The following is a 65,938-nucleotide window of genomic DNA, read 5'->3' as shown; positions in this document are numbered from 1 at the left end:
TAACGTATTGTGAAATGTATTGTAATGCTTTTAGAATTGTGTAACTGCCTTAATTTTTCTGGGCCCCAGGAAGAGTAGCTGATGCCTTGGCAACAGCTAATGGGGTCTATAATTAATACAAACTAGACATTTTGCACAATTTTTCTCCTTTTCCCATTCTTTTGGATAAAAGTCCACTCATCCTTTTTCCCACCGCCATCCGATTCAAGTTCCACATCCGCTTCCACCATCTCGCCTATCCACCCCCACTTCCAATTACACTGAAGAGAAAGTATCTTATTGTTTGGTGTCACAGTTCAAAGGTTAAATGAAAAAGGTATGCACACTATTCTTTGAAATGCAGTACTACTTATTACATCAAGTTTTCTATGATCAGTATCTTTCAAGCTGAGAGCAGAAAATAATATAATTACTTTATTCCATCTACATCACCTCAGTAAGGTAAATATTCAATTGTCCTTGTTCTAGCCTTGATTTACCGTCTCTAAAAACAGTTATTTACATAAGCCTTTTTTTAAATGAGAAGTTAACAAAGGGTATGTGGTCAATTACCCTCTTACCCCAAGACCAGGGCTTAACTTTTTGGTCTACCAGGCATTGTGGCAGGTAGATGGAAAAATCTACCAGCCACCCAGATTTTTATCAGCCAAAATATTTTTTTCACCATAATGACATAAACAAACACAAAATAACAGATGACCATGCTTAATGATTCTAAAACAACAACAAAAATATTAGTGGGTACATATTGCTCAATTTAATTTAATTTTTTGTGACCCGAGTCTTATTAACCAAAATATCAGATGAGACAAAATGTTCAGCTGGCACTTTAATGGCGGGAGGTTACCGTGGTTACAGGCCCATTCGAGTGGTGTCTGATTTTGGATCTGACTAGTAGTTGACGGCATCTCTTCGCTATCAGTCAAAGCAGCAGACTCAAACTAACATTGAAGAACAACCCACATTGTGAGCAAAACACGAGGACAAAGTCTCACTTTGCAGACTTTTGTTTAAATTAGAGCAACTTTTATACCTGCGCGCAGCGCTTCCAAAAATGAATGAATCATTACAGTGCACAAAGCTCCCCAGCCAGGCAGTGTTGCATCGCGAGGTGGGATATAGATTCTTATTTGTGCGATTAGCAGCTATAAAACAAAACGGCAGAAGTACTTTGAAAAAAGCTACAGCAGCATTTTTCTGTTATAAATCACAACTTTCACATGTGGTCATACTTGACTTGTTACTCTTATTTTTATTTATTTGCAAATGCGAATGTAATGCTCAAACTGTAGAGCCCTGCAAATTGACCACCCACCCACGTGGCTAGTGAAATAGACATTCTTACCAGCCAATACCTAAATCTACCCACATTTGGCAGGTATTAATTTTATGCCCTGCTCAAGACACTTCACATGATAACTTTAATATGCCAGATAAAGAATGTTGCCCAGATATCCCGTGTACATCTCAAGCCACACTGCTATGATTTCTCCCCATTGTGGACACTCCTATGTCTGATAAGATTAGTCAGGAAGTAAAAGCTCTTGTAACAAAGTTTGCACTGGAAGGGCCTCTCCTTGGTGTGAACGGTCTGGTGCATCTTCACATAGTTCGCCTCAGCGAAGCGCTTCCCATAAGTGGGGCAGGCGTACAGCTTGTCGGCTTCTGTCTGAACACTCAGCCACCCACATTGTGACCCAATGACACCAGAAGAGGTAGAAGCAGGAGCCACCACCCTCAGGTGGTTAGTCTTTGAGATTCTGTATGAAATGCTGTAAATAAAATAAATATTATTATTACTTATCACTCACTATACACTATATATGGGCCATGTGCATTTTCTGCTGGTGTATACTGAGGTAGCTCCTCTCTGAGAACCTCTTCCTGCAGTGCGTACAGGCGAACGGCCTCTCTCCCATGTGGACCTTCAGGTGCCTCTTCAGCTGGTGCGTACAGCTGAAGAGTTTCTCCCCTGTGTGGACCCTCTGGTGGATCTCCATTTTCTGGGGGCAGCTGAAGCCTTTGTTACAGAACATGCAGAGGAACCGTTTCTCTTTACTATTGCCTGATGTTGCTCCCCCTCCCGGAGCCTGGGCTTTAGCTCTATCGGTTGAGTTCAATACCTGTTCGAAAAGGACGTGGCCATGTGAATCGAGAGGCCCCATCGACGTAGATCCTGGGTCGCGATCCCTGGGCTCGTGTAAAGGGGAGTGGGTGACGAAATGTTGATTTGTCTCTGAGCTTGCCCTGTTATATAAGAAATCTCTGCCCTGTAAGTGTCCGTCTCCTTGGTGATTATCTGCATTCCATGTGGGAGGAGCGTGGCCCTCAACTTTCACCTCATCTACCACTATAACCTCCCCTTGCTTATCTAGGCACCCTTCTGAGTATACACTACTACTGTACCGGTTCCAGTCCCCTCTGGACAGATCAGTCTGTGTCTCTAAACCCAAGATATGTTGCCAGGGTCCATCTCTGTAGTGTAAGAACAAGACAGATCATCAACCCCAGTGACTAGCACGTCACCATCACCATGGGAATGAACCGTCCTCTGGCTCGGATGAAATACCGGTAACTACTCTGAGCCGGGAGCAGGACAGCAAAGTAGCCCCAGTCTCTCTGGGTCTGTGGTCAGTTTCTTTGTGTAAGAGCCTGTGTGTTACCGTTAAAGTCTCTGTGTCTGTCTCTGACTTCGGGGCGGCTTTTGACATTCCACTGACTTCTGATGCTGCATCGGGTCCTGGGAGGCGTTGGGATGATGGTGGGGTCCTCCGTGGCTACAGGGGGTGCTCCAGCCACACCAGGCAGGTTGTCTCTCCTTCAGTCTTCTCCTGCTTGACTCCAGGACCTGCAGCCTCTGCATCTACAGACTGACACAAGAATAGAGGAGGGTATTATCGGTACATGAGTAGAATTGGATAACAATGTCGTAGGGAAGTCTCACAACATAAGCTCCCCTATGGCAGATAAATTAGGATGCAAGCAAGCGAATAGCTGAGTGGAGCCTTTCTGAAATAAACAGGCCACATTTGATTACAAAAGTAACACTTTTAATGCAACATTATTCAACTAACCTCTATCCCGATAATGTGTTGGGTTGAGGTTTCACTCCCCTAAACAACAGTGATTGATTGGTCATCTCTCCATGTATTGTGTCCTGCTGGCTTCACAAAGCTCCTGTGGCCTCCAGTGAGATTTCCTTCACCTGAGAGAGTGATTAGCGGAAAATAGGTCGTTAGCTACTGTCAATGCTCAACTGTATACTGTACACTATTTACAGTTTTGACACTCTAGAATTGGCCAGGATGTGAGGTAATACTTCTCATTACTTCTTGATATACTATTTATAGATCATTAGATTATGTTACATGCATCACATTATTTTCATTGAGTAAATAATAGGAAATGCAGTAAAAAAAATAAAAAATAAAAGTGGTTTGAATATTATATTGTGTCTTTGCGCAAGATAACTAAGTAATCACGGGAATTATTGCATACTATTCAAAAACTGACCAAGACCCAATTCTGGGTAACATCTGAACAAATGTGCAGAGGAGAACAGGGCGACTGGCACTGAGCTACAGTATACATGACTGGCGAAAGGCCCAGCAGTTTCATGCAAAATGTACCTCTTGCCATTCCTCTGTAGCCGTCGAGGATCTTGACACTGGGACGACTGGTGAGGACGCGCTCCCGTGCCACCTTCAGTTCCAATATCTGTAGTTTCCTCCGCAATGCCCTGTTTTCTTTCTGGCTTTGAGAAATTTTCAAACAAAACACTGCATAGTCGTCGTCTACTAGTTTACAGATCTCTGCCACGGCTGCATTCGCTAGCACCTCCATGATGGAGGCTATTTTTTGAGTGTGAAAAACCATACAGTTATCCAGCACCTAGCTAGGGTTACCTAGATAACATCTGTCAACCAAGTCATGTCTCCAACGCGAATTAAACTGTACCCGGGGTAAGTACAGTATCTCACAAAAGTGAGTACACCCCTCACATTTTTGTAAATATGAGTATATCTTTTCATGTGACAACACTGAAGAAATGACACTTTGCTACAATGTAAAGTTGTGAGTATACAGCTTGTATAACAGTGTAAATTTGATGTCCCCTCAAAATAACACAACACACAGCCATTAATGTCTAAACCGCTGGCAACAAAAGTGAGTACACCCCTAAGTGAAAATATCCTAAGTGAAACGGCCCAAAGTGTCAATATTATGTGTGGCCACCATCATTTTCCAGCACTGCCTTAACCCTCTTAGGCATGGAGTTCACCAGAGCTTCACAGGTTGCCACTGGAGTCCTCTTCCACTCCTCCATGACGACATCACGGAGCTGGTGGATGTTAGAGACCTTGCACTCCTCCACCTTCTGTTTGAGGATGCCCCACAGATGCTCAATAGGGTTTAGGTCTGGAGACATGCTTGGTCAGTTCATCACCTTTACCCTCAGCTTCTTTAGCAAGGCAGTGGTCGTCTTGGAGGTGTGTTTGGGGTCGTTATCATGTTGGAATACTGCCCTGTGGCCCAGTCTCCGAAGGGAGGGGATCATACTCTGCTTCAGTATGTCACAGTACATGTTGGCATTCATGGTTCCCTCAATGAACTGTAGCTCCCCAGTGCCGGCAGCACTCATGCAGCCCCAGACCATGACACTCCCACCACCATGCTTGACTGTAGGCAACACACACTTGTCTTTGTACTCACCTGGTTGCCGCCACACACACTTGACACCATCTGAACCAAATAAGTTTATCTTGGTCTCATCAGACCACAGGACATGGTTCCAGTAATCCATGTCCTTAGTCTGCTTGTCTTCAGCAAACTGTTTGTGGGCTTTCTTGTGCATCATCTTTAGAAGAGGCTTCCTTCTGGGACGACAGCCATGCAGACCAATTTGATGCAGTGTGCGGCGTATGGTCTGAGCACTGACAGGCTGACCCCCCACCCCTTCAACCTCTGCAGCAATGCTGGCAGCACTCATACGTCTATTTTCCAAAGACAACCTCTAGATATGACGCTAAGCACGTGCACTCAACTTCTTTGGTCGACCATGGCGAGGCCTGTTCTGAGTGGAACCTGCCCTGTTAAACCGCTGTATGGTCTTGGCCACTGTGCTGCAGCTCAGTTTCAGGGTCTTGGCAATCTTCTTATAGCCCAGGCCATCTTTATGTAGAGCAACAATTCTTTTTTTCAGATCCTCAGAGAGTTCTTTGCCATGAGGTGCCATGTTGAACTTCCAGTGACCAGTCAGTATGAGGGAGTGTGAGAGCGATGACACCAAATTTAACACACCTGCTCCCCATTCACACCTGAGACCTTGTAACACTAATGAGTCACATGACACCGGGGAGGGAAAATGGCTAATTGGGCCCAATTTGGACATTTTCACTTAGGGGTGTACTCACTTTTGTTGCCAGCGGTTTAGACATTAATGGCTGTGTGTTGTGTTATTTTGAGGGGACAGCAAATTTACACTGTTATACAAGCTGTACACTCACTAGTTTACATTGTAGCAAAGTGTCATTTCTTCAGTGTTGTCACATGAAAAGATATACTCAAATATTTACAAAAATGTGAGGGGTGTACTCACTTTTGTGATATACTGTATGCGAGGCTGTGCAGTTAAAATAGTCGTATTTTGAGTCCCATGGTGTAAATATAGGTCAAAATAATAACAGTAAAAACGCTAACGTGGAAATTGTTGTTGGCCACTGTTCATTTCTGTTTACACTGAAGAGAAAGTGTTATTGGTTGGCATCAGAGCTTAAAGGGTGTGGCTAAATGAAAAGGCTATGCACGCTGCTCTTTGAAATACGGTACTGCTTATGTAAACTACCAGTGTTTCCCAACCCTGGTCCTCGAGTACCCCAACAGTACACTTATTTTTACTGTAGCCCTGGACAAACACACCTCATTCAACTTATTGAGGGCTTGATGATTAGTTGACAAGTTGAATCAGGTGTGCTTGTCCAGGGGTACTCGAGGACCAGGGTTGGGAAACACTGCAATCATGGGAGAGATACATAACAATAATAGCACAAATATCTGATTAAGGGTAACTCCTACTTACTACGCAGTGACTTGGGAGGTGTCACGACACCTACGGAAGGTGGCGCCCCTCCTCGAACGGGCGGCGCTCGGCGACGCCGGCCTATTAGCTGCCACCGATTTATGTTTCACGTTCTGTTAGTTAGGCCTAGGTTAGTTACGCACATGTTTTGTGTTTATTGTTAGTGTGGAAGGGTATTTAGACTAGCTAGTTAGGTTTGTGGTTTGTGCGGGATTGTTCGTTGTCAGGGTTGTTTGTTTGTTATGAAGTTCTGTAGTTCTGTGTTTTTCCCTCTTGGAGTTACGTTGTATTGTTTCCCTGGTGAACGTTCTTTAAAGGGTGGTGCCTTTATTTTTGCACACCCTGCACTCCGTTCTTTGCATATTTTTCCGTGTGAATATTTTATTAAACTTTATTCCCGGAATCATCCGACTCCTGCGCCTGACTCCACCTCTCCTGATTACTCAAGCCACCCGTTGTGACAGGAGGGCTTTAGGGCCACAGTAGGGGTTGTTGACAGTTACCGCAGGTCCAACAGAGGAAAGTGGAAGATGCAGTCTTTTTTTTAATAAGTTGATGTTCCTAAACAGGCTTCCCACAGTCACCTGTCATTCAATGGGCATCGCATTTAATAAAACATTGATATGCCACTGACTAGGCTACTGTGAGCTTCCGCTGGCTAAATCGATGCCATAGCCAGCCGAAATTGGCAGTTTAGCACACGTTTTTTAGGACACCTCAAATATTTCAGTGATAGCAAGTTGATGTTAGACTGGTAGGGTACTATGGCGAGACGCCTTCCCCTGTTTGTAAATTGCCTCCAGTGTGTCAGAGTGCTCTCTGGGTCATTCATAAATTCAGATCTTTGTCAGATTGTCTGTTTTTAAATTCAGATCATTTCACTCTTGGTCATGTGGAAACCAGTCATGTGAAATCCATAGATTAGGGCTTAAATGAATCTAAAATCAGCAAAAAAAGAAACATCCCTTTGTTAGGACCCTGTCTTTCAAAGATAATTCGTAAATATCCAAATAACTTCACAGATCTTCATTGTAAAGGGTTTAAACACTGTTTCCCATGCTTGTTCAATGAACCAGAAACAATTAATGAACATGCACCTGTGGAACGGTCATTAAGACACTAACAGCTTACAGACGGTAGGAAATTAAGGTTACAGTTATGAAAACTTAGGACACTAAAGAGGCCTTTCTACTGACTCTGAAAAACACCAAAAGAAAGATGCCTAGGGTCCCTGCTCATCTGCGTGAACGTGCCTTGGGCATGCTGCAAGGAGGCATGAGGACTGCAGATGTGGCCAGGGCAATAAATTGCAATGTCTGTACTGTGAGATGCCTAAGACAGCGCTTTAGGGAGACAGGACGGCCAGCTGATCGTCCTCGCAGTGGCAGACCATGTGTAACACCTGCACAGGATCGGTACATCCGAACATCACACCTGCAGGACAGGTACAGGAAGGCAACAACAACTGCCCGAGTTACACCAGGAACGCACAATCCCTCCATCAGTGCTCAGACTGTCCGCAATAGGCTGAGAGAGGCTGGACTGAGGGCTTGTAGGCCTGTTGTAAGGCAGGACCTCTCCAGACATCACCGGCAACAACGTCGCCTATGGGCACAAACCCACCGTCGCTGGACCAGACAGGACTGGTACTCTTCACTGACGTGTCACGGTTTTGTCTCACCAGGGGTAATGGTCGGATTCGCGTTTATCGTCGAAGCAATGAGCGTTACACCGGGGCCTGTACTCTGGAGCGGGATCGATTTGGAGGTGGAGGGTCCGTCATGGTCTGGGACAGTGTGTCACAGCATCATCGGACTGAGGTTGTTGTCATTGCAGGCAATCTCAACGCTGTGCGTTACAGGGAAGACATCGTCCTCCCTCATGTGGTACCCTTCCTGCAGGCTCATCCTGACATGACCCTCCAGCATAACAATGCCACCAGCCATACTGCCCGTTCTGTGCGTGATTTCCTGCAAGACAGGAATGTCAGTGTTTTGCCATGGCCAGCGAAGAGCCCGGATCTCAATCCCATGGAGCACGTCTGGGACCTGTTGGATCGGAGGGTGAGGGCTAGGGCCATTTCCCCCAGAAATGTCCGGGAACTTGCAGGTGCCTTGGTGGAAGAGTGGGGTAACATCTCACAGCAAGAACTGGCAAATCTGGTGCATTCCATGAGGAGATGCACTGCAGTACTTAATGCAGCTAGTTGCCACACCAGATACTGACTGTTACTTTTGATTTTGACACCCCTTTGTTCAGGGACACATTATTCCATTTCTGTTAGTTACATTTCTATGGAACTTCTTCAGTTTATGTCTCAATCGTGAATCTTGTTATGTTCATACAAATATTTACACATGTTAAGTTTGCTGAAAATAAACTCAGTTGACAGTGAGAGGACGTTTCTTTTTATGCTGAGTTTATTTCAATTGACTGATTTCCTTCTACGAACTGTCACTCAGTAAAATCTTAGAAATGCTTGTATGTTGCGTTTATATTTTTGTTCTGTATATACACTGAACAAAAATATAAATGCAAATTGCAACAATTTCAAATATTTCACCGAGTTACAGTTCATATAAGGAAATTGAAGTAGGTTCATTAGGCCCCAATGTATGGATTTCACATAACTGGGAATGCAGACATGCATCTGATGGTTACAGATACCTTAAAAATAAAAAAGTCATGCATTCTCATTCTTTGAAAAAGCCTTCTAAACCTCTTAATAGCACTACACCACTTATCCAAGTCCGATGTGTGACAAGCTGGGGAAATAAAATGGGATGAGACAAACGTGGGAGGGCCATGGCGTCGTTTCGGCAACTCCAAATTAGGCATTTTTAAGGTGTAATGAGATTATATAAACAGCCATTTCTGCACCGGAACCAGGATCAGTATCAGGTCTTTGCGCTTATTGTGACATATCGGTGAATGTTGGATCCTTGGCCCATCTGAAGATCTATAAAGACAAAACACACTTAATTTAACACTTCACCAGGCCTTGTGTTATGCCTTAAGAAAAGCCTACAGTATTTAATCATTTACCTAGGTATTTTTGGCAATAGGATAAGCTTTCAAGTTATGCCCACCTGACCCAGATTGCGATCTGTAATGGACTGTTTTTGGATTGAATGAACAACAGTGATATGATGGTGGGGATTTAGAGCTGTGTTCCAAGCTTAAATTACTCAATGGCAAAGCAAGGAGAGCAACAAAAAAATAATCATTTAATAATTGAAAGCTCTTTCCATGAGTCATAAGATTTCATTAGACAGATGCTGCAAAAAGTACAGTAAATGTAAAATGCACATAAAATCTAGTGTAATATTTGGATTCAGTCTTGTGTCCTCACCTTTGGTCTGCATTTCCTCATAATCTCCAGTGTTCCCTTTCAATTACTACCATGGTTATGCATATACTACTCATATTTCTTCTGCTCAAAATAGTTACATTTATCGCTACCCATGTACACGCAATATCCCATTATTATTGAAGATACTAAAGTATTCTGTTTTGAGTTAACGCATATAAACATCACGTCCCGTTTACAATAACCCGGATAAACTTGCATCATGGTTATGAGAAATCCGGCTATGGGTTATGTTGATCTTAGACGGGATATGGTAGCATGTTTAGCTCCACCTGTTTTGAGCCCCACATTTTTAGCTAAAAATAAAAAAATGTTTTGCCTGTTTTGCATTTTATTTTGGCATTAATACATGTCACATCAGTTTGCAAACAATGTAAAATATTATACAAAATCATTGAGTTAATAAAGCATCCATACAAACATGGTCTCTTTTTTTTCTTTCTTGAGTAAGTCACCTCCAAAATGAAGGCGTTTCAGTCTAGCTAAGTGCTTTCTGTGGTGGTGGGGAAGCCAGCTTAAAATACAGAGTGTAGGGGTTGGAAATATTCTCTAGTTGCTTCATGATTGGCTCAGTGTTATGTCACTCATGGGGACACTATGTCACCGCCAAATCTAAGGGTAGAGCTCGAAAATTCAAGCCCCTTGGGTGCTGCCATAGAGTTACATTAGAAGTGCCCATCCAAGAAGTCTCAAGGTCATTGGCCGCAAATAAAATGACATCAAATCACGTTATATCTACAGTAGCTTTGATTGGACTGATCATGTCAACATCATACTATCAAAATCTTAGCTGGCAGTCATCATGAATCAATTCGACAATCTACTGGCAAATCCTTTTTACTCCTTGTCATATGAAGAGAAATAATGAAGAGAAATTATAGATAAAATGTATCGGTACTCATCAACCTTTGGACATAAACATTACACAAGTTGGAAATCGCAAAGGAGTGGTTTGGAAGGAATCAGTGGCTATCTGCAAGCATTGCAAAGCAATCACTAGCCTGCTATTCAGTTGAGTGGGTGTGTGGTCCCAATTGTTGGTTTAAGGGTCTCTTTTCCAAGCTTAAAATTCTAACATTCAACATTGGCCATGCTGTCAATCCAGCATCATTTCTGCTGCACTCAAAACAATTTAACTCAGAACTGGGAATCTGAATTCAGTGAGTTCAAGACAACTGTGAACTCAGGAATAAATTGGCTCGGACTGGGAAAATACGTTTTGAACGGTCATCCAACTCGGAATTGTAAGTTGGGAACACAGGTCTCTTTTTAGAGCTATGACCTGAAGATCACTGACGTCATCATGATTCAACCTTGTTTTTTTTCCAGAGTTCCCAGTTGTCTTGAAAGCACCATAAATCCATAGAATCACAGACTTTGACAAAATTTGCCCATGATAGACCGCCACCTTCCTGTTCAAGTGAGATGCTGCTGCATAAATTATGTAATATGCCAGGGAAATATGTATACTGTAGCTAAGAAAGTAATACTAAGTGTATGTTGTGTAGTAAGCTGTTAGTAGCCCATATGCCTCACCCAAATAACTTTTTCTATTTTCACCTCTTAATTTCGCCTACTGTTTTGACTTGGTGGTGCACATGTATAACCTGTTTTAGAGAAATGTAATCATTGAATATTGTAAGTGCTTTCATTGTCTGCTTATATGCCCCCTTTATTTATCCTACAGTTCTGACTTGGTGTACACTGTAAGAACGGCCCATGTTCAGAATTATGTCACTGTACATTTCGAAAGTGCTGAACAAATAGTTGTATTGACTACATCCATCCTAGCTCGCTCATTAATGTCTTAATTGAAATTACGGATTGCCTCTTAGCCGCTTTTGTCCCCTTATGTCAGTGTTTGTACATCTCAGTAGTCAGTAGAAACCACACTTGTTTAAGCAAGTCATCCATATCAGCTATATATTTTTTTAAAGCAGTAAATGAGGTTGAATGAACTGTTTTCGTTGCCAGACAAGGCTCAGCTGATAGCCAGGTGTAGCAGTGGTAAGGTGTTGGGACTGCTGTTGGGACTCTGCTGTTGGTACAGCTTTATGTAGGCCCTAACATTTTGTGGGCACTGTTTGTCACCGTTATAGTGCAATGAATGTATTGTTTAGTGTTGTGTAGTGGCTTTGCTGGCATGCAACCCACCAATTTTTCCCCCACCAAGATTTACATGCTAAAATCACCACTGAATCAGTATGGCCAGTTAAGGAAATGAAAAGCTGAGATAACGATTAAACTTCATATTCATCGGGTGTTGCGTGTTAGTAAATTCATCAGTATTCTAGGCTCTAGCACACTGTCAGACGAGAGTGCTCAGGAAATCGGAGTAGATAGCCAGACTGAATTTATGAACGCACTCTAGAATACTGTAGGGGGCGCTGTTTATTAATTTATATTTAACCTTTAACTAGGCAAGTCAATTAAGAACAAATTCTTATTTACAATGACGGCCTAACTGCCTTGTTCAGGGGCAGAACGACAGATTTTTTTACCTTGTCAGCTCGGAGATTCGATCTTGCAACCTTTCGGTTACTGGCCCAACGCTATAACCACTAGGCTACCTGCCGTGTTGAAGGCACCGTGCCTCCATCATTGTAAGAAATATTTTGGAAGCTATAGATATATGTATTATTGTCTACATTTTTTTTGTTTACGTTTTTGCCACGTTTTTTTTTAATATTAGACACCTTAATTCACGTTTAAATTAATATGTGAGTTAAAACATAAAAATATAGCATTTTCCTGAAGTATAATTTTTTGGGGTGACTTATGTTACTGCCCCCACACAAAAAAATATAATAATACATATAATTGAAATACTGTAGGATTCCATTCATTCCTACTACTAGGGAGTGCCAATATGGCTGACTGGAACACTTTCTTTCACTACAAGTGTGGTGGAAAAATTACAGTAAATGACCTAACAAGAATGGCTGGTTAGATCCCATCAGTGTCAAGGACAGAAACCTATAGGTTCGAAGGAAGCCAAGCAAACGGAGGCCATTTGTTATTCTAAATGATACACGGGCAAATAAAAAGGGCATGACAACATGATTTCTAATTTATTAACAGATTTGATCACCTATTTTTTTGTACATAAAGGAACAGGTACCACCTGATTATGCCGAATAATGTTGGGGGGGGAGACATTGTATTTGTTATGAATAGAACATAGGCAAAACCAAATTCAGAGGGGACATGTAGTGTTACACTTCAATGACAGTATTTTGTCTATGCTAGCACACCAAACAAGTCTGTATCATGTAAGAATATGAGTGTACCCAGATGCTCAAACGAGGGACCTAGTAATCCAAAAAACCCTCTTACCCCAATACACTACACATAACTATAATACACTACATGACCAAAAGTATGTGGACACCTGCTCGTTGAACATCTCAATCCAAAATCATGGGCATTAATATGGAGTTGGTCCCCCCCTTTGCTGCTATAACAGCCTCCACTCTCCTGGGAAGGCTTTTCCACTAGATGTTGGGACATTGCTGCAGGGACTTGCTTCCATTCAGCCACAAAAGCATTAGTGAGGTCCTGCACCTATGATGGGCGATTAGGCCTGGCTCGCAATCGGTGGTCCAATTCATCCCAAAGGTGTTCTAAGGGGTTGAGGTCAGGTATCTGTGCAGGCCAGTCAAGTTCTTCCACACCGATCTTGACAAACCATTTCTGTATGGACCTCGCTTTGTGCACAGGGGAATTTTCATGCTGAAACAGGAAAGGGCCTTCAACAAACTGTTGCCACAAAGCACATAATTGTCTAGAATGTCATTGCATGCTGTAGCATTAAGATTTCCCTTCACTGGAACTAAGGAGCCCAAACCATAAACAGCCTCAGACCATTATTCCTCCTCCACCAAACTTTACAGTGGGCACTATGCATTCGGGCAGGTAGCGTTCTCCCTGCATCTGCAAAACCCAGATTCATCCATTGGACTGCCAGATTCATCACTCCAGAGAACGCGTTTCCACTGCTCCAGAGTCCAATGGCGGCGAGCTTTACACCACTCCAGCTGACGCTTGGCATTGCGCATGGTGATCTTAGGCTTGTGTGCGGCTGCTCAGCCATGGAAACCCATTTCATGAAGCTCCCGACGAACAGTTTTTGTGCCGATGTTCCTTCCAGAGGCAGTTTGGAACTCAGTAGTGAGTGTTGCAACCGAGGACAGACGATTTTTATGAGCTACGATTTTCAGCACTCGACAGTCCCGTTCTGTGAGCTTGTGTGGCCTACTACTTCGTGGCTGAGCTGTGGTTGCTCCTAGACATTTCCACTTCACAATAACAGCTCTTAGAGTTGACCGGGGCAGCTCTAGCAGGGCAGAAACGTGATGAACTGACTGTTGGAATGAAGGCATCCTATGATGGTGCCATGTTGAAGGTCATTGAGCTCTTCAGTATGGGCCATTCTACTGCCAATGTTTGTCTTTGGAGATTGCATGTCTGTGTGCTCGATTGTAAACACCTGTCACCAATTTGAAGGGGTGTCCATTTAGTGTATGTCAGATAAATAATGGTTCCCAGATATGCCCTGTGTAAAACTCATACGCTTCTATGATTTCTTCCCATTGTGGACACTCCTGTGTCTGATAAGGTTATTCTGGAAGGAGAAGCTCTTGTAACACAGCTTACACTTAAAGGGCCTCTCCTTTGTGTGAACAGTCTGGTGCTTCTTCACATAGTTCGCCTCAGCGAAACGCTTCCCACACGTGAGGCAGGCGTACGGCTTGTCGGCGTCTGTCCTATTGCTCGGCCTCCCACGTTGTGACCCAATGACACCCGAGGAGGTAGAAGCAGGAGCCACCACCCTCAGGGGGTTAGTCTTTGAGTTCCCTCCTTGACCTCTAGCCATTGTTTGGGTGTTGTTGGGTTTGTGTGCTGTGTTATAAGCTAAGTACTTCTCGTGAACGTCCATCCTGACCCTGTCTGTATTTGTGGGGTAACCATGAGGTAGCTGAGGAAGGCTAGACCCAGGTCCAGGCCTTCTATGAACCCAGTCACCAGGCATTAGACGAGACCCTGAAGACAGACTTCCTGAAAGACTACCGCCAGGGGGGTCTCCCACCACTCTCTGTGAAGGCTGAAGCCCAGGGTGATCTGCTCTGTTCATCATGGATAATGTGGTGTTTGCATCATAGGAACAGGAGGGTCTATCTCTATCAGCCCCAGGCCCTGCTTCATCCCTGCACTGAGACTGTGGAGAGAAGGGTCTGGGCTGCAGACTGGATCCCTGACTGGAGCCTCGGTCTCTCTGATGACCACCAGGACTGAGGTTGTTCAGTCCTCCTGTCCACTGGTTGTGTTCTGTGTGGTGGTGGAGTCTCTGTCCCTCTTGGTTTGGTCCTAGTTGCGACTCGGGAAGGAAGAGCGATGACTCCTGATCCAGGGTCCTGATCCGGGGCCAGGATTTGTGACCAGCCACTTCAGAGGTCCAGTCTCTCCCGTCAGCAACACCAGAAATCAGCAGGTCCTCATGGACTGCAGACTATAAACACAAATTGAGCAGAATAGCATATAAAGGTTTATATAAGAAACTCTTTGCTGTAGACACAGAAACATTATATTATAAAATGTTAACCACAGTCAAGCCTATCTTTAACACTGTGATTTAAGTACCTAACAATATTGACCCATTGAAGTTTACTATAAAAAAAAAAAATGTACACGTGTTGATTCAAGAATTAAGTATAATGTTTTGGTTCGACTGAGAGAAGGGAAACAGTCCTGGCAATAATCAAAAATAACCAAGTGAGTCAGCACAGAGTCAATTTTGTATTTAATTTCAACAAAATGGTCATATACTAAGATAATGTTGTACTTTTATTATACAAAACGATACATGTGAAGTAGAATAACTTTTCTAACTATGGTAACACTTCTTGTAAATCTGGTAACTTCCCTTTGATCAAATTAAGTTTAGAATACTTTGGAAAAGGTTCAACATGACATTACACACAGCTTCACTACTTTATGTCCAGTGAACATTCATTAAAGGTCCAATGCAGCCGTTTTTATCTCAGTATCTAATCATTTCTGGTTAACAACTAAGTACCTTACTGTGATTGTTTTCAAAAGGTCAAAAAGAAACAAAAATAGCTTCTTAGCAAAGAGCAATTTCTCAAGCAAGAATTGAACTAGGACTGTCTGGGAGTGGTGTGAGTGGGGAGGGGAAAACTGAAAACTAGCTGTTATTGGCAGAGAGGTTTGGAACTCTCTTATTGGTCTATTAACTAATTTAACACCTGGTGCTGTCACCAGGCAGGGCCGAAACTCTATCCCACCAAAACAGCTCTTACACTAAAAGGGTATTATAATTTTCCCAATTTCACAGTATAATTCTAACCTCAGTGAGAAAATATATCTAAATATCTACAGTTTTTGACTGCACTGAGCCTTTAAGGCACAATCCTTTCCCCATTATAAAATACAAGTATCAACCTATTGGGACACAGTGTCACTTTTCATTAGTGAAGCATTTTTACAGACACCATCACACCAACCATCACCATATCATCTACTCTGCCTTGTCATACTCATTCTTTCCTAATTTCTTCTCATCCAGTTCCCTACTACATCCTAAACCAACAGAATTAACTACAAACTAACTAGTACTACATTACATGTCACTATACTCTATACATGGGCCGTGTGCATTTTCTGCTGGTGTATCCTGAGGTAGCTCCTCTCTGAGAACCTCTTCCTGCAGTGAGTACAGGCAAATGGTCTCTCTCCACTGTGGACCTTCAGGTGCATCTTCAGCTGGTGTTGGTGGGAGAACCTATTCTCAGATTGGGGGCAGTTGTAGGGTTCTCCCCCGTGTGGACCCTCTGGTGCCTCTCCAGGTTGAACGAGTCGGAAAAACTGTCCCCGCACAGGTGGCAGCTGAACGGTTCTCCCCCATGTGCATTCTGGTGGATCTCCACCTGTTTGGGGAAACTGAAGGCTTTCTCACAGAATGAACACGGGAAGCGCTTGTCTTTGGCGCTGCCACCTTTACTGATTACGTCTCTACTACTGTCATTTGTCAATGGACTTGTGTAGCCATTTAGTGTTGAGGCACTGGCATTGTCTGAGGTCTGGTTTAACATTAGGAGAGTGTGAGGAGGACGAAGGCCAGGGAGTGTCTGTGTTGTCACAGGGTCCATGTTCCAGTTGATAGATCCTATAGAAGGCAGGCTGAAGGCAGCACCTGTTAGGGGGTTAACCTGAGGCCCCATCAGTCTCTCTGAATCACAACTATAGGAGCAGGACGGAGCATCGCTAGCCGAGTCTGTGTCTGTTCTCTCCCGTCGCATATGTACACCTCCCCGTCCCCGTGGACCAAATCTACGCCTCACCCTGGTCCCCCACATGAAAAAGTACTATAGTATTCACTGTAGTGTTCTTGCAGACTTTACTGTAGTATTTCATGTAGTATATACACAGTTAACTATAATATAAAATACTGTAGTACTATAGTGTTTTTGTTTTATTATCTTTGACATAGACGTGTAGGTACAGTTGAAGTTGGAAGTGTACATACACCTTAGCCAAATACATTTAAACTCAGTTTTTCACAATTCCTGACATTTAATCCGAGTAGAAATTCCCTGTCTTAGGTCAGTTAGGAGCACCACTTTATTTTAAGAATGTCAAATGTCAGAATAATAGTAGAGAATTATTTATTTCAGCTTTTATGTCTTTCATCACATTCCCAGTGGGTCAGAAGTTTACATACACTCAATGAGTATTTGGTAGCATTGCCTTTAAATTGTTTAACTTGGGTCAAACGTTTCGGGTAGCCTTCCACAAGCTTCCCACAATAAGTTTTGGCCCATTCCTCCTGACAGAGCTGGTGTAACTGAATCAGGTTTGTAGGCCTCCTTGCTCGCACACACTTTTTCAGTTCTGCCCAAAAGTTTTCTATAGGATTGAGGTCAGGGCTTTGTGATGGCCACTCCAATACCTTGACTTTGTTGTCCTTAAGCCATTTTGTCACAACTTTGGAAGTATACTTAGGGTCATTGTCCATTTGGAAGACCCATTTGCGACCAAGCTTTCACTTCCTGACTGATGTCTTGAGATGTTGCTTCAATATATCCACATAATTTTCTTACCTCATGATGCCATCTATTTTGTGAAGTGCACCAGTCCCTCCTGCAGAAAAGCACCCCCGCAAGATGATGCTGCCACCCCTGTTCTTCACGGTTGGGATGGTGTTCTTCGGCTTGCAAGCCTCCCCCTTTTTCCTCCAAACATAATGGTCATTATGGCCAAACAGTTCTATTTTTGTTTCATCAGACCAGAGGACATTTCTCCAAAAAGTACGATCTTTGTCCCCATGTGCAGTTGCAAACCGTAGTCTGGCTTTTTTATGGAGGTTTTGGAGCAGTGGCTTCTTCCTTGCTGAGCGGCCTTTTAGGTTATGTTGATAAAGGACTCGTTTGACTGTGGATATAGATACTTTTGTGCCTGTTTCCTCCAGCATCTTCACAGGGTCCTTTGCTGTTGTTCTGGGATTGATTTGCACTTTTCGCACCAAAGTACGTTCATCTCTAGTAGACAGAACGCGTCTCCTTCCTGAGTGGTGTGATGGCTGCGTGGTCCCGTGGTGTTTATACTTGCGTACTATTGTTTGTACAGATGAACGTGGTACCTTCAGGCGTTTGGAAATTGCTCCCAAGAATGAACCAGACTTGTGGAGGTCTACAATTTGTTTTCTGAGGTCTTGGCTAATTTCTTTTGATTTTCCCATGATGTCAAGCAAAGAGGCACGGAGTTTGAAGGTAGGCCTTGATATACATCCACAGGTACACCTCCAGTTGACTCAAATTATGTCAATTAGCCTATCAGAAGCTTCTAAAGCCATGACATCATTTTCTGGAATTTTCCAAGCTGTTTAAAAGGCACAGTCAACTTAGTGTATGTAAACTTCTGACCCACTGGAATTGTGATAGTGAATTATAAGTGAAATAATCTGTCTGTAAACAATTGTTGGAAAAATGACTTGTGTCATGCACAAAGTAGATGTCTTAACTGACTTACCAAAACTATAGTTTGTTAAAATAAATTTGTGGAGTGGTTGAAAAACAAGTTTTAATGACTCCAACCTAAGTGTATGTACATTTCCGACTTCAACTGTAGGTAAGACTGGGGTCTGAACAGATATAACCTGTAGATATAAAGTTCTATAACCTGTAGGGAACACAGTGGCTTCGGAAAGTATTCAGATCCCTTGACTTTTTCCACATTGTTAGGTTACAGCCTTATTCTAACATTTATTAAATGTTTTTTCCCTCATCAATCTACACACAAGACCACATAATGACAAAGCAAAAACAAGTTTTTAGACATTTTTGTTAATTTATAAAAAAAACTGATATCACATTTACATAAGTATCCAGACCCTTTACTCAGTACTTTGTTGAAGCACCGTTGGCAGCGGTTACAGCCTCGAGTCTTTTTTGGTATGATGCTACAAGCTTGGCACACCTGTATTTGGGGAGGTTCTCCCATTCTTCTCTGCAGATCCTCTCAAGCTCGGTCAGGTTGGATGGGGAGCGTCGCTGCACAGCTATTTTAGATCGCGTTCAAGTCCGGGCTCTAGCTGGGCCACTCAAGGACATTCAGAGACTTGTCCCGAAGCCACTCCTGCGTTGCTTTGGCTGTGTGCATATGGTCGTTGTCCTGTTGGAAGGTGAACCGTCGACCCAGTCTGAGGTCCTGAGCGCTCTGGAGCAGGTTTTCATCAAGGATCTCTCTGTAATTTGCTCCGTTCATCTTTCCCTCGATCCTGACTAGTCTCCCAGTCACTGCCGCTGAAAAACATCCCCACAGCATGATGCTGCCACCACCATGCTTTACCGTAGGGATGGTGCCAGGTTTCCTCCAGACGTGACTCTTGGCATTCAGGCCAAAGAGTTCAAACTTGGTTTCATCAGAACAGAGAATCTTGTTTCTCAAGGTCTGAGAGTCTTTAGGTGCCTTTTTGGCAAACTCCAAGCGGGCTGTCATGTGCCTTTTACTGAGGAGTGGCTTACGTCTGGCCACTCTACCATAAAGGCCTGATTGGTGGAGTGCTGCAGAGATGGTTGTCCCTCTGGAAGGTTCTCTCATCTCCACAGAGGAACTCTGGAACTCTGTCAGCGTGACCATAGGGCTCTTGGTCACCTACCAGACCAAGGCCCTTCTCCCCCGATTGCTCAGTTTGGCCGGGCAGCCAGCTCTAGGAAGAGTCTGGTGGTTCCAAACTTCTTCCATTTAAGAATGATGGAGGCCACTGTGTTCTTGGCGACCTTCAATGCTGCAGAAATGTTTTGGTACCCTTCCCCAGATCTGTGCCTCGACACATTCCTGTCTTGGAGCTCTACGGACAATTCCTTCTACCTCATGGCTTGGTTTTTGCTCTGACATGCACTGTCAACTGTGGGACCATATATAGACAGGTGTGTTTCTTTACAAATCATGTCCAATCAATTGAATTTACCACAGGTGGACTCCAATGAAGTAGAAACATCAAGGATGATTAATGGAAACAGAATGCACCTGAGCTCAATTTCGAGTCTAATAGCAAAGGGTTTGAATACTTATATAAATAAGGTATCTGTTTTTTATTTGTATTACATTTACAAAGATTTCTAAAAACCTGTTTTCGCTCTGGCATTATGGGGTATTATGTGTAGACTACTAGGAATATTTTTTGGGGTTGTGGCTAATAGTGTTGTTCCCCAGTCCAGAGTTGAGGACGCTGTCCCATCCACTGACCTCCACTATCTCGCCCTGCTCAGTGATGTGGTCCCCTGGGTCCTTGGCTGCGGCCGTCTGGGATTCCAAGATGGCTGCCCAGTCTCCCTTGTTAGGCTCCGGCCAACCACCTGCAGGAAGAGGTTACAAAATAGACATTTACAAACATGGCAGAGAAAACTCTAAATATGGAGTCAATGTCCTGGTCAAGTACATAAATCATGTGTGTAAACATAAGTTGTATTGATTTTAATTTATAACTGAAGAAAATAATAGCCAGGTGCATCACTATTCCCATTGAAGATCTATTACTGTCTGTAGGCTATATGTATTTCTCCCTTACCTTGCTCCCCCATCTTTAGTCCACTCAGCAGATCAATGCTCTCTGGTTCGTCTTCTATTGTCTCCACTTTGACTATCAGCAGATCAGGCTTCCCATCCTCCATGTCTACTGACTGTAAGAGATACAGAGTGGGAGGATGTTGGATCCAGAAATCTGATATGAGCACCCTGCTATGGTTCATCTTCTGATTGGGCAATGAGGGATTGCAATGAGTACTATGCAAACCTGTTAGTTGATTTGATTACGTGACAGTCTTTAAAGAGATGAATCAGATGAACTCGTGGATACCATTATTGTCTCTGTGTCCAGTATGCAGGCAGTTAAGAGGTAATTCAGCGAACCAATGCTAACTAGCTTGCTAGCTGTACCGGAAGACTTCCAGTGTTTGCCGCTAAGCTAGTTAGCACTGGTTCACAAAACTACCTCTATCTTCCCTTTTAATGGTTCGATAATTTAAAGGCATGGTACCACACTTAATACAAAATAAATCAAGACCTGGGTCCTTATTCACAAAGAGCCTTGGAGTAGGAGTGCTGATCTAGGATCTTTCCAACTAATCTTATTCATTATTATCTTAAAGTAAAAACTTATCCTAGAACACTCCGACTCTGATGCCACATTCAAAACAATTGGGAACTCGAAAAAATATGAGGTCAAATCATGACGTCAGTGATCTTCAGGTCGGAAAGTCGGAGCACTAGAAAGAGACTCGAGTTGGAATTCCGGGTTGGGTGACCGTTGAAATCGATTTTTCCCAGTCGGAGCTTGTCCCCCCCCCACCCCCCAGAGTTCCCAATTGTTTTGGACGCACTTAAGTCGGAAGTCGGAGATTTCCGAGTTCCCAGTTCCGAGTTGTTTTTAACGCGTGCCCACTCTATGGTTCATCCTATGGTACTACAGCCATGAATGTTTTAGACGTGTAAATAAATATATATATATATACACTGCTCAAAAAAATAAAGGGAACACTTAAACAACACAATGTAACTCCAAGTCAATCACACTTCTGTGAAATCAAACTGTCCACTTAGGAAGCAACACTGATTGACAATAAATTTCACATGCTGTTGTGCAAATGGAATAGACAACAGGTGGAAATTATAGGCAATTAGCAAGACACCCCCAATAAAGGAGTGGTTCTGCAGGTGGGGACCACAGACCACTTCTCAGTTCCTATGCTTCCTGGCTGATGTTTTGGTCACTTTTGAATGCTGGCGGTGCTTTCACTCTAGTGGTAGCATGAGACGGAGTCTACAACCCACACAAGTGGCTCAGGTAGTGCAGCTCATCCAGGATGGCACATCAATGCGAGCTGTGGCAAGAAGGTTTGCTGTGTCTGTCAGCGTAGTGTCCAGAGCATGGAGGCGCTACCAGGAGACAGGCCAGTACATCAGGAGACGTGGAGGAGGCCGTAGGAGGGCAACAACCCAGCAGCAGGACCGCTACCTCCGCCTTTGTGCAAGGAGGAGCAGGAGAAGCACTGCCAGAGCCCTGCAAAATGACCTCCAGCAGGCCACAAATGTGCATGTGTCTGCTCAAATGGTCAGAAACAGACTCCATGAGGGTGGTATGAGGGCCCGACGTCCACAGGTGGGGGTTGTGCTTACAGCCCAACACCGTGCAGGACGTTTGGCATTTGCCAGAGAACACCAAGATTGGCAAATTCGCCACTGGCGCCCTGTGCTCTTCACAGATGAAAGCAGGTTCACACTGAGCACGTGACAGACGTGACAGAGTCTGGAGACGCCGTGGAGAACGTTCTGCTGCCTGCAACATCCTCCAGCATGACCGGTTTGGCGGTGGGTCAGTCATGGTGTGGGGTGGCATTTCTTTGGGGGGCCGCACAGCCCTCCATGTGCTCGCCAGAGGTAGCCTGACTGCCATTAGGTACCGAGATGAGATCCTCAGACCCCTTGTGAGACCATATGCTGGTGCGGTTGGCCCTGGGTTCCTCCTAATGCAAGACAATGCTAGACCTCATGTGGCTGGAGTGTGTCAGCAGTTCCTGCAAGAGGAAGGCATTGATGCTATGGACTGGCCCGCCCGTTCCCCAGACCTGAATCCAATTGAGCACATCTGGGACATCATGTCTCGCTCCATCCACCAACGCCACGTTGCACCACAGACTGTCCAGGAGTTGGCGGATGCTTTAGTCCAGGTCTGGGAGGAGATCCCTCAGGAGACCATCCGCCACCTCATCAGGAGCATGCCCAGGCGTTGTAGGGAGGTCATACAGGCACGTGGAGGCCACACACACTACTGAGCCTCATTTTGACTTGTTTTAAGGACATTACATCAAAGTTGGATCAGCCTGTAGTGTGGTTTTCCACTTTAATTTTGAGTGTGACTCCAAATCCAGACCTCCATGGGTTGATAAATTGGATTTCCATTGATTATTTTTGTGTGATTTTGTTGTCAGCACATTCAACTATGTAAAGAAAAAAGTATTTAATAAGATTATTTCTTTCATTCAGATCTAGGATGTGTTGTTTAAGTGTTCCCTTTATTTTTTTTGAGCAGTATATTTTTTTATGGCCAGTACACAGATTTCATTTTCTGAATTGAACATAATTTCATGGAATGTGAAGTCTATGGCACACCGCATTAAAAGGAAACAAATATTTAATTACCTAAATAAATGAAAATGTGTCATAGCTAATGTTCCCTCAGCTGCACGTCCAGCAGCTCCCCGAGACTGCCAGGGCAGCTCCCCGAGACTAACCCGGACGACACTGGGCCAATTGTGCGCCGCCCTATGGGACTCCAATCACGGCCGGTTGTGATACAGCCTGGAATCGAGCCAGGGTCTGTAGTGACACCTCTTGCACTGAGATCCAGTGCCTTTGACCGCTGCGCCACTCGGGAGCCCTAATAAGCTAAGTAGACAATAGGCAGAGGGTAGCATCGTTTGTGTGATTCTCTGTAATAATGGTATAGGAATAATAATGCTTTTTATTTTGTAAAGTGGTTTCTTGCATCAAACACAACATTTTAAGTCACCTCCTTGTCTGAAGGACAAGTGGATAAACAGGTTGATGTCAAGCCCTGCATGTTTTTTTTTAAGTCTCATGGAATGTAGGCATTGAACACCACACATTGGCTGCTACTGTAGGCTGAAAGATAGAATAGATATTAACATGTTAAAATGTTATGGGATGCATTTTCTCCATTGTTTTTGATGGTAGGCCACTCTGGTAGGCAGGCCTACATTATGATCAACTAGCCACAGTAGCCTACATGGCCACTGTTAAACTGTACCATAAAGCAGGTACAGCCTCAGTGTTCAGAGTACCAGCGTGCTGGAAATTGCACAGAATATTTCATGCTCAAGCTTGCGCTCAGCAGACCTGAAATTTGCTCAGTGCCCCAAAAATTTTGAGGGAACATTGGTCATAGCCCTGTTGCAAGAAACTAATTTAATGGGACAAGACATGGAAGAAATTTTAAAAGATTGGGATGGAGAAATACATTTAACATCTTACTCACCCAAAGCAAGGGGAGTGAGTGGCTTATAAGGTTAATTTAGAACCTATCAATGCCAATTGCACGCTCCCTCAAAACATCTGTGGCATTGTGTTGTGTGACAAAACTGCACGTTTTAGAATGGCCTTTTATTGTCCCCAGCACAATGTGAACCTGTGTAGTGGTCATGCTGTTTAATCAGCTTCTTGATATGCCACACCTGTCAGGTGGACGGATTATATTGGAAAAGGAGAAATGCTCACTAACAGGGATGTAAACACATTTTGTGCGTATGGAACATTTCTGGAATCTTTTATTTCAGCTAATGAAACATGGGACCAACACATTAGATGTTGCATTTTATATTTTTGTTCAGTATATATAATTTTGGCTAATTTATTTCCATTTTCTTTTCTTATTGGACCCACCACTATGCCATTTCTCTCCTGTTCCATTGGTTTTCATATCAACTTTCTTTTATTGTCCCGACGCCACAATCCTAGCCATATTAGCAATGGTGTTTAGAATGGTGTTTTCTCACGAATTGCATTTTGGCAAATGTTTGAAAATGTTGTTTTCTTGGCTGCTTCATTACATGAGTTGCATGTTCTGTTAAGATGCATTACCATAATCTAAATGTGATTTATGTCATTCTGAGCAACGTGGGTGGATATTAATGGGTTATGCACCCACGGCATATGGGTCCGGTAATTTTCTCAAATGGACGGTAAATAAAAAATCTTCCAGGTTACATTGTCCGGTGCCACATTTTCCTAACGGAAATCCTGACGTTTGAAATAAATAATTGTTAATAAAAAAAAATTAAAAAGGCTTTGTGGATACGGACCCTGACCTAATATCATTCAGACAGTAGTTCACAGTGGGCTCACCTCAGTGAGACTGTGTGTGGTCCTGTGCTGCTCAGCTGGTTCCTCTGTGGGTTCAGGAGGAGGTGTAGTCTGGTTGTCATCCATGACCATGGTCCCCTCAGTGTTCCCCAGACCCTCCTCCTTCACCAGCAGCACCTCCTCATCCTCCTTGAAGAGAGAGGTGACACAGATTACACAGACATACACTCCTCAGGTAGGTACACACAGATAATAAACAGTGTATATCCATCCCCACTACGTTTGAGTCCTGTACTGTAGTTATAGAATGACTTCATTGTTGTTAAACCCATCATGGTGGACATAAATATGTTGTTGTGGGGAAATAGTCAAAAGTCACCATCAGACAAATCTTACTAAACTATTTTGACGTGTACAGTAGTGTTTGTTAGTGTGTAGGTATATTTAGTAATTGTATATTGGTTATAAAGAGCTGTCATGTTTATGCAAAATAGTATGAGATCGGATGTGATGTGTACTAAAGAGTCTTTAACTTGTCTCCTCCACTTCATCTATACTGATTGAAGTGTATTTAACATGTGACGTCAAAGAGATCATAGCGTTCACCTGGTCAAGTCTGATCCCTTATTGATGCCACTTGTTTCAATCAGTGTTAAAGAAGGCATTTTTATGCTTTGAGACAACTGAGACATGGATTGTGTATGTGTGCCATTCCGAGGGTGAATGTGCCTATGAACGGGGTAGGTAGGTGCCAGGCGCACCAGTTTGTGTCAAGAACTGCCAACGCTGCTCGGTTCGTCACTCTCCAGTTTCCCGTTTGAATAAAAATTTCAGGTGCGTACACACAGATAAACACACTTCCAACATTGAGTGTTTATCCATCCCCACTACGTTTGAGTCCTATACTGTAGTTACAGAATGACTTCATTGTTGTTAAACCCATCATGGTGGACATAAATATGTTGTGGGTAAAGATGTCAGCTATGATAAGTCAAGTCATCAGACAAACTTGACTAAACAATTTTGACATGTACAGTAGGTGTTAGTGTAGGTATATTTAGTAAGTGTATATTGGCCGTCAACAGTTAAGTCACAATTGCCCATAAAAATGAATGAAAATGAAACATTTGCTTTTTGGTCTTAATTTAAGTTTAGGCATGAGGTTAGTATTATGGTTAGGTTTAAAATCTAATTTTGAGAAATTGTAGAAATAGGTGGGGTTTAGCCATAATTATGACTTTGACTGTTAACCAATAACACGGTTCATCACTAGTTATGAAGCAGAATAGGGTGAGATCAGATCTGATGTATATTAAAAGGAGTCTCAATGAATGTCTTAGAATGAAAAGTCCCATTTTGTGTTTATTAAACAAGTTTTAAATACATCATATGAAAACATACACGTCTCAACTAAAAATCAGCATGAACTTGATGAACTGCATTAATTTTCTCATTAAAAAAAGTGTCTTGGGAAAAAAATAAAGCAGTTGAATTTAAGTAATGTAATATGCTTTCATGAACATCATATAGCCTATACAGTACAAACACAATTTGAAAGACTTTAGGCTTACAGTGCATTCAGAAAGTATTCAGACCTTCACTTTTTCCACATTTTATTACACTACAGCCTTGTTCTAAAATGGATTCAATTGTTTTTTTCCCCCCTCAATCTACACAATAATGACAAAGCAACCCCCCCCCCTTTTTTTTTTTTTTACATTTCTGCAAACTTATATATAAAAAAAAAAAATCAGAAATATCACATTTACATAAGAATCCAGACCCTTTACTCAGTACTTTGTTGAAGCACCTTTGGCAGTGATTACAGCCTCGAGTCTTCTTGGGTATGATGCTACAAGCTTGGCACACCTGTATTTGGGGAGTTTCTCCCATTTTTCTCTGCAGATTCTCTCAAGCTCTGTCAGGTTGGATGGGGAGCGTCGCTGCACAGATATTTCCTGGTCTCTCAAGAGATGTTTGATCAGATTCAAGTCCGGGATCTGGCTGGGCCACTCAAGGACATTGTGACTTGTCCCGTTGCCACGCCTACGTTGTCTTGGCTGTGTGCTTAGGGTCATTGTTCTGTTGGAAGGTGAACCGTCACCCCAGTTCGAGGTCCTGGGTGCTCTGGAGCAGTTTTTCATCAAGGATCTCTCTGTAATTTGCTCCGTTCATCTTTCCCTTGATCCTGAAAAACATTCCCACAGCATGATGCTGCCACCACCATGCTTCACCGTAGGGATGGTGACAGGTTTCCCCCAGATGTGACACTTGGCATTCAGGCCAAAGAGTTCAATCTTGGTTTCATCAGACCAGAGAATCTTGTTTCTCATGGTCTGAGAGTCTTTAGGTGCCTTTTTGGCAAACTCCAAGCGGGCTGTCATGTGCCTTTTATTGAGGAGTGGCTTCCGCCTGGCCACTCTACCATAAAGGCCTGACAATACATTTGCAAAAAATTCTAAACCTGTTTTCGCTTTGTCATTATGCATTATTGTGTGTAGATTCGTTTTTATTTAATCCATTTTGGAATAAGTAACAAATATGAAAAAAGTCAAGGGGTCAGAATACTTTACGAATGCATTGTATGCCTTATATATTGCAATATATACTGAAATCTGTTACTCGTTATTCCAAATGCATCTGTGGGTCTTTTTAGCTGATAACAATAAATTCATCTTCGTCTTTGATGCATGGTTTGATATAAATGTCAGAAGCTATTGAATGGAATGGTTACTTTCTATGTTATTGAGTGGAATGGTTTTTCTGCTGGTGTATCCTGAGGTAGCTCCTCTCTGAGAACCTCTTCCTGCAGTGTGTACAGGCGAACGACCTCTCTCCCGTGTGAACCTTCAGGTGCATCCTCAGCTGGTGCTGACGGGAGAACCTCTTCTCACACTGGGGGCAGCTGAAGGGTTTCTCCCCTGTGTGGACCCTCTCGTGCCTCTTCAGGTCACCAGCCTGAGCAAAGTGCATTTGACAATGGGTACAGCTGAAGGGTTTCACCCCTGTATGGACCCTCTGGTGCCTCTTCAGGTTTCCAGCCACGGAAAAGTGCATATGACACTGGGTACAGCTGAAGGGTTTTACCCCTGTGTGGACCCTCTGGTGGATCTCTAGCTTCTGGGGGCAGCTGAATCCTTTGTTACAGAACATGCAGAGGAACCGTTTCTCTTTACTATTGCCTGATGTGGCACCCCCTCCCTGAGCCTGGGCTCTAGCCCTGTCGTTTGAGTTCAATACCTGATCGGAAAGGACGTGGCTGTGTGAATCGGAAGGTGCCATCAATGTGGACGCAGGATTGCGATCCCTGAATGCGTGTAAAGGGGAGTGGGTGGCAACATTTAGATTTGTCTCTAAGCTTCCCCTGTAATCTAAGAAATCTCTGCCCTGTGAGTGTCCGTCTCCTAGGTGACTATCTGCATTCCATATGGGAGGAGCGTCACCCTCCACTTTCACAGTCACTTCATCTACCACTATAACCTCCCCTTTCTTATCTAGGCACCCTTCAGAGTATACACTACTACTGTATCGGTTCCAGTCCCCTCTAGACAGATCAGTCTGTGTCTCTAAACCCAAGGATATGTTGCCAGGGTCCATCTCTGTAGTGTAAGAACAAGACGGATCATCACCACCAGTGTCTAACGCGTCACCATCTCCACGGGAATGAACCGTCTTCTGGCTCTGGTGAAATACCGGTAAATACTCTGAGCTGGGAGCAGGACGACAGCCCAGTCTCCCCAGTCTCTCTGGGTCTGATCTGCGGTCAGATCCTGTGTGTAAGAGCCTTTGTGTTACAATTAATATCTCGGTGTCCATCTCTGACTTGAGGACGGCCTTCGGCATTCCACTGACCTCTGTGATGCTAGGTTGGGTCCAGGCCTGGGGCACGGTGGTGGTGGCAAGGTCCTCGGTGGCTACAAGGTGCTTTCCAGCCACTCCAGTCTGGATGTCTCTGCTGTGTCTTGGGTCCTCCTCTCCTACAGACCTCTCCTGCTTGACCCCAGGACTTGCAGCCTCTGTATCTGCAGACTGACATGAGGGGAGGTTATTACCGGTACATGAGTAGAATTGGATAACAAGGTCATAGGGAAGTCTCACAAGCTCCCCTATGGCAGATAAATAAGGATGTACATGTAAGCAAGTGAAAAGCTGAGGGGAGTCTTTCTGAAATAAACTGGCCACATTTGATTTTCTGACGTAATACTATGACACTAACCTCTATCACGATAACTTGCTGGGTTGAGGTTCCACTCCCCTCATCAACAGTGATTGGTTGGTCATCTCTCCATGTATTGTGTCCCGTTGGCTTCACAAAGCTCCTGTGGCCTCCAGTGAGATGTCCTTCACCTGAGAGAGTGATTGGGGGAAAAGAGGTGGTTAGGTACTGTCAATGCTCAATGGTATATTGTACACTATTTACAGTCTTGACACTGTCTAGAATTCGCAAGGATGTGAGATAACACTTCGCATAACTTCTTTAAATACTATTTATAGATTGATTATGTTCCATGCATTATATTGTTTTCAATTATTAAATAATGGGAAACGCTGTAAATCAAGAATGGTTAGAATATGATAGTGTCTTTCTGCAAGTTAGCTAAGTAATCAGAATTATTGCCTAATATACAAATAATGATCAAGACTGAATTCTGGTTAACCAGCCATATGTGGTTAACACATCTAAAGTAACACATGCGCAGCCTCCACCTTCTGCAAAATGTACCTGTTGCCATTCCTCTGTATCTGTCGAGGATCTTGACACTACTGGGACGACTGATAAGGACGCGCTCTCGTGCCACCTTCAGTTCCAGTAGCTGTAGTTTCCTCCGTAATGTCCTGTTTTCTTTCTGGCTTTGAGTTATTTCCAAACGAAACACTGCATAGTCGTCGTCTACGAGTTTACAGACTTCTGCCACGGCTGCATTCGCTAACACCTCCATAATGGAGGCTATTTGAGTGTGAAAAGCAATACAGTTAGCCATTGTTAGCAGCTAACGTTAGCTAGTTAACGTCCGCGTTACCTAGATAACATCTATCAACCAAGTCCTGTCTCAAACGCGAATTAAACACTATATGGGGCAAGTAGGCGATGCTGTGGAGTTCCAGGGTGTTAATAAACGTCTAAATAACAACAAAACCCGCTAACGTAGAAATTGTTCCTGTTCCCTTCCGTTTACGATTCTTCTTCAGTGGTTTTAAATAGCGGTTGGCAACCAACTTTAAAGATGCATTTCCGCCACCGACTGGAGTGTGGATCAGAGACAGGGAAGGTTTAAAGTTTAACCCTACACAATTAAACGAAATATATAATTCAATACAATATCACCTTAAGGTTTTCTTAACAGTTCAATAAAACTTGGCTCCTCAATACCATTATTCCTTAAGAAACTGTCCCTTTCCCTTCCATATCACTGGCACTGAAATAGAATGTGTTCCACTGTCTCCATCTCCCTCTGCCTGTGATTTAACTTCCCAGTTGGATGTTTCCCTAGTAATTTCAAAGTGCTGTTGAGCCTGATGAGTCTCAGCCTTGTGATTACGTCTTCGTCCCTTCTCTCTGGACCTGAGGACCTCCCTGCCCCCACCTTTTCCTGGATCTTATACAGTTGTCTTTCCCTTCCGCAACTCATACAATTTTTTTTTACCAATGTTCTTATTAATCCATTGGTCTCTGCTTTACTTAAGAGAAAGGATCTTATTGGTTGGTGTCACAGAACAACGGGAGTGGTTAAATGAAAAAGGTATGCACAATGTTTTAAAAAAATATGGTACTGCTTATTACATTACACATAAAATCTCTTATGATCAGTATCTTTCAAGCTCAGAGAAAACTTGTTTCGAAAGAAGACTGTGTTAACAAGAATAGAGTAGAAAATGAACCAGGTTACCGGTTTCTACCCCTGCGGTAGGTTTGCGGCATATAGGGACTCCTGTATAAAAGTGAGCGAATTCAGTAGCTCTGCCACTGGTAAACAATACACTATGAAACAGTTCCTCACATGCAGCTCTTCTAATGTCATATACCTTATCTCTTGTCCATGCAATAAGCAATACATGGGCCAACCCAGTAAACAGATAAGAACACGTATTATAGAACACAGGAGTGGTGTAAGGAGAAATGACCCTAAATCCCCAATAGCACGTCACTTCTCGAAGGCCGGTCACCCAGTCTCCTCCATGTCCTTCTGTACAGAAGATAAATCGTTCACATAGGGGTGGTAATCTTGAACTGAGTGTTCTCCAGACAGAATACAGGTGGATGTTCTAAAAACTCTCCACCTATCAGGCATGAATGAAGAATCGTTATTGAAGTGTTTTCTGTAAGTTTTACTGGAGCTTGATACCCCCATCTATTGATTTATTTCTATTTCTACTTTGCACTTTCTTCCACTACAAATCTACCATTCCAGTGTTTTACTTGCTATATTGTATGTACTTCGCCACCATGGCCTTTTTTTGCCTTTATACCTCCCTTATCTCACCTCATTTGCTCACATTGTATATAGACTTATTTTTCTACTGTATTATTGAGTGTATGTTTGTTTTACTCCATGTGTAACTCTGTGTTGTTGTATGTGTCGAACTGCTTTGCTTTATCTTGGCCAGGTCACAATTGTAAATGAGAACTTGTTCTCAAGTTGCCTACCTGGTTAAATAAAGGTGAAATAAAAATAAACAAATCAAATTTCTTTCAAGCTCTTTCAAGCTCCCTACTCTATATTCCGTTTTTTTCTACAACCCTGTGTTATTTATTCTGAGGAAATGTTCACATGGTATTTCTAAAAGCAATAATTGATTATATTTCTCTGTCCGCTTATATACACAATGTAGTAGTTCATGCATTCTATTGTATAAGGTACTGATTTAATGTATTTTCTTTCTTGATCATGTGACACATGCAATTATACTTGAAATCGAAGTCAGAGGTGTGTGTGTGCCGATCATTTAAGCCGTGAGTCAAACTCATTCAACGGAGGGCTGAGTGATTGCGGGTTTTCGCTCCTCCCTTGTACTTGATTGATGAATTAAGGTCACTAATTAGTAAAGAACTCCCCACACCTAATTGAAAGGAAAAAACAAAAAAAAGCATACACTAGGCCAGAGGTACTCATCTCTTACCCTACGAGGTCTGGAGCCTGCTGGTTTTCTGTTCTAGCTGATAATTAATTGCACACACCTGATGTCCCAGGTCTAAATCAGTCTCTGATTAGAGGGGATCAATTAAAAAGTGCAGTGGAACTGTCTTCGAGGTCTAGAGTTGAATTTGAGGGCACTAGGCCCTCCATGGAATGAGTTTGACGCCTCTGATTTACACTGATGATGGCTTGACGCGGAAGCGTTTTGTTTTCATCTTTTCACCATGATATTTTTAGTTTTTTTTGCATTTATTCCTCTTTTTTGACAGTGTCCGAGTCTACATCTCTTGCAATAATTACCCTCCTAAACCGAAGTTAAAAGGACATACACTCCTCAGTTTGTAGCGATTAGTCAGTCTGGAATATCAAGTACAGGGTTACATTCGTTCATGTTTAATATTTCACCCCAGTCATCACAAGACCTGAAGCCTTCATGCCATTTACTGCAAACAGCTTGAAGTCATGGACTGTTTGTAAAGATCACATAACACAGATGATAGATAAGCTTGTGTGCTCTGGGATTTCACATAACAGAAACAGTTGAGGGGCTTGACTTGAGCATGTTTTGGTTCTTATTGCATTGATGAACACAGTGACATGGTGACGTACATCAGTTTAAATACATCCAACTTTGTGTGTAACCAGGATTCCATCCAACCTTTTTATGTGAGAAAAGTACATTGGATAATAAATGTCAAAACAGGCCTGGTGGAAACAGCAAATCTGGCGGTAAACTCTCCAAATGTCGACATAACAAAATAGTCTAGACAAGGAGGGACCTTTTTGAGTCGTTAAAATGTATTCTGCGACAAATGGCGGTGGAACCCCAAATATTTATATAACAACCATCATATCGAAGTGAACTTGGAGGACACCATGAAATAAGTTATGATGAACTTCACAGGGCGGTGAAAGTGAAGGGGCGGCAGGTAGCCTAGTGGTTAGAGTGTTGGGCCAGTAACCGAAAGGTTGCCGGATCGAATCCCCGAGATGACAAGGTAAAAATCTGTCACTCTGCCCCTGAACAAGGCAATTAACCCACTGTTGTAAATAAGAATTTGTTCTTAACTGACTTGCCTAAAGGTTAAATGTATTTTTTTAAATGCACGGTGAGCTTGATGCTCCTTTCAATTAAATATTGAAGGTCTTATTCTGGTGAAATGATGATTGACGATTGGCTGCCGTTTGAAAAATAAAAAGAATCTCACTCTTATCCATAATAATCCTACCTGCACTGTATCTGCCAGCAGTTGGCTGGAGCTCATGTGCCAAGACCACAGTGTGGACATTCGCAATAACCCAGCATTTGTTGTGATAAAACCATCAGTAGAGTTGAACAATAGAAAATAGATAGAATAGAAACCCATTTCATTTAAGACAAAATTAATCAAGGCCTGGGCCCGTATCCACAAAGTGGCTCAGAGTAAAAGTGCTGATCGAGGACCAGGTCCCCACCTGTCAAATAAATAAACACATAGTGTTATTATTATGATCTAAAAGGCAAAACTGATCCTAGTACAGCACTCCTACTCTGAGAGGCTTTGTGGATACAGGCCCTGACCGAATACCATTTAGAGAGTAGTTCACAGCGGGCTCACCTCAGTGAGACTGTGTGTGGTCCTGTGCTGCTCAGCTGGTTCCTCTGTGGGTTCAGGAGGTGTAGTCTGGTTGTCCTCAATGACCATGGTCCCCTCAAGGTTCCCCAGAACCTCCTCACACCCCTCATCCTTCACCAGCAGCACCCCTGGACCCTCCTCCTGGAAGAGACAGGTGATACAGACATCTCAAGTACGTACACACAGATAATAAACACACTTTCAACATGGAGTGTTTACCCATCCCCACTACATGAGTCCAATACTGTAGTTATAGAATGACTTCACTGTTGTTAAACCCATTATGGTGGACATAAATATGATTTATCATCAGACAAACCTGACTAAACTATTTTGACATGTACAGTAGGTGTTTGTTAGTGTGTGGGTATGTGTAGGTATATTTAGTAAGTGTATATTGGTTATAAAGTGTGAGATCAGATGTGATGTATACTAAAGAGTCTCAATGAAAGTCTTGGAATGAAAAGTCCCATTTTGTGTTTATTAAACAAACAGGTTTTAAACACACCATATGAAAACCAAACATACACATGTCTCAACTACAAATCTGCATGAAGTTGATGAATATAATGAAGTTGATGAATATCATTTTAATTTTCTCATTAAAAGTGTCTTGGGAAAATGTGTGAACATCATATAGCCTACACAGTACAACCACAATATGTTAGACTTTTGTAGGCTTATTTATGCCTTATATGTCACACAATGACTGGATGCAATATTCTACCCAGTAATATTCAACGCTGAAATCTCTTACTGTCTTTATTCCAAATGTATCTGTGGATCTTTTCTGCTGACAACAATGACCATTCATCTTAGTCTTTAATGCAGGGTTTGATCTAAAAGTCAGAAGCTATCGAGTGGAATGGTTACTTTCTATGTTCTACAGTTGAATGGTCTTTTTGCTGGTGCATCCTAAGGTAGGTCCTCTCTGAGAACCTCTTCCCGCAGTGTGTACAGGCGAATGGCTTCTCTCCCGTGTGGACCTTCAAGTGCATCTTCAGCTGGTCCTGACGGGAGAACCTCTTCTCACACTGGGGGCAGCTGTAGGGTTTCTCCCCTGTGTGGACCCTCTCGTGCCTTTTCAGGTCACCAGCCTGGGTGAAGCGCATGTGACACTGGGTACATTTGAAGGGTTTTACCCCTGTGTGGAACCGCTGGTGCCTCTTCAGGTTGCCAGCATGGGCGAATCGCATGTGACACTGGGTACAGATGAAGGGTTTCACCCCTGTGTGGACCCTCTGGTGGATCTCCACCTTCTGTGGGCAGCTAAAGCCTTTGTTACAGAACATGCAAAAGAACTGCTTCTCTTTACCGCCCGTTGTTGCTCCCTCTCCCCACGCCTTGGCCGTTTGGTTGTTTGAGTTCAATACCTGATCGAAAAGGATGCAGCCTTGTGAATCGGAAGGCGCCATCGACATGGACACTGGGTGTAAAGGGGAGTGGGTCGGGACATTTAGATTTGTCTCTAAGCTTTCCCTGTAGTCTAAGAAGTCACTGGAGCTGCCCTGCGAGTGTCCTTCTCCAAAGTGAGTCTCGTCTGCATTCCATGTGGGAGGAATATCGCCCTCCACTTTCACAGTCATCTCATCTACGACCAGACCCTCCCCTTTCTTATCTAGGCACCGTTCAGAGTATACACTACTACTGTACTGGTTCCAGTTCCCTCTCATTGGATTAGTCTGTGTTTCTAAGCCCACAGGCATGTCACCTGGTATCATCTCTGTAGCATATGAACAGGATGGATCATTGCCAGTCTGTAACGTGTCACCTGAGTCCTGATGGGACAGAACCGTCCTCGGGTTACCGTAATGGAAATATTCTGAGTGGGGAGCAGGACAGCTCAGCCCCGTTAAATTCTTGGTGTCTGTCTCTGACTTGAGTACGGCGTTTGGCGTTCCACTGACCTCCGTGATAATGCGTCGGGGCATGGGTAGCACTGTGGCAGTGGTGGGGTCCTCCGTGGCTACAGGGGGAGCTCCAGTCTGGATGTTACTGCTGTGCCATGGTTCCTCCTCTCCTTCAGTCTTCTCCTGCTTGACCCCAGGACCTGCAGCCTCTGCATCTGCAGACTGACACAAGAAGAGTGGAGGTTATTAACGGTACATGAGAAGAATTGGACAACAATGTCGTAGGGAAGTCATTTTTTTTTACCAAGTTTGTATTTGTTTTGTCTTTTTTTGGGGGGGGGGTACAATATTAATTTCAATTTACACAGTTCATACAACATGTAGGCTGCCAAAGAAAAACATACAGAGAAATTATCATATTGATCACACAGAATTGTGTAATAATAAAATTGGTGTAAAGAAGAGAGAAACATAAATAGGTGGTCCTACACCACCAACTCCCTATCCCATTTAGACGTCTTCACGGGTCCAAAAAGGTCAACATGCACTGTCAACCGTGGGACCTTATATCGACCGGTGTGTGTCTTTCCAGATCATGTCCAATCAATTGAATATACCACAGGTGGACTCCAATGAAGTTGTAGAAACATCTTATTAAGGATGATCAATGGAAACAGGATGCACCTGATCTCAATTTTGTGTGTCAGAGCAAAGGGTCTGAGTACTTATGTAAATAAGGTGTTTATGTTTAAAAAAAATAATTATAAGGTCAGAAGCTATCGAGTGGAATGGTTACTTTCTATGTTCTACAGTTGAATGGTCTTTTTGCTGGTGCATCCTACCATCATTTCCAATCCAGCATATATTTACCCCCCCCCCAAAAAAATAAAAAATAAAATATTGAATAAAATATATATATATATAAAATATATATAAAATATATTTAAAAAAATATATATATATATAAAATATATAAAAAATATATCTTAAGAAATATATATATATAAAATGTAATTTTTAAAAATATATTTTCCTTTGTTTTTTTGCAGCAGCAAGACATTCAAGGAGCTATCATCGTTAAGTAACATAGTAGATGCAACACATTGAATATTTACATTCATGCACTTCGAAATGAACTTTGTCCTACAAGCATTTAACTACAGGGCACACCCACATCATATGAAGGATGAGGGGAGCCTTTCTGAAATAAACTGGCCACATTTGATTTTCTGACGTAATACTATTACACTAACCTCTATCACAATAACGTGCTGGGTTGAGGTTCCACTCTCCTCATCAACAGTGATTGGTTGGTCATCTTTCCATGTATTGTGTCCCGCTGGCTTCACAAAGCTCCTGTGGCCTCCAGTGAGATGTCCTTCACCTGAGAGAGTGATTGGGGGAAAAGAGGTGGTTAGGTAGTGTCAATGTTCAACACTATATTGTACACTATTGGCACGGTATAGAATTGCGAAGTGTGTAAGGTAACACTTCATACAATTTATTGATTGACTGAATTATGTTCTATGCATCAAATTGTTTTCATTGAGCTAATAATAGGAAATGCAGTATATTAAGAATCTGGTTAGAATATGATATTATGTCTTTGTGCAAGATATCTTAGTAATCAGGGCAATTATTGCATACTATCGACAAACTGACCATGGCTCAATTCTGGGTAATACATCTGAACACATGTGCAGAACGGAACGGGTGACAGGCACTGAGCTATACATGAACGCCGACAAGCTGCGCAACCTCGGCCTTCTGGAAAATGTACCTCTTGCCATTCCTCTGTATCTGTCGAGGATCTTGACACTACTGGGACTGGTGAGGACGCGCTCTCGCAATGTCCTCTCTGCGCGCTCCCGTGCCACCTTCAGTTCAAGTAGCTGTAGCTTCCTCCGCAATCCCCTGTTTTCTTTCTGGCTTTGAGTTATTTCCAAACGAAACACTGCATAGTCGTCGTCTACGACTTTACAGATCTCTGCCACGGCTGCATTCGCTAGAACCTCCATGATGGAGGCTATTTGAGTGTGAAAAACCATACTGTTCACGTTAGCCATTTCTAGCTAGTTAGCAGCCAGCTAGCTAGCTATCAACCAAGTCCTGTCTCCAACGTGATTTAAACACTACCTTAGGTAAGTATGTGATGTTGTGCAAGTAAATTAGTCATATTTTAAGTTCCAAGGTGTTAATAAACGTCTAAATAACAACAATAAAAACGCTAACGGGGAAATCGTTCTTGGTCACTGTTCACTTCCGTTTACACTGAAGAGAAAGGATCTCATTTGTTGGCGTCATACTGTATCTCAAAGGGTTTGATTAAATGGAAAAATAATGCGCGTTGTTTGAAACACGGTAATGCTTATTACATTATTATTACACATAACATATCCTATGATCATTATCTCTCAAGCTGAGAGCAGACTTGTTTAGAAAGAACAGTAGCTTTGTCCGAATACCTATACTAGCGTACGGGTAGTAGTATGCGAAAAAACTAAGTTTTATAGTATGTGAAATTTCGAAAATGTGCCACGTTCATATTCTAGTCAGAACTAGAAACTCCGAAATTTCCGATCTGTAGATTCGTTGAACGCCTATAAATACAACCAGTTAGCAAGTCGGAAATCTCCGAGATTTCTAGTTCCGACTAAAATGTGAACGCAGCATTGGTACGCTGAAAGTTACAACTAATATGCGTGATTGTGTTGACTCCCGCCATTCGTTCATTTTGGTACAGCCGTCAATATATCTGCTCTTGTCAGACACGTGAGTCAAACATGAGTTTATTATACTAGATCAAACACTGAAATTAGTATGCAGTTTAAGTATGTAATACTGGTATGGGTTTTCGTACAAGGTGTTAGTATTAATAGACTAGAGAAGAATATAATGACTGACTTCATTCCATTTATACTGAACAAAAAATATAAACACAACATGTAAAGTGTTGGTCCCATGTTTCATGAGCTGAAATAAAAGATCCCAGAAATGTTTCATGTGCACAAATAAAATATGCACATACAAAAGATCCACTAACATCCCTGTTAGTGAGCATGTCGCCTTTTCCAAGATAATCCATCCACCTGACAAGTGTGGCATATCAAGAAGCTGATTCATCAGCATGATCATTACACAGGTGCACCTTGTGCTAGGGACAATAAAAGACCAATCTAAAATGTGCAGTTTTGTCACACAACACAATGCCACAGATGCCTCCAGCCCATGTGTAACCACACCATCCCAGGACCTCCACATCTGGCTTCTTCACCTGTGGGATCGTCTGAGACCAGCAACCCGGACAGCTGATGAAACTGAGGAGTATTGCTATCTGTAATAAAGCCCTTTTGTGGGGGAAAAAACAATTCTGATTGGCTGAGCCTAGCTCCCCAGTGGGTGGGCCTTGCTCCCAAGTGGGTGGGCCTATGCCCTCCCAGGCCCACCCATGGCTATGCCCCTGTCCAGTCATGTGAAATCCATAGATTAGGGCCTAATTCATTTATTCAAATTGACTGACTTATGTGAACTGTAACTCAGTAAAATCTATGAAATTGTTGCTTGTTGCGCTTATATTTTTGTTCAGTATAGTTGAGGTAATATGTACATGTAGGTAGGGGTAAAAGTGACTAGGCAATCAGGATAGATAATAAACAGAGTAGCAGCTATGTGTGTGAGCATATGTAGTGTGTGTGTTGCGAGTGTCTGTGTAAGTATGTGTGTGGGTAGCGTCCAGCGAGTGTGCATAGTCAGTGTAAGAGTCGGTGCAATAAAGGGTCAATGCAATAGTCTGGGTTGCCATTTGATTAGCTATTTAGCAGTCTTATGATTTGGGGGTAGAAGTTGTTCAGGTGCCTTTTGGTCCCAGAATTGACGCTCCGGTACCGCTTGCTGTGCGATAGCAGAGTGAACAGTCTGTGGCTGGAGTCTTTGACAATTTTCCGGCGCTTCCTCTGACACCGCCTGGTATAGAGGTCCTGGATGGCAGGGAGCTCGGTCACAGTGATGTACTGGGCCATCTACACCACCCTCTGTAGTGCCTTGCGATCGAGGGCGGTGCAGTTGCCATACCAAGCGTTGATGCAGCCAGACAAAATGCTCTCAATGGTGCAGCTGAGGATCTGAAGGGCCATGCCAAATCTTTTTAACCTCCTGAGGGGGAAGAGGCGCTGTCGCACCTTCTTCATGACTGTGCTAGTGTGAGAAGACCATGTTAAGTCCTTGGTGATGTGGACCCAGAGGAACTTGAAGCTCTCGACATGCTCCACTAAAGCCCTGTGGATGGGGCATGCTCGCCCCTCCTTCTCCTGTAGTCCATGATCCTTTGTCTTGCTGATGTTGAGGGAGAGGTTGATGTCCTGGCACCACACTGCCAGGTCTCTGACCTCCTCCCTGTAGGCTGTCTCATTGTCGTCGGTGATCAAGCCTACCGCCGTCATGTCGTCAGCAAACTTGATGATGGCATTGGAGTCGTGCGCGTCCACAGTCGTGGGTGAACAGGGAGTACAGGAGGGGACTAAGCACACACCTCTGAGCGGCCCTGTGTTGAGGGTCAGTGTAGCAGATGTTACCTACCCTTACCACCTGGGGGCGGCACGTCAAAGTCCAGGATCCAATTGCACAGGGAGGTGTTCAGTCCCAACAACACTGGATATCAGCAGTTCCTCATCAACTGCCATCCATTAACACAAATTATAAAGAAGAGCATATAAAGGTTTATATAATCAAATCAAAGTTTATTGGTGGCGTACACAGTTTATTGGATGTTAGTTACTAGCTAAATGCTTGTTACCAGCTCCTAACAGTGCAGTACAATGTCAAACAATTAATGAAAAATTCAAATTAAGAAGTTGCTTTGGATAAAAGCGTCTGATGAATGACATAAGAAATAACAGAACGAATCAATCCAAATAACACTATCAATAATCCAAATAGCAATCTGTGCGTATATACACAGTATGAATGATATGTACAGCAGTAGATATATTACAGTGAGCTATGTCGAGAATACAGTATATAAATACAGTGTGTATAAACAGTATAAAAATAAAAAAAAGGGAAGTGTCCAATGTCTCTATGCATGGGACAGAACAGTGTTGAATGTGTTTGTGAGTATGGTTGTATGCATGTGTGTGAGTGTATATATGAGTGCAAAGTCTGCGTGTGTGTGAGAGCGAGAGAGCTTGTGTGGGTATTTTGTGTGAGTGAGTGGGAGTATGTGTTAAAAAAAGTCTCTAAGGTGCAGGACAGGCAGACAGCCAGTGATGGCTGTTCAACAGCCTGTTGGTCGGATGTTAGAAGCCGTCACAGAGCCTGTTGGTTCCAGCTCTGATGCTCCTGTACCGTCTGCCAGACGGTAGTAGATTGAACAGTCCGTGGCTCGGTTGGCTGAGGTCCCTAATGATCTTCTTGGCCTTCCATCGACACAGAGTGGTGTAAATGACCTGGAGGGCCGGCAGCGTGCACTCGCTGAAGCGCCATGCGGTTGAGGGTGGTGCAGTTACTGTACCAGGCGGTGATGCAGCCCGGCAGAAAGCGCTCAATGATGCATCTGTAGAAGTTTGTGAGGGTCGTAAGGGCAATGCCGAACTTCTTCACCATGGTGCTGATGTGACCATACCAGGTCCTCGGTGATGTGCACACAGAGGAACTTGAACCTTTTGACCCTCCACACTGTGGCCCAGTCTATGTGGATGGGGGCGTGCTCTCCCTTCTGTCTCCTGTACTCCACAATCAGCTCCTTGTTGTTGTTGACTTTGAGAGAGAGGTTATTGGCACCACTCCGCCAGGGCTCCAACCTCCTCACTGTAAGCTGTCTCATCATTGTTGGTAATCAGGCCTACCACTGTCATGTCGTCAGCAAACTTGATGATTGTGTTGGAGTCGTGGGTGAACAGGGAGTACAGGAAGGGGGGTACAGGAAGGGGCTGAGCACACATCCCTGGGGGGCCCCCGTATTAAAGGTCAGCGTGGCAAAGGTGTTGTTGCCTACCCTCACCAACTGGGGTCAGCCTTTTAGGAAGTTCAGGACCCAGTTGCACAAGGATGAGTTCCAAGGTAACGAGCTTTGAGGGCACTAGGGTGTTGTAAGCTGAGCTATAGTCGCTATTCCTCTTGTTCAGGTGGGATAGGGTGTTTTTTTCTAGCGCGATGGCGATTGCGTCGTCTGTGGATCTGTTGGGGCGGTAAGATGGAGGTGATGTGGTCCTTGGCTAGCCTCTCTAAGCACTTCATGGTGACAGAAGCGAGTGCTATGGGGCGTTATTGACATTTAGTTCAGTTACCTTAGATTGCTTGGGTACAGGAACAATGGTGGACATCTTGAAGCATGTGGGGATGGCAGACTAGAATAGAGAGAGATTGAATATGTCCATAAAAACTCCAGCCAGCTGGTCTGCGCATGCTCTGAGCACGCCTTGGGATGCCGTCCGGGCTGGCAGCCATTTAAGAGTTAACAGTCCCTGCCACATGCGTCTGAGCCGTTGAATTGCAACTCCACTTTGTCCCTGTACTGACTTTTTGCTTCTTTGATTGCCTTACGGAGTTTGTAGCTGGTCTATTTGTACTCATCCATGTTCCGGGTCACCTTACCGTGGTTGAATGCGGTGGTTCACGGTTCCAAAGTTTTGCGCAAATACGGCCATCTATCCCTGGTTTTTGGTTGGGGTATGTTAGAAACCCTTTGCTGTACACACAGAAACATGACATGATATTATAAAATGTTAACAACGGTCACCCCATTCTCTAACACTGTGATTCAAGTACCTAACAATATGGATCTATTGGAGTCTTTGCAATGATACAAAAATAACCAAGTCAATCAGCACAGAGTCAATTTTGTATTTAATTTCAACAAAATGGTCATATACACTCACATAACGTGAAGTACAGTACTTTTATTGCACAAAACGATACATGATACTTTTCACTAACACTTTACCTTTAATGTAAATCTGGTACCCTCACTTTAATAAAATACATGTTTGAATACTTTGGAAAAGGTTCAACATTACACACATCTTCACTATTTTATGTCAAGTAAATGTGAATTAAGGCACTCATTATCTCACTATAAAATACCAGTAGCAACCTAAAGGGACAAGCAGTTAGGGTTGTACCCATCAATTAAGCATTTTTACAGACACCATCACACCAACCATCACCATATCATCTACTCTGCCTCATCATACTCATTCTTTCCTCAGTTCACCTCATCCAGTTCCCTACTACACCCCAAAACAACAGAATTAACTACAAACAAACAAACTAGTACTACTACATGTCACTATACTATACATGGGCCGTCTGCATTTTCTGCTGGTGTATTCTGAGGTTGCTCCTCTCTGAGAACCTCTTCCCGCAGTGTGTGCAGGCGAACGGTCTCTCTCCCGTGTGGACCTTCAGGTACGTCTTCAGCTGGTGCTGGTGGGAGAACCTCTACCCACACTGGGGAAGCTGTTGGATTTCTCCCCTGTGTGGACCCTCTGGTGCCTTTTCAGGTTGAATGAGTGTGAGAAACTTGCCTGGCACAGGTGGCAGCTGAACGGTTTCTCCCCCGTGTGCATTCTCTGGTGCCTCTTCAGGTTGGAAGAGTCGGAAAAACTAGCCCGGCACAGGTGGCAGCTGAATGGTTTCTCCCCCGTGTGCATCCTCTGGTGGATCTCCACCTGTTTGGGGAAAGTGAAGGCTTTCCCACAGAACGAACACGGGAAGCGCTTCTCTTTGGCCCTGCCACCTTTACTGATTACGTCTCTACTACTGTCATTTGTCAATGGGCTTGTGTAGCCATTTAGTGTTGAGGCACTGGCATTGTCTGAGGTCTGGTTTAACATTAGGAGAGTGTGAGGACGAAGGCCAGGGAGTGTCTGTGTTGTCACAGGGTCCATGTTCCAGTTGATAGATCCTATAGAAGGCAGGCTGAAGGCAGCACCTGTTAGGGGGTTAACCTGAGGTACCATCAGTCTCTCTGAATCACAACTATAGGAGCAGGAAGGAGCATCGCTAGCCGAGTCTGTGTCTGTTCTCTCCCGTCGCATATGTACACCTCCCCGTCCCCGTGGACCAAATCTACTCCTCACCCTGGTCTCAGCCAGTCTGTTGTCATGGAGACTAAGTTTGTTTGTTGTTTTGTGTTCGACAGTCTGTTTCTGGTTGTGGTTAACAGTGTTGTTCCCCAGCCCAGAGTTGAAGACACTGTCCCATCCACTGATCTCCGCTATGTTGCCTCTAGTCCTGTCCTGCTCAGTGATGTCATCCCCTGGGCCTTTGGCTGCACCGGCCTGGGTCTGGAAATCTAACATGGATGCCCAGTCTCCTCTGTTAGCCTCCAGCCAACCACCTGCAAAAAAGACTACAAACATGGCAGTGAAAAAACTCCATATCTAGTTTTGAGTCAATTACCTGGTGAAGTTCATACATAATAATGTGTGTTTTGGTAACGAAACATAAGTTGTATTGATTTCATGAATTAAGAAAATTAAGAAAGAATAATAACCAGGTGCATCACTATTCCCATTGAAGATCTATTACTGTACGTAGGCTGTATGTATTTCTCCCTTACCTTGCTCCCCCATCTTTAGTCCACTCAGCAGATCAATGCTCTCTGGTTCATCTTCTATTGTCTCCTCTTTGACCAGCAGTAGATCAGGCTTCCCATCCTCCATGTATACTGACTGTAAGAGTACAGAGTGAGAGGATGTTGGATCAAGAAATCTGATATGAGAACCCTGCTATGGAGCATCTTCTGATTGGGCAATGAGGGATTGCTGTGAGTACAATGCAAACATGTTAGTTGATTTGATTACTTGACACTCTTTAATGGTTTGATCATTCAAAAGGCATGGTCACACACTTAAGACAACGAATCAAGACATGGGCCCATATCCACAAAGAGTCTCAGAGAAGGAGTACTGATCTAGGATCAGTTTTGCCTTTTAGATCATAATGAATAAAATGATATCTTAGATCACCAGTCCTACTCTGAGAGACTTTGTGGATACGGACCCTGACATAATACCATTCAGACAGTAGTTCACAGTGGGCTCACCTCAGTGAGAATGTGTGTGGTCCTGTGCTGCTCAGCTGGTTCCTCTGTGGGTTCAGGAGGTGTAGTCTGGTTGTCCTTCATGACTATGGTCCCCTCAGGGTTCCCCAGACCCTCCTCACACCCCTCCTCTATTAGCTGCACCTCTGGACCCTCCTCCTGGAAGAGACAGGTGATACAGATTACACAGACACACTCCCTCAGGTACGTACACACAGATAATAAACACACTTTCAACATGGTGTTTACCCATCCCCACTATGTTTGAGTCCTATACGATTTCACAGAGTCAAATTCCTTTGCATGCAAATGTAACTGCAAAATTATTGGCACCCTTGATAAAGATCAGGGAAATACTATACTGAACAAAAAAATGTATGTTCATCTTTATCAAGTGTGTCCATAATTTAGGACCCCATTGAATATGCCTTATATACAGTATATATAATTAAGTAGTTGAATGGAAATAATGAAACATTATATATCCTACACAGTGGAAACACTATGTAACCGACTTTTTAGGCTTAGTATATCACACAATGTCTGGATGCAATATTCTACCAAGGAATATTCAACACTGAAAGCTGTTACTCTCATTATTCCAAATGTATCTGGATTTTTTCTGCTGACAATGAACATTCATCATAGTCTTTGATGCTGGGTTTGATCTAAACGTTAGAAGCTATCGAGTGGAATGGTTACTTTCTATAGCTCGGTATCCATTCAATTGACAACAGATTTGAAAGAAAATGTGCGCATTTTCCCACCAGTGGTGTTTCCACCAAACTGACTTGATGCAGATAAAAAAAATAAAAAAATCAGTGTGTGATGACGTAGCGCACACGAAATGTACTTTTTCGCTTACGTTTTCATGTACAGAATAAGAATATTACGTTCAATGTGTTTCCATCGCATTTTAAACTCTACTGATAGTTTTGTCACACAAACTGTTGCGTTTAATAATAGCAAATGTGCCCACTCTGGTCTTGGCACGTGCACTCTAGCCAACAGCTCGCAAATACAGTGCGGGTAGGCTAGTCTACATAATGATATTATTATGGAAAAGAGCAAGAATATTTATTTGTCAAATGGAAGTCAAGCATTGATATTTCTTTGAAAATGAGCATCAAGATCACCGTGCACTTTCACCACCCTCTGTAGCCTAATAAACTACATGGCTTTCCCGAGTCGTAGTGGGAGGATCACACACCATGCCATCGCGTGATTCCCAAGTTTACTTCGATATGATGTCTTTTATATCAACAGTTGCGCATTAAGGCGTTTCCACCGCCCTTTCTCTCATAATTAATTTTACAGATGCAAAAAGATCCCTTGTCGAACAAACAAATTCTGTAGGCATTTAGAAAATTGTACCGAAACTTCCTGTTTCCATCACAGCTGCCATGATTTTTTGTTTTTTCTCTCGGTATGACTTTACTTGCATAAAATCTGTGAATGGAAACATGGTTCATGTTCTAGAGTGGAATGGTTTTTCTGCTGGTGTATGCTGAGGTAGCTCCTCTCTGAGAACCTCTTCCCACAGTGCGTACAGGCGAACGGCCTTTCTCCTGTGTGGACCTAGAGGTATATTTTCAGATGGTGCTGGTGGGAGAACCTCTTCTCACACTAGGGGCAGCTGTAGGATTTCTCCCCTGTGTAGACCACCTGGTGCCTCTTCTTGTGTCCAGCTTGGGTAAAGCGCATATGACACTGGGTACAGCTGAAGGATTTCATCCCTGTTTGGATCCTATACACTACTACTGTACTGGTTCCAGTCCTCTCTAGACAGATCAGTCTGTGTCTCTAAACCCAAGGATATGTTGCCAGGGTCCCAATGAGATTGAATCGTCCTCATGCTCAGGTTACTCTGAGTCGGGAGCAGGAGGACAGTCCAATGGCCCCAGCTCCAGTCTCTCTGGGTCTGATCTGTGGTCAGATCCTGTGTGTAAGAGCCTTTGTGTTAAAGTCTCTGTGTCTGTCTCTGACTTGAAGACAGTGTTCTGCATTCTACTGACCTCCATGATGTTGCGGCAGGTCCTGGGTTGGGGCGTGGCAGTGCGGTTCTCCGTGGCTACAGGGGGCGTCCCAATCTCGATGTGTCTTCTGTGTAGTGGGTCCTCTCCTTCAGACCTCTCCTGCTTGACCTTAGGACCTCTAGCCTCTGCATCTGCAGACTGACACAGACTGATATTAATTAATGGGCCACATTTTATGTACTGTCATTTTTCATGTTACACTTTTACACTAACCTCTATCACAATAACATGCTGGGTTGAGGTTCCACTCCCCTCATCAACAGTGATTGGTTGGTCATCTCTCCACGCGTTGTGTCCCGCTGGCTTCACAAAGCTCCTGTGGCCTCCAGTAAGATGTCCTGAGAGAGAGATTGGGGGAAAAGAGGTGGTGAGGTACTGTCAATGCTCAACGGTATATTGTACACTATTGACACTGCCTGCAACTGGGTAAAGTTGATGATGCAGTTGACCTTAAAGGGCCCCAGGACCAAAGATCCACCACTATATTTTACAGTAAGGTATGAGGTTATTTTCTGCTCATGCATTCTCATTTCGAAGACAAACACATCACTGGTGTGCGTGGCCATAGAGCTCTATTTCATGTTATCCAACAAATGATTCTGATTAATAAGGCTGTAATACACAATGAATTGGTATATACAGCCAGAAACTAATGCCTCCAAATGTAAAATTGTGTAAATGTACATACTATACATTTAAACTTACTCTGGCAGCTGTGAATTTTGAGACAAAATACAGACAGGAAAGTATTGTTTACCCAACTTTTCAGAGAGCTGGTGGTTCAGTTTGGCACCGAGGTGTTACGTTCCCTAGTTTCTGTGTTGTAGTTTGTGTATTTGTGAGTGTGTTTCAGGTTATGGCTTCCTGAAATTCTCCAAGCAGCTGATTGGTCGGCCCCATTACTGATTGGAGAGCTGACCCCGCCTCCTCGTCAGGATGCAGCTGTCTCCAATTAACAACTCCTTCTCCAGCTATATGTGTGTGTGTGTGTGTGTGTGTGTGTGTGTGTGTGTCTTTTTTCAGAAAGAGATTTTGTATGTACTCTGTTAGTTGTTACTGAGGTAGCTGATTGGATAAGTCTGTGTCAATAGGACGCAGTGTTTGGATTATTGGAATTGTTACTTACATTTGTGTTTCTGTTTAATTTATTCCCAGGGGGAAGGCACCTAGGGAGTGCCTTCCTCTGCACCAATTTGTAAGTCGCTCTGGATAAGAGCGTCTGCTAAATGACGTAAATGTAGGACAGGGGGCTTTGATATTTACTTTCTTTGCTTTGGTTCCGTCCAGCCCCTTTTTCCCCAAACTTACCGTGCGAAAGAATAAATTCCCTGTAAACGGTATTCCCTGCCTTTTTGTCATCCTTACTCACACCAACCTGGGCTCGAACCAGGGACCCATGCACACAACTGACACCCACGAAGCATCGTTACCCATCGCGCCCTTGCAACGCAAGGGGAACAACCACTTCAGGTCTCAGAGCGAGTGACGTCACTGATTGAAACGCTATTAGCGCGCGTCACCGCTAACTAACTAGCCATTTCACATCGGTTACACCAGGACAATGAAAATGGTATATTCTGAATCAGGGGAGGATTGTGAACAATCCAGTTACTACCAGTTGATATTACGATTTCAATAAATTAATCTCTTTTTAAATGACTGAATATATACAGGGCAATTTAGCAAGTAGTATTTTATCTGTAACGGTTATGATAAATTAGGCATATCTATCTGTTGGCATATAGATAAATGCACATATTTTTTCCAGTGCGGGCCTTGTTCTAAAAACATTCTCCCCCCCCCATTGGAATACTCAGAAAAAAAGCATGCGAGCACTCCAACAGTCAAAAAATGTCAATGCCCATCCCTATTAGTTTCAGATGGTATATACCAATTAATTGTGTATTGCAGACTGATTAATCTGACTACCAACAAATGTAAACGCCTGAAGTTTGCTAAATGGCATTGGCACTTGGATTGGAGCCGGTGCTTTGGTCAGATGAAATGAAAATAGAACTCTTGAGTGCCTATTCGGTAATCTGGCCCTGGATGTAAAGTAACACTTCTCATAACTTGTTGATACACCATTTATTGATTGACTATGTTCCATGCATCACTTTTTTAAACTTGAGTATGACAATAGGAAATTCGGTAAAGAATGTTTTTGCAAGAAGAATTTGCTCTTAATTGACTTGGCTGGTTAAAAAAAAAATATATGTGCAAGATAGCCAAGTAATCTGGGGAAGTATGGGATACTATCCAAAAACTGCCAAAGACCCAATTCTGTAACACATCTGAACACATGCGCAGAGGGGAACGGGGCGACAGGGCCGGCAGCCTTCTGTAGAATGTACCTCTAGTCATTCCTCTGGATCGGTCCAGGATGTTGACACTGCTAGATCGACTGGCGAGAACGCGCTCTCTTGTTGTCAGCTCTGCGCGCTCCCGCGCCACCTTCAGTTCCAGTAGTTGTAGTTTCTTCCGCAGCCCTCTGTTTTCTTTCTGGCTTTGAGTTATTTCCAAACGAAACACTGCATAGTCGTCGTCTACGAGTTTACAGATCTCTCCTACGGCTGTATTTGCTAGCTCCTCCATGATGGAGGCAATTTGAGTGTGAAAAACCATATAGTTAGTCATTGTTAGCAGCAAGCTAGCGTTACCTAGATAACATATATCAACCAAGTCCTGTCTCCAGCGCGAATTAAAGACTACCTGAGGTAAGTACGTGATGCTGTGCAGTTAAATGAATCACATTTTGAGTTTCAGGGTGTTAATAAACGTCTAGATAACAATAAAAGCGCTAACATCGAAATCGTTCTTGGTCCTTGTTACTTTCCGTTTACTTAAGAGAAAGGATCTTATTGGTTTGCGTCATAGCTGGAAGGGTATAATTAAATTAAAAAGGTATGCGTGGTGTTTTTTGAAATACGGTACTGCTTATTACATTACACATCAAATATCCTATGGTCAGTATTTTTTGAGCTGACGTTTATAAAGAGTAGTGTGTTAGCAAGAATAGAGTAGAAAATAACCTGACTTTACCTCAGTAAGGTAAATATTCGTGGGCCTTGTGGTTAGTGTCTGCCCTGAGATTTGAAGGTTAAGTTTAATCCCTGGCCTAGTCATACCAAATACTGTAAAAATGGGCCCTGATGCGTCTAGGATTGGCACTCCGTGGTAAGGAACTAGATTAAAGCTAAGGCTCTGCAATAGACTAGCGTCTTGTCCAGGGGGTGTACTTGTACGTCAAGCTGACTCACACTACAGAAAAAGGAGATGAGCTAAGGTTTGTGCTTACTTGTTGTAGCCTATGTTTACCATCTCTCTAAAAACAGTTATTTACAAATGACAAGTTAACAAAGCGTTACCCCAATACACTTAACATGATAACTATAATATCAGCTAAAGAATGGTTCCCAGATGTCCCCTGTGTATATCTCAAGCCACACTGCTAAGATTTCTCCCCATTGTGGACACTCCTATGTCTGATAAGGTTACTCAGGAAGGAGAAGCTCTTGTAACATAGTTTGCACATGAAGGGCCTCTCCTTGAGGCAGCTGAGGAAGGTTAGACCCAGGTCCCTTCTATGAACCCTTTCTGTAGGCATTAGACGGGACCTTGAAAGAGAAGACTACCACCAGAGGGGTGTCCCGCCACTCTCTGTGAAGGCTAAAGCCCAGGGCGACCTGATCTGTTCATCATGGATACTGTGGTGTTTGTATCATAGGAACAGGAGGGTCTATCTCTATCAGCTCCAGGCCCTGCTTCATCCCTGCACTGAGACTGTGAAGAGAAGAGTCTGGGCTGCAGACTGGATCCCTGACTGGAGCCTCTGTCTCTCTGATGACCACCAGGACTGAGGTTGTTCAGTCCTCCTGTCCACTGGTTGTGTTCTGTGTAGTGGTTGTGATGGAGACTCTGTCCCTCGCGGTTGGGTCCTGATAATAACTCGGGAAGGAAGAGCGATGGCTCCTGATCCAGGGTTCTGAGACGGAGCCAGGGTTTGTGACCAGCCATCTCAGAGGTCCACTCTCTCCCACCAGTAACACTGGATATCAGCAGGTCTTCAAGGACTGCAGACTGCAAACAAAGATGGTACAGAAAGGCATAAAGGTTTATTTAAGAAACTCTTTACTGTACACAGAAACATGACATTATATTATAAAATGTTAACCACAGTCAAGCCCATCTCTAAAACTGATTGAAGTACCTAACAATATGGAGCCATTGGAATAATTTTTTTATGTCCAAACTCCGTCCCTACAAAAATAACCAAGTCAGTCAGGACAGAGTCAAATTCGTATTTAATTAAAACAAATCACATTTATTGCACAAAACAATATGTGACAAGTAGAATAACTTTTCTCATTAGGTTAACACTTTACTTTTTCTGTAAATCTGGTACCCTCCCTTTGGTCAAATTAATGTTAAAATACTTAGGAAAATGTTTAATATTACATTACACACAGCATCTCTACTTCATGTCAAGTAAACATGAATTAAGATACTATCATTATCTCACTATAAAACACCAGTATCAAACAGGACAAAGTTGTCACTTTCCATCAGTGAAGCATTTTTACAGACACCGTCACACCAACCATCACCATATAATCTAAGCTGCCTCATCATACTCACTCTTCCCTCATTCTCCTCATCCAGTTCCCTACTACATCCAAAACTAACAGAATGAACTATAAACTACCTAGTACTACATTACATGTCACTATACTCTATACATGGGCCTGTGCATTTCCCCCAGACCCTCCTCTCACCCCTCCTTCACCAGCAGCACCTCCTCCTCCTGGAAGAGACAGACATACACTCCCTCAGGTAGGTAGGCACAGATAATAAACACACTTTCAACATGGAGTGTTTACCCATCCCCACTACGAGTCCTGTACTGTAGTTACAGAATGACTTCATTGTTGTTAAACCCATCATGGTGGACATAAATATCACGTGGGTAAAAACATGTCAGTTATGATAAGTCAAATGTCATTATTGGACAAACCTGACTAAACTAGTTTGACGTGTACAGTAGGTGTTTGTGTGTGGCTGTGTGTCGGTATATTCAGTAAGTATTGTAAAAACGGCTAGCTGGCGCCGTCTGAGCCCTCATACGCTAGTGACTTAATGCCGACTTTACTTAGGTCTGACCCCAGGCGGTCAGGCAAGAACCAGGCAGATGTGTCCATATCCATGCTATTCGTTTCAAAGAAATGAAGGTGTGTCAGCAGATGCCATATTCTGACCTTGACTTGATTCCCGCATAATTCCGCCACCTTTATGCACGAGGAAACCATGAGTTAGGTCGAGCACACCTGCTTCCAAGTGAAAAAAGCATTAAAAAAAATATAAATCGCTGTGTCATTATTCTGAATTTTAATTGTAGGCCTATGGCTTGATTTTTGTAGGCATAATTTAATTACATTGTTAGTTTAGCTTTCATTCCTCTGCCATGTCTGTGTGGTTGTTCCTGGGGGTCGCTAGCAATAGTGGATTGTGTTAGGCTAACGTATTACAAGTTGCGCAATAATTTGGGACATGTAGCCTATTTGAATCATTATGGAACGCAGATCATACAGAGCAGTTTAAATCTGGAGCACGGATCACAACGAGTGGACCGTTGTCGTCACAGTTCCGTGATTAGGGAAGATTTATAGGACTTTTGTTGAACTCCTGTTGTACACTTGTCTCACCTTCCAATATTTCATGGAATAAACAATTTCATTTGGCAATTTTCATAACGAATCAAACCAGTATTTTTGATTCACCAATATATTTTGTGCGTAATAGGCTCCCCAAACCTGTTTATGTATGATTCATAAATACTTTACCAACACTAAAAAATCTACAAGATCAGAGTATTTTTAAATCTAACAATTGGTGCTGAAAAAGAGACGAATATGCATGTATTTACATGGCCTTCTTTTCATTGATCCCAAATATTCTGAACCATTCTCTCCATATATTCTAGTGAGTCTGTCGAGAAAATTCAAATAATTAAAGGTACACCTAATTTAAAGGGATGGCTTTAGATAAATGTCCTGAAAACCCTATTGAAAGAAAACTCCACAAGAAAATCTGTTGGCCAGCCAGTTAGAGCGATTTCAGCGGTTGAATTAAATGGATTCAGCCCGTGCAAGGGAACCACGCCTGCAAAGCCTGTTACTCACATGCATGCACAAGGTACGTCTACCAGCTACTGAGAAATGCGTAGGAAAGGTGTACATTTCATAAGTCTGAATCTGGCCCTTGGTCACCACCACACAGTTGCACATACATTTACACCAGAAGTGATTTTGTGGTTTATTTCGGATGAACGCACAACACTTCTAGAAAAAACTCTGAAAACTTGGTCACCCGCCAAACTTGTCGTCTGTCTACAACTAAAAACACCAATGGGGCAGCGAACATAGCATAGCATAGCAAGGGGCTCTAAAGGTGTCTGCATGCTTCAGTTAGGCTGACGCCTAGGCGTACTCGGATATCGAACTGAACTGCTCGCATATTCCCTTTAAAAGACATTCGCTTGAAAAATGAGAAATAAGCAGCAATAGTACTTTTTGTCAATTTTGAGATGCTGTAGCCAGAATAGTTCCTTAAAATAGTCAGAATTAATCCAAGATAACTCAAGACATCAGTCATTAATCGTGACGTTTTTACCGAATAGATCTTAATTGCGCAGTTTTACGTCTAAGATGTTTGGTGCAGTATTTTTCAACGAAAATGAGTCGTCTCTCGTTGAACGACAACAGACTTCATTGAAGAATCCCTACTGTTGACCAATCACTGATGAAGGTGCGTAGACTTCGGCTCCGAACTTCTGCTTGCCTCCAGAAAAAATGTGTGCCCGAACAGCCGAAAAAACTCACTGATGTCCAAAACTAACAAAAACGTCACCAAATGTCATCAAAATATATTCACAAACTCTACCGAACTGTTTCGGCTGGGAAGCATGCGAACACCTTCAGCCTGGTGGGCTAGGCAACTGTCTACCAACTCAGGCAGGTGGCTGCAATCTAAGCAGGGAAGGTGACTGCAGACCTGCAATGGGGCAGTTAACTTAGGGCCTAGCATGGCAGGGGGCTCTAAGCCTGGCGGGATAGGAAGCTGCATACCTAATAAGGCAGGGGGCTGAGATCCGTGAAGGAGACTGAAAACCTGACTGCAAAGCAAACGTTGGGCTTAGCAGGGTAGGGTGCCTAGGGCCTGACAGAGCAGCAAACTTAGGGGCTACTAGTGCAGGTGGCTGTGGACCTAGAACAGCAGAGGACTGGGGGCCTAGCACTAAGGCAGGAACCTAAGCCAGAACAGTGTGAACCTGCAACTAGGGCCAAAAACTGAAGACTGGGTACGGCCGGAAACTGAGAGCCTACCAAGGGGGCAGGATAGACTGGACCTAACAGGAAGGCACGGAACTCTACACTTATTTAAGGCAGACATAAACCCTACTGGGGACGCAGGGAACTCTAAACCCGACCCTACCAGGAAGGAGGGGAACTCTGATCCTAAAGGACTGGAGAGTCCTCTGAGTCCAGGTCTGGAAGATCTGGAGGTTGCAGAACCCTCAGACTGGAGCTACCAGGGTGCTATCAGGAGGGACCCCAGGCATAGGACCTGCAGCTCCCACCAGGCTGTGACTGCAAGGGCGGGCCCACAGGAGTGGGCTGAGTCCTTGTGGCTGAGGTCCGGACCTTGACGGCAGCTGGCTTAACTTTGAAGACAGGATGGGGCTGATCCCACCAGTGGTGGCTGGAGAGGCCCCCAACGTCCGGCTGCACTTAACATCAGCAGTTGCTAAAGGCTGAGGCTGCATCCTAGGTGCAGGCAAGGGATCCACCACTGGCTTGGGTTCCGTGCCAGGAGCAGGTAGAGAATTCGTGGCTTAAGGTTCCAGGGTAGCAGACAATCGAACATTGGGCACCCGAGCGTCAGTCTCGACTAGCACGGGGTCACCTCTGGTAGGAGAGGACAACTCCACAACGGCAGCCAGAACAGGCTCAATGGCAGCGGCTGGCTGTGGCACCACGACTGGAACAGGAGTCTCCTTAACTATTGCTTGTTGACAGGCTGGCTGAGGAGGGGACCTTGGTGTGGTGGACTGTGCACTCGAGTTGTGTTGATCTGCTGGGGAGCAGAAGCGGACTCCCGTGACTCGAGTCCTAGGGCCGCAATGAAAATGTATTTCTTCGCCATCAAAATGTGCTGAAGATAGTACTCTATCCATCATTTTGAGAATCGTCGATACTCCCTGAATGTCTAGGTTTAATTTCAGTGAAGAAACTGTATAGGGTGCATTCGGAAAGTATTCAGACCCCTTGACTTTTTCCACATTTTGTTGCTACAACCTCATTCTAAAATTGATTAAATAAAATGTTTCCCTCATCAATCTACACACACACCATAATGGCAAAGCGAAAACAGGTTGAGAATTTTTGGCAAATTTAAAAAAATACAAAATAAATACAAAACAGATACCTTATTTACATAAGTATTCTGACCCTTTCCTATGAGACTTGAAATTTAGCTCAGGTGCATCCTTTTCCATTGATCATCCTTGATGTTTCTACAACTTGATTGGAGTCCACTTGTGGTAAATTCTATTGATTGGACATGATTTGGAAAGGCACACACCTGTCTATATAATGTCCTACAGTTAACGGTGCATGTCAGAGCAAAAACCAAGCCATGAGGTCGAAGAAATTGTCCGTAGAGCTCAGAGACAGGATTGTGTCAAGGCACAGATCTGGGAAGGGTACCAACAATGTCTGCAGCATTGGAAGGTCCCCAAGAACACAGTGGCCTCCATCAATCTTAAATGGAATAAGTTTGGAACCACCAAGACTCTTCCTAGAGCTGGCCGCCCGGACAAACTGATCAGGGGAGAAGGGCCTTGTTCAGGGAGGTGACCAAGAACCTGATGGTCACTCTGATAGAGCTCCAGAGTTCCTCTGTGGAGATGGGAGAACCTTCCAGAAGGACAACCATCTTTGCGGCACTCCACCAATCAGGATGTTATGGTAGTGGCCAGATGGAAGCCACTCCTCAGTAAAAAGGCACATGATAGCCCACTGGGAGTTTGTCAAAAAGCACCTAAAGGACTCTGATTCTCTGGTCTGATGAAACCAAGATTGAACTCTTTGGCCTGAATGCCAAGCGGAAATCTTGCACCATCCCTACGGTGAAGCATGGTGGTGGCAGCATCAGGCTGTGGGTATTTTCTTCAGCGGCAGGGACTGGGAGACCAGTCATGATCGAGGGAAAGATGAACGGAGCGAAGTACAGAGAGATCCTTGATGAAAACCTGCTCCAGAGCACTCAGGACCTCAGACTGGGGTGAAGGTTCACCTTCCAAAAGGACAACGACCCTAAGCACGCTGCCAAGACAACGCAGGAGTGGCTTCGGGACAAGTCTCTAAATGTCCTTGAGTGGCCCAGCCAGAGCCCGGACTTGAACCCGATCAAACATCTCTGGTGAGACCTGAAAATAGCTATGCAGTGACGCTCCCCATCCAACCTGACAGAGGTTGAGAGGATCTGCAGAGAAAAATGGGAGAAACTTCCCCAAAACAGGTGTGCCAAGCTTGTAGCATCATACCCAAGAAGACTCGAGGCTGTAATCGCTGCCAAAGGTGCTTCAACAAAGTACTGAGTAAAGGGTCTGAATACTTTAAAATATGTAAATGTGATTTCAGTTTTTTTATTCTCAATAAATTGGCAAAATTTTTGCTTTGTCATTATGGGGTATAGTGTGTAGATTGTTTTCTCTCAATGTAATCCATTTTAGAATAAAGCTGTAACGTAACAAAATGCGGAAAAAGTCAAGGGATCTGAATACTCTGAATGTCCTGTAAATGTAAGTCCATTATCATTTCTACTGTTTCGATTTGTCATTTTTATCTATATTGAGTTTGTTTCCCTCCAACCCCAAGAAAATTATATAAAAAATGTATAGCTGTGGGCCATATGTTTGACAGCTGTACCTTAGAGTATGCCCTCCTGATCTCTTCTCTTTTACAGGGCAGGTCCTCGTAGTCCCTCAGCAGCTCCCAGCTGGTGAGGGTGGTCACAACCTGACCAGTGGTTGACTGTGTGATGAGAGAGGTGTGTAAGACCTCACAGCTCATCTTCTGGGACTCGACTGCTTCGTCCGTGTGTTGTGGGTGGTGACAACAGCCTCATATGACTTTGCAGGGCAGGATAACTCATCTGCCTCCTGGGCGCAGAATTTTATTCTCTTTTGGGATCAGAATTTAATTCTGTTTTGGGTAATGGAACATCTTAACCATAGCCGAGTCAGAATCCGACAATACGAAGGACCATGTAAAAACGGCTATTCAAGTGCGTCCGGTTGGCTGGAATGGCCTTTTTATTTTTTTATACATGTGTATTGGTTATAAAGCGCTGCCTGATGTTTTAAGAATATGGTGAGATCAGATGTGATGTATACTAAAGAGTCTTAATAAAAGAAAAGTCCCATTTTGTGTTTATTAAACACTTTTTTTTTTTTTTAAATACACCATATGAAAACCACACATGCACGTCTCAACTAAAAATCTGCATGACCTTTATAAACTGCATTCATTTACTCATTAAAAGTGTCTTGGGAAAAATATTCTGTACTTGAACATCATATATCCTACACAGTACAAACACTATGAAACAGACCTTTTAGGCTTATATATCACAGGTCTGGATTCAATATTCTACCCAGGAATATTCAACACTGAAATTTGCTACTCTCGTTATTCCAAATGCATCTGTGGATCTTTTCTGCTGACACCAATTAACATTCATCTTAGTCTTTAATGCAGGGTTTGATCTAAATGTCAGAAGCTATCGAGTGGAATGGTTACTTTCTAGGTCAATCCGTGGAATGTTTTTTTTTTCTGCTGGTGTATCCTCTGAGAACCTCTTCTCGTAGCGCGTACAGGCGAACGGCCTTTCTCCCGTGTGGACTTATAAGTGCATGTTCAGTTGGTGTTGGTGGGAGAACCTCTTCTCACACTAGGGGGTTGCTGTTTTCTCCCCTGTGTGGACCCTCTGGTGCCTCTTCAGGTTGCCAGCCTGGGCGAAGCTCATGTGGCACTGGGTACAGCTGAAAGGTTTTACCCCTGTGTGGACTCTCTGGTGCCTCTTCAGGTCACCAGCCTGGGTGAAGCGCATATGACACTGGGTACAGCTGAAGGGTTTCTCCCCTGTGTGGACCCTCTGGTGGATCTCCACCTTCTGGGAGCTGCTGAAGCCTTTGTTACAGAACATGCAAAGGAACCGTTTCTCTTTACTATTTCCTGATGTGGCTCCCCCTCCCCGTGCTTTGGCCCTTTGATCCTTTGAGATCAATACTTGATCGAAAAGGTATTGTGAATCGGAAGATGCCATCGGCGTGGACAGTGGGTCGCGATCCCTGAGCGTGTGTAAAGGGGAGTGGGTTGCGACAGTTAGATTGGTCGCTAAGCTTTTTCTGTAGTCTGAGAAGTCATTGGTGTTGCCCTGTGAGTGTCCTTCTCCAAAGTGAGTCTCGTTTGCATTCCATGTCAGAGGAGAGTCACCCTCCACTTTCACAGTCACCTCATCAAGGACTATTACCTCCCCTTTCTTATCTAGGGACCCTTCAGAGTATACACTACTACTGTACTGGTTCCAGTCCCCTCTCATTGGATTAGTCTGTGTTTCTAAGCCGACAGGCATGTCACTAGGTATCATCTCTGTAGCATATGAACAAGACGGATCATTGCCAATCTGTAACGTGTCACCTGAGTCCTGATGGGACAGATCCATCCTCGGGCTCGGGTTACCATCAAGTAAATATTCTGAGCGGAGAGCAGGAGGACAGCCCAGTCGCCCCTGACCCATTAAATTCTTGGTGTCGGTCTCTGACTTGAGGACGGCATTCAGCGTTCCACCGACCTTCGTGATGCTGCGTCGGGTCCTTGGCGCCCCTGGGGCGGTGGTGGGGTCCTCTGTGGCTACAGGGGGCACTCCAGTCTGGATGTGCTCTCCTTCAGATCTCTCCAGCTTGACCCCAGGACCTGCAGACTCTACATCTGCAGACTGACACAAGAAGGGGGGTTGACGGTATTTTTAAAATGTTATTTAACCTTTATTTAGGTAGGCAAGTCAGTTAAGTACAAATTCTTATTTACAATGATGGCCAAACCCGGGCGACGCTGGGCCAATTGTGCGCCGCCCTATGAGACTCCCAATCATGGCCGGATGTCATTCAGCCTGGATTCGAACCAGGGACTGTAGTGACGCTTCTTGCACTGAGATGCAGTGCCTTATATCGCTGTGCCACTCGGGAGTAGAATTGGGTAACAATGTTGTAGAGAAGTCACACAAGCTCGCTCCCTTATGGCAGATAAATGAGGATGTCCATGTAAGCAAATTAATAGCTCATGGGAGCCTTTCTGAAATGTACTGTAATTTTGATTTAATACTATTACACTAACCTCTATGAAGATAACTTGCTGGGTTGAGGTTCCACTCCCCTCATCAACAGTGATTGGTTGGTCATCTCTCCATGTATTGTGTCCTGCTGGCTTCACAAAGCTCACGTGGCCTCCAGTGAGATGTAATTCACCCAAGAGAGTGATTGGGGGAAAAGAGGTGATTAGGTTAGCTACTGTCAATGCTCAACGCTATATTGCAAGTAATCAGGGGAATTAGGCTATTGCATACTATCCAAAAACTAACCAAGACCCAATTCTGGTTAACCATATGTGGTTAACACAAAGTCACGTGTAGAGGGTAACGGGGAGACAGGCCACGCAGCCTCATGCAAAATGTACCTCTTGCAATTCCTCTGTATCGGTCGAGGATCTTGACACCACTGAAACGACTGGCGATGACGCGCTCTCGCATTGTCCTCTCTGCGCGCTCCCGTGCCACCTTCTTCAGTTCCAGTAGCTGTAGTTTCCTCCGCAATGCCCTGTTTTCTTTCTGGCTTTGAGTTATTTCCAAACGAAACACTGCATAGTCGTCGTCTACGAGTTTACAGATCTCTGCCACAGCAGCATTCGCTAACACCTCCATAATGGAGGCTATTTGAGTGTGAAAAACCATAGCCATTGTTAGGTAACTTTAGCAACTAGCTAGTTAGCGTTACTTAGATAACATCTATCAACCAAGTCCCGTCTCCAAAGCGAATTAAATAATACCTGGGGTAAGTTTGTGATGCTATGCAGTTAAATGAGTCATATTTTGAGTTGCAGGGTGTTAATAAACGTCTAAATGACAACAAAAACGCAAACGTGGAAATAGTTTTTGGTCACGGCTTACTTCTGTTTACGTCGTCTTCTTTGAGGTTTTATCGGCGGACTACACAAAAATGGTGTATTGTTGCCACCTACTGGGTGTGGTCAAACTGGGAGGTTTTAAAGGGATAGTAAATGCTAAATCAATATTTAGGTCAAATTATCCTTAGCTTCCTTGAGTTGTGTCTGAAGGCCCATGGTGACAGAATCCACAATAATACATTTTTGTACATCTGGCTACAGCCTGGAGTTAGCATATTATAGGGTGTCCACCCACTAAACGCGCTGTGGTGATGAAATTTCACTTCCTTATGTTATAAAATACGTTTTACCAAGACAAATATGATTCTTCATGTTCTAACTCGCTCAGTGGGGTCTGTAGCATATCATTATATCCGCCATCAATAAAAGACAGTACTGTGCAGCCGTCTTCATCGACCTGGCCAAGGCTTTCGACTCTGTCAATCACCATATTCTTATCGGCAGACTCAACAGCCTTGGTTTCTCTAATGACTGCCTCGTCTGGTTCACTAACTACTTCTCAGACAGAGTTCAGTGTGTCAAATCGGAGGGCCTGTTGTCCGGACCTCTGGCAGTCTCTATGGGGGTGCCACAGGGTTCAATTCTCGGGCCGACTCTTTTCTCTGTATATATCAATGATGTCGCTCTTGCTGCGAGTGATTCTTTGATCCACCTCTTCTTTGGACACTGTGTTAACAAACCTCCAAACGAGCTTCAACGCCATACAACACTCCTGCCGTGGCCTCCAACTGCTCTTAAATGCTAGTAAAACGAAATGGATGCTCTTCAACCGATCACTGCCTGCACCCGCCCGCCCGACTAGCATCACTACTCTGGACGGTTCTGAATTAGAATATGTGAACAACTATAAATACCTAGGTGTCTGGCTAGACTGTAAACTCTCCTTCCAGATACACATTAAGCATCTCCAATCCAAAATTAAATCTAGAATCGGCTTCCTATTTCGCAACAAAGCTTCCTTCACTCATGCTGCCAAACATACCCTCGTAAAACTGACTATCCTACCGATCCTTGACTTTGGTGATGTCATTTACAAATTAGCCTCCAACACTCTACTCAGCAAATTGGATGCAGTCTATCATAGTGCCATCCATTTTGTCACCAAAGTCCCATATACTACTCACCACTGCTACCTGTATGCTCTCGTTGGCTGGTCCTCGCTACATATTTGTCGCCAAACCCACTGGCTCCAGGTCATCTATACATCTTTGCTAGGTATAGCTCCGCCTTATCTCAGCTCACTGGTCACCATAGCAACACCCACCCGTAGCAAGTGCTCCAGCAGGTATATTTCACTGGTCATCCCCAAAGCCAACACCTACTTTGGACACCTTTCCTTGCAGTTCTCTGCTGCCAATGACTGGAACGAATTGCAAAAAATCACTGAAGTTGGAGACTTATACAGTTGAAGTGGAAGTTTACATACACCTTAGCCAAATACAAACTATATACTATATACTCAGTTTTTCACAATTCTTGACATTTAATCCTAGTAAAATTTCCTGTCTTAGGTCGGTTTGGATCACCACTTTATTTTAAGAATGTGAAATGTCAGAATAACAGTAGAGTGATTTATTTCAGTTTTTATTTCTTTCATCACATTCCCAGTGGGTCAGAAGTTTACATACACTCAATTAGTATTTTGTAACATTGCCTTTAAAATTGTTTAACTTGGGTCAAACGTTTTTGGGTAGCCTTCCACAAGCTTCCCACAATAAGTTGGGTGAATTTTGGCCCATTCCTCCTGACAGAGCTGGTGTAACTGAGTCAGGTTTGTAGGCCTCCTTGCTCGCACACGCTTTTTCAGTTCTGCCCACAACTTTTATATAGGGTTGAGTTCAGGGCTTTGTGATGGCCACTCCAATACCTTGACTTTGTTGTCCTTATGCCATTTTGCCATAACTTTGGAAGTATGCTTGGGGTCATTGTCCATTTGGAAGACCCATTTGCGACCAAGCTTTCACTTCCTGACTGATGTCTTGAGATGTTGCTTCAATATATCCACATAATTTTCCATCCTCATGATGCCATTTATTTTGTGAAGTGCACCAGTCCCTCCTGCAGCAAAACACCCCCACAAAATGATGCTGCCACCCCTGTGCTTCACGGTTGGGATGGTGTTCTTCAGCTTGCAAGCCTCCCCCTTTTTCCTCCTAACATAACGATGGTCATTATGGCCAAACAGTTCTGTTTTTGTTTCATCAGACCAGAGGACATTTCTCCAAAAAGTACGATCTTTGTCCTCATGTGCAGTTACAAACCGTAGTCTGGCTTTTTTATGGCGGTTTTGGAGCAGTGGCTTCTTCCTTGCTGAGCGGCCTTTCAGGTTATGTCTATTGGATTCATTTTACTGTGGATATAGATACTTTTGTAACTGTTTCCTCCAGCATCTTCACAAGGTCCTTTGCTGTTGTTCTGGGATTGATTTGCACTTTTTGCACCAAAGTATGTTCATGTCTAGGAGACAGAACGAGTCTCCTTCCTGAGCGGTATGACGGCTGCGTGGTCCCATGGTGTTTATACTTGCGTACTATTGTTTGTACAGATGAACGTGGTACCTTAAGGCGTTTGGAAATTGCTCCCAAGGATGAACCAGACTTGTGGAGGTCTATAATTTTTTTCTGAGGTCTTGGCTGATTTCTTTTGATTTTCCCATGATGTCAAGCAAAGAGACACTGAGTTTGAAGGTAGGCCTTGAATTACATCCACAGGTACACCTCCAATTCACTCAAATGATGTCAATTAGCCTATGAGAAGCTTCTAAAGCCATGACATAATTTTCTGGAATTTTCCAAGCTGTTTAAAGACACCGTGATTTTAGTGTATGTAAACTTCTGACCCACTGGAATTGTTAATAAGTGAATTATAAGTGAAATAATCTGTCTGTAAACAATTGTTGGAAAAATTACTTGTGTCATGCACAAAGTAGATGTCCTAACCGACTTGCCAAAACTATAGTTTGTTAACAAGAAATTTGTGGAGTGGTTGAAAAACAAGTTTTAATGACTCCAACCTAAGTGTATGTAAACTTCAACTGTATCTCCCTCACTAACTTTAAGCTTCAGCTGTCAGAGCAGCTTACCGATCGCTGCAGCTGTACACAGCCCATCTGTAAATAGCCCATCCAACCAACTACCTACCTCATCCCCATATTTGTTTTTCTGCTCTTTTGCACACCAGTATTTCTACTTGCACATCCTCATCTGCACATATCACTCCAATGTAAATTGCTAAATTGTAATTACTTTGCCACTATTGGCCTATTTATTGCCTTACCTCCTTACTTCATTTGCGCACACTGTACACAGATTTTCCTATTTTGTTATTGACTGTACGTTTGTTAATCCCATGTGTAACTCTGTTGTTGTTTTTGTCGCACTGCTTTGCTTCATCTTGGCCAGGTCGCAGTTGTAAATGAGAACTTGTTCTCAACTGGTCTACCTGGTTAAATAAAGAAGAAATAAATAAAAAATGTACATTTCGGAAACGTAAAACGTCCGATAATAAGCAGCATGCTCTGTTGACAGCAGTGCCGCTTCTTGCAGTGACTTTTGAGGAATTAACATGACACAAGCTGAATTTATTATGAAAAGCGTATACTAAAATCTGAAAATAATGTCTCAATCGATATCTATCTTACCTCTATATTGTTTTATGTCCTTCGGATTTGAAAAGAAAGATGAATTCAATAGGTGAGCCTGTCAGTTTGTCACACTTCTCACACAGCATCCAGCCTAGCTGACACAATGCTATTTTCAAGATCTTTTTAGCTTTTTTTCCCTCTGGCCTCCATTGATTTAGTCAACCTAATCTTGGCCATTTTACAAGGGTAAAAGCTCCAATAACTTTTCAACAGATTACGTTAGAGAAATTAGGTTTGGACCATTGGTTTTCTTAAGAGGAGTACACAATTATCACAACACATAGGTTGTAATACGGAATTTTCCCCCTAGATTGGCTTCCCTGTTGATTTTACCCACGCACCGCTACTGCAATTCAGGAAGTGACTCAAATTATTTTTTTTAACCTTTTGACATAAATAGCTTCTCCATCAGTTTATTAAGAAGTCTGTATACAAAGGCTCTCACAGGATAGTACACATATCCCAGCTGCACTCAGGTTGTGAGACACTCCACATAAAAAACAAAACAAGGACAGACAAACTCTTCTTTGTGCCATTTACCACACGATTCATTCCTCAAGTAGAGCAATGTCGACTTCTTCCAAGACTCAAAAAATGACTCCTTTTGACAGGTGGCACATCAATGCAAGACACATTATATTCATAAATTCAGATGAGACACACCTTTTCTGACCAGCAGAAACACACTAAATGGAAAAGGATTCACCATGTCTGGCATACAGTGGGGGAAAAAAGTATTTGATCCCCTGCTGATTTTGTACGTTTGCCCACTGACAAATAAATGATCCGTCTATAATTTTAATGGTAGCTTTATTTGAACAGTGAGAGACCAGAATAACAACAAAAAAATCCTGAAAAACGGATGTTAAAAATGTTATAAAATGATTTGCATTTTAATGAGGGAAATAAGTATTTGACCCCTCTGCAAAACATGACTTAGTACTTGGTGGCAAAACCCTTGTTGGAAATCACAGAGGTCAGATGTTTCTTGTAGTTGGCCACCAGGTTTGCACACATCTCAGGAGGGATTTTGTCCCACTCCTCTTTGCAGATCTTCTCCAAGTCATTAAGGTTTCAAGGCTGACGTTTGACAACTCGAACCTTCAGCTCCCTCCACAGATTTTCTATGGGATTAAGGTCTGGAGACTGGCTAGGCCACTCCAGGACCTTAATGTGCTTCTTCTTGAGCCACTCCTTTGTTGCCTTGGCTGTGTGTTTTGGGTCATTGTCATGCTGGAATACCCATCCACGACCCAGTTTCAATGCCCTGGCTGAGGGAAGGAGGTTCTCACCCAAGATTTGACGGTACATAGCCCCGACCATCATCCCTTTGATGCGGTGAAATTGTCCTGTCCCCTTAGCAGAAAAACACCCCCAAAGCATAATGTTTCCACCTCCATGTTTGACGGTGGAGACGGTGTTCTTGGAGTCATAGGCAGCATTCCTCCTCCTCCAAACACGTTGAGTTGATGTCAAAGAGCTCCATTTTGGTCTCATCTGACCACAACACTTTCACCAGTTGTCCTCTGAGTCATTCAGATGTTCATTGGCAAACTTCAGACAGGCATGTATATGTATTCTTGAGCAGGGGGACCTTGCGGGCACTGCAGGATTTCAGTCCTTCACGGCGTAGTGTGTTACCAATTGTTTTCTTGGTGACTATGGTCCCAGCTGCCTTGAGATCATTGACAAGATCCTCCCGTGTAGTTCTGGGCTGATTCCTCACCGTTCTCATGATCATTGCAAGTCCACGAGGTGAGATCTTGCATGGAGCCCCAGGCCGAGGGATATTGACAGTTCTTTTGTGTTTCTTCCATTTGCGAATAATCGCACCAAATGTTGTCACCTTCTCACCAAGCTGCTTGGCGATGGTCTTGAAGCCCATTCCAGCCTTGTGTAGGTCTACAATCTTGTCCCTGACATCCTTGGAGAGTTCTTTGGTCTTGGCCATGGTGGAGAGTTTGAGGGAAATAAGTATTTGACCCCCTCTCAATCAGAAAGATTTCTGTCTCCCAGGTGTCTTTTTTACAGGTAACAAGCTGCGGTTAGGAGCACTCACTTTAAGAGTGTGCTCCTAATCTCCGCTCATTACCTGTATAAAAGACACATGGGAGCCAGAAATCTTTCTGATTGAGAGGGGGTCAAATACTTATTTCCCTCATTAAAATGCAAATCAATTTATAACATTTCTGACATGCGTTTTTCTGGATATTTTTGTTGTTATTCTGTCTCTCACTGTTCAAATAAACCTACCATTAAAATTATAGACTGATCCTTTCTTTGTCAGTGGGCAAACGTACAAAATCAGCAGGGGATCAAATACTTTTTTCCCCCCACTGTAGGCCTACATTTGTTTTTCCAAAAACCACAGGCCTATCAGATACAATGGGATGTGATCAGAACTAGACATTTTCCACAACAATTTTTCTCCTTTTCCCATTCTTTTGGACAAAAATCCACTC

The 65,938-nt window shown here is 43.4% G+C and overlaps 4 protein-coding genes and 2 long non-coding RNA genes across 6 annotated transcripts; 2 read left to right on the top strand and 4 right to left on the bottom strand.

Annotated features, from left to right (window-relative positions):
* Window positions 1-12,490: 12,490 nt before the first annotated feature.
* Window positions 12,491-33,540, bottom strand: LOC106610048 (uncharacterized). Its single transcript, XM_045723150.2, has 7 exons — window positions 29,572-33,540; window positions 29,065-29,195; window positions 28,701-28,877; window positions 24,891-25,037; window positions 20,539-20,650; window positions 20,217-20,326; window positions 12,491-14,958 (listed from the first exon to the last, which is right to left on the bottom strand). Exons 1-7 carry the CDS (start codon window positions 29,828-29,830, stop codon window positions 14,026-14,028), a joined length of 1,869 nt encoding a protein of 622 aa, XP_045579106.1. The 5' UTR covers window positions 29,831-33,540; the 3' UTR covers window positions 12,491-14,025.
* Window positions 33,541-34,046: 506 nt separating this feature from the next.
* On the bottom strand, window positions 34,047-37,516 carry LOC106610045 (uncharacterized). The gene is made up of 3 exons (XM_014209166.3): window positions 37,231-37,516; window positions 36,704-36,834; window positions 34,047-35,672 (listed from the first exon to the last, which is right to left on the bottom strand). Exons 1-3 carry the CDS (start codon window positions 37,514-37,516, stop codon window positions 34,470-34,472), a joined length of 1,620 nt encoding a protein of 539 aa, XP_014064641.2. The 3' UTR covers window positions 34,047-34,469.
* On the top strand, window positions 37,332-47,869 carry LOC123744281 (uncharacterized). Its single transcript, XR_014393069.1, has 2 exons — window positions 37,332-37,591; window positions 38,666-47,869. It is a non-coding gene; the product is annotated as an uncharacterized LOC123744281 (long non-coding RNA).
* Window positions 42,271-49,166, bottom strand: LOC106610053 (uncharacterized). Its single transcript, XM_045723170.2, has 6 exons — window positions 48,884-49,166; window positions 46,743-46,867; window positions 46,509-46,667; window positions 44,497-44,652; window positions 44,011-44,122; window positions 42,271-43,788 (listed from the first exon to the last, which is right to left on the bottom strand). Exons 1-6 carry the CDS (start codon window positions 49,164-49,166, stop codon window positions 42,863-42,865), a joined length of 1,761 nt encoding a protein of 586 aa, XP_045579126.1. The 3' UTR covers window positions 42,271-42,862.
* Window positions 49,109-57,030, top strand: LOC106610055 (uncharacterized). The gene is made up of 2 exons (XR_014393068.1): window positions 49,109-49,246; window positions 56,556-57,030. It is a non-coding gene; the product is annotated as an uncharacterized LOC106610055 (long non-coding RNA).
* Window positions 57,006-62,689, bottom strand: LOC106610046 (uncharacterized). Its single transcript, XM_014209169.3, has 3 exons — window positions 59,327-62,689; window positions 58,988-59,097; window positions 57,006-58,589 (listed from the first exon to the last, which is right to left on the bottom strand). The coding sequence occupies exons 1-3, from the start codon at window positions 59,604-59,606 to the stop codon at window positions 57,543-57,545; spliced, it is 1,437 nt and encodes a 478-aa protein (XP_014064644.1). The 5' UTR covers window positions 59,607-62,689; the 3' UTR covers window positions 57,006-57,542.
* Window positions 62,690-65,938: the final 3,249 nt, after the last annotated feature.

The sequence above is a fragment of the Salmo salar genome, chromosome 08 (genome assembly GCF_965601325.2).
Source record: "Salmo salar chromosome 08, fSalSal1, whole genome shotgun sequence".
Classification (NCBI taxonomy): Eukaryota; Metazoa; Chordata; class Actinopteri; order Salmoniformes; family Salmonidae; genus Salmo; species Salmo salar.
This window is presented reverse-complemented; position numbering and strand designations above follow the sequence as displayed.

What these genes read in the sequence shown, in the direction of transcription:
- LOC106610045 (XM_014209166.3), bottom strand. Translation starts at nt 37,516, where the DNA reads ATGGCTAACGTGAACAGTATGGTTTTTCACACTCAAATAGCCTCCATC. An exon ending in ATACAGAGGAATGGCAAGAG is followed by an intron (nt 36,835 to 37,230) that starts GTACATTTTCCA and finishes TCACTCTCTCAG; the next exon opens with GTGAAGGACATCTCACTGGA. An exon ending in AGCACGTTATTGTGATAGAG is followed by an intron (nt 35,673 to 36,703) that starts GTTAGTGTAATA and finishes TTCTTGTGTCAG; the next exon opens with TCTGCAGATGCAGAGGCTGC.
- LOC106610048 (XM_045723150.2), bottom strand. Translation starts at nt 29,830, where the DNA reads ATGGCTAACTGTATTGCTTTTCACACTCAAATAGCCTCCATTATGGAG. An exon ending in ATACAGAGGAATGGCAACAG is followed by an intron (nt 29,196 to 29,571) that starts GTACATTTTGCA and finishes TCACTCTCTCAG; the next exon opens with GTGAAGGACATCTCACTGGA. An exon ending in AGCAGGGCGAGATAGTGGAG is followed by an intron (nt 14,959 to 20,216) that starts GTCAGTGGATGG and finishes TTGTGTTTATAG; the next exon opens with TCTGCAGTCCATGAGGACCT.
- LOC106610053 (XM_045723170.2), bottom strand. Translation starts at nt 49,166, where the DNA reads ATGACTAACTATATGGTTTTTCACACTCAAATTGCCTCCATCATGGAG. An exon ending in CCACACACATTCTCACTGAG is followed by an intron (nt 44,123 to 44,496) that starts GTGAGCCCACTG and finishes GTACTCTTACAG; the next exon opens with TCAGTATACATGGAGGATGG. An exon ending in ACTAAAGATGGGGGAGCAAG is followed by an intron (nt 43,789 to 44,010) that starts GTAAGGGAGAAA and finishes TCTTTTTTGCAG; the next exon opens with GTGGTTGGCTGGAGGCTAAC.
- LOC106610046 (XM_014209169.3), bottom strand. Translation starts at nt 59,606, where the DNA reads ATGGCTATGGTTTTTCACACTCAAATAGCCTCCATTATGGAGGTGTTA. An exon ending in ATACAGAGGAATTGCAAGAG is followed by an intron (nt 59,098 to 59,326) that starts GTACATTTTGCA and finishes ATCTCACTGGAG; the next exon opens with GCCACGTGAGCTTTGTGAAG. An exon ending in AGCAAGTTATCTTCATAGAG is followed by an intron (nt 58,590 to 58,987) that starts GTTAGTGTAATA and finishes TTCTTGTGTCAG; the next exon opens with TCTGCAGATGTAGAGTCTGC.